At 45.5% G+C, this 72089-nt stretch overlaps 4 protein-coding genes and 2 pseudogenes across 5 annotated transcripts; all 6 read left to right on the top strand.

Annotated features, from left to right (window-relative positions):
- Positions 1-20685: 20685 nt before the first annotated feature.
- On the top strand, positions 20686-24573 carry LOC127299299 (probable polygalacturonase). 2 transcript variants are annotated; one of them, XM_051329245.2, is made up of 6 exons: positions 20686-20949; positions 21208-21507; positions 22418-22538; positions 22638-22812; positions 22921-22991; positions 23429-24573. In XM_051329245.2, the coding sequence occupies exons 2-6, from the start codon at positions 21226-21228 to the stop codon at positions 24097-24099; spliced, it is 1320 nt and encodes a 439-aa protein (XP_051185205.1). In that variant the 5' UTR covers positions 20686-20949; positions 21208-21225; the 3' UTR covers positions 24100-24573. The 2 variants fall into 2 exon arrangements, with proteins under 2 accessions (XP_051185205.1, XP_051185204.1); XM_051329244.2 differs by having other exon boundaries at positions 20687-20945.
- Positions 24574-27287: 2714 nt separating this feature from the next.
- On the top strand, positions 27288-28098 carry LOC127299298 (uncharacterized). Its single transcript, XM_051329243.2, has one exon. It carries the CDS (start codon positions 27352-27354, stop codon positions 27844-27846), a length of 495 nt encoding a protein of 164 aa, XP_051185203.1. The 5' UTR covers positions 27288-27351; the 3' UTR covers positions 27847-28098.
- A 7238-nt stretch (positions 28099-35336) lies between these two features.
- On the top strand, positions 35337-36097 carry LOC127299296 (major pollen allergen Aln g 1). Its single transcript, XM_051329241.2, has one exon. It carries the CDS (start codon positions 35435-35437, stop codon positions 35924-35926), a length of 492 nt encoding a protein of 163 aa, XP_051185201.1. The 5' UTR covers positions 35337-35434; the 3' UTR covers positions 35927-36097.
- A 1920-nt stretch (positions 36098-38017) lies between these two features.
- Positions 38018-38826, top strand: LOC127299295 (major pollen allergen Aln g 1-like; annotated as a pseudogene).
- A 1879-nt stretch (positions 38827-40705) lies between these two features.
- LOC127299297 (uncharacterized) lies at positions 40706-41427 on the top strand (annotated as a pseudogene).
- Positions 41428-42476: 1049 nt separating this feature from the next.
- On the top strand, positions 42477-43734 carry LOC127304663 (uncharacterized). Its single transcript, XM_051335280.2, has 2 exons — positions 42477-43007; positions 43104-43734. The coding sequence occupies exons 1-2, from the start codon at positions 42522-42524 to the stop codon at positions 43521-43523; spliced, it is 906 nt and encodes a 301-aa protein (XP_051191240.1). The 5' UTR covers positions 42477-42521; the 3' UTR covers positions 43524-43734.
- Positions 43735-72089: the final 28355 nt, after the last annotated feature.

Genomic DNA, 72089 nt, shown 5'->3' with positions numbered 1-72089 from the left:
AACGGGCTGCACAGCGGGAGAGGGAAAGTGGGCCGGCCCAGTAGCGCTTCCACGCAACGGGCCGCCTGACGGCGTGGGGGCCACGCGTCAGCGGGTTTAATACCGCGAACCGGTACGAGGGCGGTGGACCGTAGGATTAGACTTAGATCTAACGGACGAGGAGCATCGTCGTCGGCGACGAGAGGCGAGGCTACTGGCGGCGACGGCAGGGGGTGGGAGGCTCACCGGCGGTGCGGCGAGGGTCGGCGACGTGCTGCAGGGAGGTTGTCGATGACGAGGAAGCAGTTGGCACCGACGGCGTCTCCAGCGGTGGTCGGAATCGGCGGCGCGCTTCTCAGCACCTCCGCGGGCTCCGGTGGTCAAATTGGACGGCGGCGGTGGCTAATCGAGCATGGCGAGTGGACGAGGAGCTTGAGAAGGGGGAGGTGAGCAAGATTGGTGTGGAGAGTTGGGCACGGGAAGGTCTCCTTTTATAGCTGCGGGAGTGGCCGTGGCGCATGGATGATCTCACCATCGACGACGGTGCTACAGCGGCGGTGATGGACTGGCGATGACGCGGGCGTGCAGGCGATGTCCTGGCGGTGACGTAGCACGTGATTGCGGTGAAAACGAGGGCCGGGGGCGCTCGTCATCGTCCTCGCGCCCTGGCGTCCGTGGCGGATGGCGTCGATCATGGCGTCGTGCACAGGGTTCCCGCGGGCCAGTGGGGGTGTCCTGGTGATTGCTGGTGTCGTCATGGAGCCGTGGGCGCAGAGAGCAGGTGCTGGTGTCAACGGAGCAGGTGGGGCGACAACGTGGCCGGGCGCGTTCTGGAGCGTGCCAGTGCACGCTCTGTCGTGCGCGTGCACGTTCTGGGCGCGTCTGGGCGTCACGTTTTTGGTGCGTCCGGTGCACCATTTTGTCGAGGCTCGTGTCCAAGACGATCAGTGGAGTGTGGGGAAGCTAGTTGGCAAGGTGGTGCACGGTGGAGATGGCCAGAGAGCAAGTGGGCATGGTGAGCTCATGCCATGCCACGACATGGCATGGTTTTGGTCAAATGATGATGGTTGTGTGTACCACTTCTTGTCTGGTGTGTTTGGCAGGGTAGAGGGAGGTCAGGGGAGTACATTTGCTGAGCTAGGCTTGATGGTTTGGGCTAAAACCCACTGGTTTGTTTGATGTATGGAGTTGGCAGGGTGCTGCTCACCAAGTGTTCGACGAAATGCCCGCAAGAACTTTATTTTCAAAATTTGAATTGAATTTTGGTGGAGTGTAATCATATATTATTTGCAGTAGATTGGTGGTGGTGGTGGTCAAAAAGGAGTTGAAATGCAAAAATCCAAAATGCACATGATCTTCACTTTTGCTTCTGGTTCCAACTTTGCTTGATGAAAACTTTGAAACCAGCAAGAATTTGTATAGGGTTGCTTGAGCAAAGTTGTTCACTTTTATGTTGTCTTGGATGAGGTGCAAAGGTTGGGCAAAGTTTAGTTGAGAAAACTTGAAACAACAGGTCTCAAAGTAGGCATCAGGTTAAAATTGTCACATGTGACCATATTGCATGTAACTTAGAAATTGAATTTGATTTTGGTTTGATTTGAGTTTCTTCACTTCCAAAAGTGTTTAAAAGTGTTTAGTAACCATTTACAACCAATGGTGCAAGCCAAAGTGGTCTAGGTTAAGTATTTGCAAAAATGGCATAAGCCATGTGTGTGTGTGGAGATGGATTTTCTCTTTTCTTTTCTTATTTCTTTTCTCTTGTATTTGGGTGATCTAAAGATCAATGTTAGGGTTTAGGTATGAGTGTAAACACACAAGCACATAACATGGTCAAATGCACACTCAAGTAAACAATCAAGTGACCTATATGCATAGCACTATATGATGAGAAAAAGTTTTTGTTGGTTCTCAATTTTGGTATTTGGGAAATTTTCTTTTTGTCTCTTTATTGAAAAACTTGGGATGTTACAAACCCTTCCCCCTTACAAAAGATCTCGTCCCGAGATCTAAAGAAAAATTAGGTACTAAAGAGATCTGGGTATTCCTTCTTCATGTCCTCTTCGCGTTCCCAAGTGGCTTCATCTTCAGTGTGATTGCTCCACTGAATCTTCAGGAACTTGATACTCCTGGTGCGGGTGGTCCTGAAGGCTTCTTCGAGGATGCGAATAGGCACTTCATGGTATGTCAAGTCCGTGTTGATATCCACCGAGCGGTGATCAATATTCTTGAACACTTCAGTCTTCTCGGGGACTTCAAGGCACTTCCGGAGTAGCGAGATGTGAAACACATTGTGCACCGCCGACATTTCCTCCGGTAGTTCAAGTTGATATGAAACTTCTCCTCTGCGACTCAGGACTTTGAAAGGTCCGACATATCTGGGGGCGAGCTTTCCCTTCAGCTGGAATCTCTGCATTCCTTTGAGGGGTGACACTTTGAGATAGACAAAGTCTCCAATCTCGAAGGTCATCTCTCGACGTTGCTTGTCGGCGTAGCTCTTCTGTCTTGACTGAGCGGTCTTGAGATACTCGCGGATCTTGTGCACCTTCTCTTCGGCTTCTCGGAGGACATCTGGTCCAAATACTTGGCTCTCTCCGACTTCTGATCAGTTCAGGGGGGTACGGCACTTCCTTCCGTACAGGGCTTCAAAGGGGGCCATTTGCAAACTGGCTTGGTAGCTATTGTTGTACGAGAATTCTGCGCAAGGCAGGCAGTCTTCCCACTTGGATCCATATTCTAGGACGCAAGCTCTCAACATGTCTTCTAGTATCTGGTTGACTCTCTCGGTCTGTCCGTCAGTCTGAGGGTGATAGGCCGTGCTGAAATTTAGGCGAGTGCCTAGTCCTTCATGCACTTTCTGCCAGAACCTTGAGGTGAACTGTGATCCTCTATCTGACACTATCGATTTGGGGGTTCCGTGCAGAGCGACTATTCTGGAGATGTAAAGTTCAGCTAGCTTTGGGCCTTGATAGGTGGTTTTGACGGCGATGAAATGGGCGACTTTGGTCAATCTATCGACCACGACCCATATGGAATCATTGCCTTTGCTGGATTTGGGCAGTCCGGTGATGAAGTCCATTCCTACGGAGTCCCATTTCCATTCCGGAATCTGGAGGGGTTGTAACAGTCCGGCGGGTCGTTGATGTTCTGCCTTGACTCTCTGACAGATGTCACACTTAGCGATATAGCTACCGATCTCTCTCTTCATTCCGTGCCACCAAAATTGTTCTTTTAGGTCTTGGTACATCTTGGTACCTCCGGGGTGGATTGAATAAAGGGTGTCATGGGCTTCTTGCAGGATGACTTGTTTTAAGTCAGAGTCCGATGGTACGCAGAGACGTTCCTTGTACCACAGCACTCCGGCTTCGTCTACGGTGAATCCGGGGGCTTTTCCTGCAGCTATCTGTTTCTTTATTCCGTCAATGCTAGCGTTGTCCTTCTGGGCTTCCTTGATCTGACCAACCAAGGTGGGTTGCAGTTCTATGCTGGCTAGAAATCCCTCACTAACAAGTTCCAGTCTGAACTGTTCAAACTCTTGATGCAAGCTGGGCTGTTCGGTCGCGAGCATGGAGTTCAAGCACGGCGATCGACTCAAAGCATCCGCTACCACATTGGCCTTGCCGGGGTGGTAGTGAATCTCCATGTCGTAATCCTTGATCAATTCGATCCATCGGCGTTGTCTCATGTTTAGCTCTTTTTGGGTGAATATGTATTTGAGGCTTTTGTGGTCGGAGTAGATCTCGCATCGATTAACCATGAGGTAATGACGCCAAACTTTCAAGGCTAAGACCACGGCTGCAAGCTCGAGGTCATGGGTTGGGTAGTTCTGTTCATGTTGCTTGAGTTGTCTTGAAAGGTAGGATACAACCTTGCCTTCTTGCATAAGCACGCATCCAAGTCCAGTCTTGGAGGCGTCGCAATATACGTCAAAGGGTTTTGCGATATCTGGCATGATCAGTATTGGGGCTGTTGTCAGTCTACTCTTGAGTTGTTGAAAGCTCTCTTCGCATTTATCGGTCCACTCAAACTTTCTGTCCTTTTTCAGCAGTTGGGTCATTGGTCGAGCGATGCTCGAAAAGCCTTCTACAAATCTGCGGTAATATCCGGCTAATCCAAGAAAAGCGCGGACCTCGGTTTGAGTGGTTGGGGCTTGCCATTCCATAACGGTTTTAATCTTGGCGGGATCTAGGGCAATTCCTCCTGCGGACAAGATGTGTCCCAGGAATCCAACTTCCTTCAGCCAAAACTCACATTTGCTGAACTTGGCATATAGTTGGTGGTGTCTAAGGGTTTCTAGGACCATCTCCAAGTGTTGTTCATGTTCCTCTTCGGACTTGGAGTAGACAAGAATGTCGTCGATGAACACAACGACAAATTTGTCCAGAAATTCCATGAAGATCTTATTCATGAGGTTCATGAAGTAAGCGGGGGCATTGGTTAATCCAAACGACATGACGTTGTACTCGTACAACCCATATCTAGTGGTAAAGGCAGTCTTGGGAATATCGGTGGCTCGAATCTTGGTGATGATAACCAGTTCTAAGATCTATCTTGGAGAAAACTTTGGCTCCGGTCAACTGGTCAAACAGGTCTTCTATCTTTGGTAGAGGGTATTTGTTTTTGATGGTGACGTCGTTAAGCTTACGGTAGTCCGTACATAAACGATTGGCACCATCCTTCTTGTCCACAAATAAAACTGGTGATCTCCAGGGGGATGCACTCGGGTTAATCAAACCTTTGGCTAGCATATCGTCAATCTGCTTCTTCAACTCCACTAGCTCTGCTGGGTTCATGCTATAGGCTCTCTGGGCGATAGGTCCAGTTCCAGGAATTAGCTCGATGATGAACTCGATATCCCTATCCGGGGGCATACCGGGTAGATCATCCGGAAACACATCAGGGTAGCGACAAACGACCCTGATTTGATCCAGAGTTGGCTTTGCTACACTTGAGTTGCAGGTGAATTTTCTGGGTAGTTTTTCAGAGACATGCTCAACTACGATACCGGTGCTGCTAGTCATAGTTATGGCTTTCTTGGCACAGTCTATCAATCCGTTGTGTTTGGACATCCAGTCCATTCCTAGGACAACTTCCAACCCTTTAGTTCCCAGTATGATTAGATTTGCAAAGAAATCTACATCATGGATTTTGATTGGCACATTTTTGCAAAATTTTCTAGCTTTGGTGGTTGATCCGGGATTTGAACTATCATGACATGCTTCAAACCGAGGGGTTGAATTTCTTGGTTGATGCAAAGTCTTCAGTGACAAAGGAATGAGATGCTCCGGAATCAAACAACACTCTGGCAGGGATGTGGTTGACAGAAAACATACCCAGTACAACATCGGGTGCTTCCTGGGCTTCTTCGGCGCTCATGTGGTAGAGGCGGCCGTTGCGGTTGTTGGGGTTGTTGGGGGCGAACTTCTTGCCGGTGGAGACACGGCGTTGCTGCTGAGCAGGTGCAGCGGTGTTGCCGGCGAGCTTGGCCAGACGCTTGGGACACTCGTTGGAGTAGTGCCCCACTACACCACACTCATAACAAGTGATAGTGGCCTTGTCTGGCTTGTTCGCAACGGGAACGGCATTGCTTCCGATTACGGGGGCGGTGTTGGTGTTGTTGTTGTTAGGGGCTCGGGGTGGAGCGCGGTTGTAGTTGTGATTGTTGTTGTTGTTGTTGTAGTTGTTGTTGTAGCCTCCTGGCTTGGAGTTTCCTCCACTCCGGTTCTGATAACCGGGGCGAGAGTTCTGCATCGGTGGCTTGTTGTTTCTCGGAGTGAAACCTCCGCTTGAGCTAGGGCGAAACCTTTGGGGGTGGCTTGATCCACTCTGATTTGCCATGCGGCGCTTGCGGTTCTCATTGGCTTGGTGTAACTTGCCCTCCATCTAGATGGCGGAGTCAACAAGGGCTTCGAGGTCGGCGAAGGGGATGTTGACGAGGACAGTCTGCATCTCATCATGCAGTCCGTTCAGGAATCTCTCCTTCCTCTTTTCAACGGTGTCGGTTTCATCAGGGGCATACCTTGACAAGGTGAGAAACTTGTCGTGGTATTCAACCACCGTCATGCGACCCTGTTTTAGTTCGCGGAATTCATCCCTCATCTTCTTGATAAGACCCGGGGGTACATGGTACTTGCTGAACTTCAGTTTGAAATCCTCCCAAGTCATGAATTGACCTCCATTCATGGCACGGGTGCTTGTCCACCAAGCGCGGGCTGGTCCAGCGAGATAGTGAGTGGCGAACAAGACTTTCTCGTTGGCCTCCACTCCGGCTACCTCCAGATTGTTCTCCATAGTCTGGAGCCAATCGTCGGCGTCGAGGGGTTCCTCGGTCTTGCTAAACACCGGAGGGTTGGTGTTTTGGAAGTTCTTGAGCTTGGATCCGGGGTGGTCATGATTTCCATGGCCTTGGTTAGCGATGTTCTGCAAGGCGATGAGGTTGGCTTGACGTTCAGCTCTTTCGGTTTCCCGGTCGACAAAGCGGTGGTTTGCAGCAGTTGCAGCATCGCGTCGTTGGTGCGATTTGGAGGGGCCATCTGAATATATAGAAGATTATGAGATAAGGGGGAACATTCTATGGTTCATTTTGGTTAAGTTTGAAAACCATTTTGAAAACTTGTAAACTTTTCATGACAAACATAACATTCATTCATTCATGCAACACACAGTACAAACTACACACATACTCCAATGGTTTTAAGAACCATTCTCATGCTACGATACAAGGGACGGGATACAACTCACACCTACTATAAGTGAAACTAGTGCAACTACTCCTCATCATCATCCACATCGATAGGGATGATTCCATCCTCTCCGGCCTCCAGAAACTCGTAGTCCTCCTCCTCGGTGTTCTCATCCTCCTCAAAGTCGTCGTCGTCACTCAGGAAGGCGCCTCCTCCCTGAATGTCTTCACCTTCTTCCTCCATCTCATTCAGCTGAGCTTCCTGGGCCTGAACAGTGGCCTCAAGTGACGCGATCCGGGCGCGAAGGCGACGAATCGTAGCGTCCTTCTTGGCACGCTGCTGGCGAAGGCTCCTGCGATCGTTGTTGAGGAGCTTGATCGCCTCACCCTGCTCGGTGATGTGAGCATGGGTCTGGTTCGCGTAAGCGCGAGAGGCGTCGAGGTCCCTCTGAGTCTGGTAGAGCATGAAGTCCAAGTGATCCACATGGTGCCTAAACTGGGGGTGCAGGGGCACATCCATGGGTCTTCCATTAGAGTTACGCCTTGCGAGATGCGCAAAGCGTTCCTCCCGAAGTGCTTCCACATTCTGTCCGCACAGGTGAGCAAGTGCTTCCTGAAGAGCACGTGCAAGCCCGTCGAGCCAGTTGCTCTCCCTGAAAGAGAAAAGGATCCTCTCAGAGGTGGGAGGCTCCAGCTTGCCCCTCAAGTCAGCGGTGATAATCCACTGCAGTTCCCCTCCCGGCTGGTCGTCCACCTGAATCCCGTGAAACTCGGGGTGTGGGTGGCCAAGGTGATCCGACAGGGAGTCGAGGTCATGCTCGAAGATCAAGTGTCTACCATTTCCAAGCTGGTAGAACTTGGTGTTGATGGGTTCATTCGGCTCCATCTGAAAGCGAAAAAGATGAGTAAGTTAGAGAGTGAACAAGTGTGGCAAACTTTTAAGTAGATTTAAATAAGGAGGGACATGAGTCACCAAGTTTTGAAAAAGTCTCAAAGACAAGAGGGTAAGTAAATTTTCACAAATATTTTCTTCATTTTGATTTTAAAGTTAAGTTTTCTTTCGAACGTCCATTCTAACTAGGGTCTTCTAAGGTTAAACAATGGCTCTGATACCAACTTGTCAACACCCGGTTTTTTTAAGTCCGGATGCCTATTATGTCATTGATACGTCTCCGACGTATCGATAATTTCTTATGTTCCATGCCACATTATTGATGTTATCTACATGTTTTATGCACACTTTATGTCATATTCGTGCATTTTCTGGAACTAACCTATTAACAAGATGCCGAAGTGCCGATTCTTTGTTTCTGCTGTTTTTGGTTTCAGAAATCCTAGTAAGGAAATATTCTCGGAATTGGACGAAATCAAAGCCCAGGGGCCTATTTTTCCACGGAGCTTCCAGAAGACCGAAGAACACACGAAGTGGGGCCACGAGGTGGCGACACCACGTGGCGGCGCGGCCCAGGGGGGGCCCGCGCCGCCCTATGGTGTGGCCCCCTCGTCTGGCCCCTGACTCTGCCCTTCCGCCTACTTAAAGCCTCCGTGACGAAAACCCTGATCTGAGAACCACGATACGGAAAACCTTCCAGACGCCGCCGCCGCCGATCCCATCTCGGGGGATCCAGAGATCGCCTCCGGCACCTGCCGGAGAGGGGAATCATCTCCTGGAGGACTCTACGCCGCCATGGTCGCCTCCGGTGTGATGTGTGAGTAGTCTACCCCTGGACTATGGGTCCATAGCAGTAGCTAGATGGTTGTCTTCTCCCCATTGTGCTATCATTGTCGGATCTTGTGAGCTGCCTAACATGATCAAGATCATCTATCTGTAATTCTATATGTTGCGTTTGTTGGGATCCGATGAATAGAGAATACTTGTTATGTTGATTATCAAAGTTATGCTTATGTGTTGTTTATGATCTTGCATGCTTTCCGTTACTAGTAGATGCTCTGGCCAAGTAGATGCTTGTAACTCCAAGAGGGAGTACTTATGCTCGATAGTGGGTTCATGCCTCGCATTGACACAGGGACGATGTGAGAAAGTTCTAAGGTTGTGTTGTGCCGTTGCCACTAGGGATAAAACATTGATGCTATGTCTAAGGATGTAGTTGTTGATTACATTACGCACCATACTTAATGCAATTGTCTGTTGCTTTGCAACTTAATACCGGAGGGGTTCGGATGATAACCTGAAGGTGGACTTTTTAGGCATAGATGCAGTTGGATGGCGGTCTATGTACTTTGTCGTAATGCCCAATTAAATCTCACTATACTCATCATGATATGTATGTGCATGGTCATGCTCTCTTTATTTGTCAATTGCCCAACTGTAATTTGTTCACCCAACATGCTGTTCGTCTTATGGGAGAGACACCTCTAGTGAACTGTGGATCCCGGTCCAATTCTCTTTACTGAAATACAATCTACTGCAATACTTGTTCTACTGTTTTCTGCAAACAATCATCTTCCACACAATACGGTTAATCCTTTGTTACAGCAAGCCGGTGAGATTGACAACCTCACTGTTTCGTTGGGGCAAAGTATCTTGGTTGTGTTGTGCAGGTTCCACGTTGGCGCCGGAATCCCTGGTGTTGCGCCGCACTACATCCCGCCGCCATCAACCTTCAACGTGCTTCTTGGCTCCTCCTGGATCGATAAACCTTGGTTTCTTTACGAGGAAAACTTGCTGCTGTGCGCATCATACCTTCCTCTTGGGGTTGCCCAACGAACGTGTGAAATACACGCCATCAAGCATATTTTCTGGCGCCGTTGCCGGAGATCAAGACACGCTGCAAGGGGAGTCTCCACTTCTCAATCTCTTTACTTTGTTTTTGTCTTGCTTAGTTTTATTTACTACTTTGTTTGCTGCACTAAATCAAAATACAAAAAAAATTAGTTGCTAGTTTTACTTTATTTGCTATCTTGTTTGCTATATCGAAAACACAAAAAAATTAGTTTACTTGCATTTACTTTATCTAGTTTGTTTTATTTACTGTTGCTAAAATGGCCAACGCTGAAAACACTAAGTTGTGTGACTTCACAACCACAAATAATAATGATTTCTTATGCACACCTATTGCTCCACCTGCTACTACAGCAGAATTCTTTGAAATTAAACACTGCTTTCTTGAATCTTGTCATGAAAGATCAATTTTCTGGAATTAGTTACGATGATCTGCTGCCCATCTTAATAATTTTGTTGAACTATGTGAAATGCAAAAATATAAAGATGTAGATGGTGATATTATTAAACTAAAATTGTTTCCTTTCTCATTAAGAGGAAGAGCTAAAGATTGGTTGCTATCTCTGCCTAAGAATAGTATTGATTCATGGACTAAATGCAAGGATGCTTTTATTGGTAGATATTATCCCCTGCTAAAATTATATCTTTGAGGAGTAGCATAATGAATTTTAAACAATTAGATACTGAACATGTTGCTCAAGCTTGGGAAAGAATGAAATCTCTGGTTAAAAATTGCCCAACCCATGGACTGACTACTTGGATGATCATCCAAACCTTCTATGCAGGACTAAATTTTTCTTCACGGAATTTATTGGATTCAGCTGCTGGAGGTACCTTTATGTCCATCACTCTTGGTGAAGCAACAAAGCTTCTTGATAATATGATGATCAACTACTCTGAATGGCACACGGAAAGAGCTCCACAAGGTAAGAAGGTAAATTCGTCGAAGAAACCTCTTCCTTGAGTGATAAGATTGATGCTATTATGTCTATGCTTGTGAATGATAGGACTAATATTGATCCTAATAATGTTCCATTAGCTTCATTGGTTGCACAAGAAGAACATGTTGATGTAAACTTCATTAAAAATAATAATTTCAACAACAATGCTTAGGAACAATTCTAGTAACAACTATAGGCCATATCCTTATAATAATGGCAACGGCTATGGTAATTCTTATGGGAATTCTTACAACAATAATAGGAGTTCACCCCTGGACTTGAAGCCATGCTTAAAGAATTTATTAGTACACAAACTGCTTTTAACAAATCTGTTGAAGAAAAGCTTGGGAAAATTGATATACTTGCTTCTAAAGTTGATAGTCTTGCTGCTGATGTTGATCTTTTGAAATCAAAAGTTTTGCCTAATGAGAATCATCATAATAAAATTACTACTACAGCAAATGCCATTCAAGTTAGAATTAATGAGAATATAAGATTAATGGCTGAACTGCGTGCTAGGTGGGATAGAGAAGAAAATGAAAAACTAGCTAAAGAGAAGAATATAGCTAAAGTTTGGACTATTACCACCACTAGTAATGCTAATGCTACACATGTTGCTGCACCTCCTACTCATACTAATAAAAGAATTGGTGTTAGCAATGTTTCCACTTTGAATGCAAAGCGCGAAAAATTGCAAAACTGCTAAAGCTAAATCGCCTGTGATAAAGCTGCTGAAATTTTTTCCAACATTGGGGATGATGATCCCATTGCTTTAGATTATAATGGTTTGAATTTTGATGATTGCCACATCTCTGAAGTTATAAAGTTCTTGCAAAAACTTGCTAAAAGTCCTAATGCTAGTGCTATAAATTTGGCTTTCACGCATCATATTACAAATGCTCTCATAAAAGCTAGAGAAGAGAAACTAGAGCGTGAAGCCTCTATTCCTAAAAAGTTAGAGGATGGTTGGGAGCCCATCATTAAGATGAAGGTTAAAGATTTTGATTGTAATGCTTTATGTGATCTTGGTGCAAGTATTTCTGTTATGCCTAAGAAAATTTATAATATGCTTGACTTGCCACCGCTGAAAAATTGTTATTTGGATGTTAATCTTGCTGATCATTCTACAAAGAAACCTTTGGGTAAAGTTGATAATGTTCGCATTACCGTTAACAATAACCTGGTTCCCGTTGATTTTGTTGTCTTGGATATTGAATACAATGCATCTTGTCCCATTATATTGGGAAGACCTTTTCTTCGAACTGTTGGTGCTACCATTGATATGAAGGAAGGTAATATAAAATATCAATTTCCTCTCAAGAAAGGTATGGAACACTTCCCTAGAAAGAGAATGAAGGTACCTTTTGATTCTATTATGAGAACAAATTATGATGTTGACACTTCATCTCTTGATAATACTTGATACACACTTTCTGCGCCTAGCTGAAAGGCGTTAAAGAAAAGCGCTTATGGGAGACAACCCATGTTTTTACCTACAGTACTTTGTTTTTATTTTGTGTCTTGGAAGTTGTTTACTACTGTAGCAACCTCTCCTTATCTTAGTTTTGTGTTTTGTTGTGCCAAGTTAAGCCGTTGATAGAAAAGTAAGTACTAGATTTGGATTACTGCACAGTTCCAGATTTCTTTGCTGTCACGAATCTGGGTCCACCTCCCTGTAGGTAGCTCAGAAAATTAAGCCAATTTACGTGCATGATCCTCAGATATGTATGCAACTTTCATTCAATTTGAGCATTTTCATCTGAGCAAGTCTGGTGCCATTTTAAAATTCGTCAATACGAACTGTTCTGTTTTGACAGATTCTGCCTTTTATTTCGCATTGCCTCTTTCGCTATGTTGGATGAATTTCTTTGATCCACTAATGTCCAGTAGCATTATGCAATGTCCAGAAGTGTTAAGAATGATTGTGTCACCTCTGAATATGTCAATTTATAATGTGCACTAACCCTCTAATGAATTGTTTCGAGTTTGGTGTGGAGGAAGTTTTCAAGGGTCAAGAGAGGAGTATGATGCAACATGATCAAGGAGAGTGAAAGCTCTAAGCTTGGGGATGCACCCGGTGGTTCACCCCTGCATATATCAAGAAGACTCAAGCGTCTAAGCTTGGGGATGCCCAAGGCATCCCCTTCTTCATCGACAACATTATCAGGTTCCTCCCCTGAAACTATATTTTTATTCCATCACATCTTATGTGCTTTTTCTTGGAGCGTCGGTTTGTTTTTGTTTTTGTTTTGTTTGAATAAAATGGATCCTAGCATTCACTTTATGGGAGAGAGACACGCTCCGCTGTAGCATATGGACAAGTATGTCCTTGGTTTCTACTCATAGTATTCATGGCGAAGTTTCTCCTTCGTTAAATTGTTATATGGTTGGAATTGGAAAATGATACATGTAGTAATTGCTATAAATGTTTTGGGTAATGTGATACTTGGCAATTGTTGTGCTCATGATTAAGCTCTTGCATCATATGCTTTGCACCCATTAATGAAGAAATACATAGAGCATGCTAAAATTTGGTTTGCATATTTGGTTTCTCTAAGGTCTAGATAATTTCTAGTATTGAGTTTGAACAACAAGGAAGATGGTGTAGAGTCTTATAATGTTTTCAATATGTCTTTTATGTGAGTTTTGCTGCACCAGTTCATCCTTGTGTTTGTTTCAAATAAGCCTTGCTAGCCTAAACCTTGTATCGAGAGGGAATACTTCTCATGCATCCAAAATACTTGAGCCAACCACTATGCCATTTGTGTCCACCATACCTACCTATACTACATGGTATTTTCCGCCATTCCAAAGTAAATTGCTTGAGTGCTACCTTTAAAATTCCATCATTCACCTATGCAATATATAGCTCATGGGACAAATAGCTTAAAAACTATTGTGGAATTGAATATGTAATTATGCACTTTATCTCTTATTAAGTTGCTTGTTGTGCGATAACCATGTTCACTGGGGACGCCATCAACTATTCATTGTTGAATTTCATGTGAGTTGCTATGCATGTTCGTCTTGTCTGAAGTAAGGGCGATCTACACTAAGTTGAATGGTTTGAGCATGCATATTGTGAGAGAAGAACATTGGGCCGCTAACCGAAGCCATGTTCCATGGTGGAAGTTTCAGTTTTGGACAACAATCCTCAAATCTCTAATGAGAAAATTATTAATTGTTGTTATATGCTTATGCATAAAAGAGGAGTCCATTATCTGTTGTCTATGCTGTCCCGGTATGGATGTCTAAGTTGAAGAATAATCAATAGCGAGAAATCCAATGCGAGCTTTCTCCTTAGACCTTTGTACAGGCGGCATAGAGGTACCCCTTTGTGATACTTGGTTAAAGCATATGTATTGCGGTGATAATCCAGGTAGTCCAAGCTAATTAGGACAAGGTGCGGGCACTATTAGTACACTATGCATGAGGCTTGCAACTTATAAGATATAATTTACATGATGCATATGCTTTATTACTACCGTTGACAAAATTGTTTCATGTTTTCAAAATCAAAGCTCTAGCACAAATATAGCAATCGATGCTTTTCCTCTATGAGGACCATTCTTTTACTTTCAATGTTGAGTCAGTTCACCTATTTCTCTCCACCTCAAGAAGCAAACACTTGTGTGAACTGTGCATTGATTCTTACATACTTGCTTATTGCACTTATTATATTACTCTATGTTGACAATATCCATGAGATATACATGTTACAAGTTGAAAGCAACCGCTGAAACTTAATCTTCTTTTGTGTTGCTTCAATGCCTTTACTTTGAATTATTGCTTTATGAGTTAACTCTTATGCAAGACTTATTGATGCTTGTCTTGAAGTGCTATTCATGAAAAGTCTTTGCTATATGATTCACTTGTTTACTCATGTCATATATATATTGTTTTGATCGCTGCATTCACTACATATGCTTTACAAATAGTATGATCAAGATTATGATGGCATGTCACTCCAGAAATTATCTGTGTTATCGTTTTACCTGCTCGGGACGAGCAGAACTAAGCTTGGGGATGCTGATACGTCTCCGACGTATCGATAATTTCTTATGTTCCATGCCACATTATTGATGTTATCTACATGTTTTATGCACACTTTATGTCATATTCGTGCATTTTCTGGAACTAACCTATTAACAAGATGCCGAAGTGCCGATTCTTTGTCTGCTGTTTTGGTTTCAGAAATCCTAGTAAGGAAATATTCTCGGAATTGGACGAAATCAAAGCCCAGGGGCCTATTTTTCCACGGAGCTTCCAGAAGACCGAAGAACACACGAAGTGGGGCCACGAGGTGGCGACACCACGTGGCGGCGCGGCCCAGGGGGGGCCCGCGCCGCCCTATGGTGTGGCCCCCTCGTCTGGCCCCTGACTCTGCCCTTCCGCCTACTTAAAGCCTCCGTGACGAAAACCCCAGTACCGAGAACCACGATACGGAAAACCTTCCAGAGACGCCGCCGCCGCCGATCCCATCTCGGGGGATCCAGGAGATCGCCTCCGGCACCCTGCCGGAGAGGGGAATCATCTCCCGGAGGACTCTACGCCGCCATGGTCGCCTCCGGTGTGATGTGTGAGTAGTCTACCCCTGGACTATGGGTCCATAGCAGTAGCTAGATGGTTGTCTTCTCCCCATTGTGCTATCATTGTCGGATCTTGTGAGCTGCCTAACATGATCAAGATCATCTATCTGTAATTCTATATGTTGCGTTTGTTGGGATCCGATGAATAGAGAATACTTGTTATGTTGATTATCAAAGTTATGCTTATGTGTTGTTTATGATCTTGCATGCTTTCCGTTACTAGTAGATGCTCTGGCCAAGTAGATGCTTGTAACTCCAAGAGGGAGTACTTATGCTCGATAGTGGGTTCATGCTGCATTGACACAGGACGATGTGACAGAAAGTTCTAAGGTTGTGTTGTCTTGTTGCCACTAGGGATAAAACATTGATGCTATGTCTAAGGATGTAGTTGTTGATTACATTACGCACCATACTTAATGCAATTGTCTGTTGCTTTGCAACTTAATACCGAGGAGGGTTCGGATGATAACTTTGAAGGTGGACTTTTTAGGCATAGATGCAGTTGGATGGCGGTCTATGTACTTTGTCGTAATGCCCAATTAAATCTCACTATACTCATCATGATATGTATGTGCATGGTCATGCTCTCTTTATTTGTCAATTGCCCAACTGTAATTTGTTCACCCAACATGATGTTCGTCTTATGGGAGAGACACCTCTAGTGAACTGTGGATCCCGGTCCAATTCTCTTTCTTGAAATACAATCCCATCGCAATACTTGTTCTACTGTTTTCTGCAAACAATCATCTTCCACACAATACGGTTAATCCTTTGTTACAGCAAGCCGGTGAGATTGACAACCTCACTGTTTCGTTGGGGCAAAGTATCTTGGTTGTGTTGTGCAGGTTCCACGTTGGCGCCGGAATCCCTGGTGTTGCGCCGCACTACATCCCGCCGCCATCAACCTTCAACATGCTTCTTGGCTCCTCCTGGTTCGATAAACCTTGGTTTCTTTCTGAGGGAAAACTTGCTGCTGTGCGCATCATACCTTCCTCTTGGGGTTGCCCAACGAACGTGTGAAATACACGCCATCAGTCATACATCGCAATCCCAGGAATATTGTTGTTGCGAGGCATAATAGTTAAGTATCACAGTCATCATTCATTACAAACCATAAGGTCTTACATTTGGAATCACATCATCCATATTACACGAATAGTTGATCTATTGATCAACGAACAAACACCAGTTCATAGCGGAAGCGTAAGATACAAGGACTCTCTAGTCCACAGGCCAACGCTTGACGTCAGAAGACTCCTAGTTGTCGTAGGCGTCCTGCTGGTCTTCACCTTGATAGTTCTGCTCGTCTTCATACTCTGGCCATTTGAATAGCCAGGGACAAAGCCGTGAGTACGTTGAGTACTCGCAAACTAATACTATTGTAAGTGCTATTCAGTTCTAGTAGGGGTACTAAGCTCTAGTTTGATTTGCATAAAGCTAGTTTTATTTCATAAGCAGTTTAGTAAAAGACTCAACTTTGCTAACTAACTCAAGTGGGAACATTAGTGTCATTCCCACAACTCTGTTGTGATTCAAGTCAAGTCACCCTTCACCATTCAACCTTTTCAAGATATTTTGATACCGGAAACTGTATGGCCTTTCCAACCGTCCGTAACCGTGGACGTGGCTATTCGAATAGGTTTACACTCTGCAGAGGTTGCACACTTGTGCCACAACATTTGATTACATCCGTCGGGAATAATCCCGAATCATCGTAACTCAGTACGCGGATCATCAACCTTAACCTTTCACTTATATATCCTAGTATAGGCACCTCTCCCCATGAGCTTGGCCTCCCAGTGAAGACAAACCGTCGGCTGGGAGCGCACAGGCTTGGCCGTACAATTCACCTCAATTCACATCATTTCTCAACAACGGAGGCAGCCTCGGCGTAACCCCTATGATGCTTGTTCAGAGGGAACCCATACTAAGACACACAAACTTCCAGCTAAGCCCTACCCATAATCAGGTATTGTGGGGGTACTTGTAAATTGGAAAGGTATCGCATCCAAACCAATATCAGTTTTAATCAAAAATCACCATCTTCTCTTGGTCATATCACCTTTCAAAAAAAAATCATTCAAAAACAACTTCACTTCACCAAGTTCCCATCTAGAGTAGTCAAGTTTTATTTGTTAGCAATAGCACTAATCATGAGGGGTGCTAACTTAGCATTGCTTGTGCTAGCTCTAAGCTTGTGCTCATATGCTACTCTAGACCAAGTGGAGCATAAATCAAAAAGTACTTTGAAAATAAAGCATTAAAACTTGTATAATAAAAAAAATTGGGATAGGACCACTAAGCATAAGGTAAAAAGGGGTGATGCATTGCTCTTGAGAGCTTTGCACTTAGCAAGTATGTTAGCTTGCCTTGGTGGTGGTATTGATCAAATTGATCTTCTTCTCCTTGGGAGTAAGCCTCCTCCTCCTCTTGATACTCTTCCGTACTAGCGTCTAAAATACGAATACGAAGTACAATCACCACACAAGCTTAATTAACTAAGCTAATGCACCCTCATGGGTCACACAATCTAAGCTAACATCACAACATGCTTATTACATAAGTTGGCTTTGGTGTATTCTTAAAAAAAGATTTCCTCTTATTACCAACCTTACTTAGTGTGTCTATTCCATTCTTGAAAGAAATAAATTCCTCTCATTGAATCTGGTTAAGATTTAATTTCCTCAAATAATATTATATGACCTAGGTTGACCAAGGTCAACCTCTTCATAATTATTACTTGGGAAAATAACTTAAATGAGGTGGATCACCTCATACTATTTAGGTAACACTACATTTGATTTAAATCTCAAGTAATTCATATAAGAGAGTTTGAAACCAGGGGTCCAAGCATCCCATGAATTCATGTGAGACAAGTTTAAATGAAGTGTAAAACTCCACCATATTTACTCTAATAGTTTTGGACAATATCAACTAGTTAAACTAGTCAAATGATCCTTTAATTAAACTAGGGCATGATCATGCAAAGTGACCACACCATTTTATTTCATAAACAATTAGTGTAAGTCAAAAGTGAGCTATTGGAGTTGGAATTAACTTAATATCTAATTTGGTTGATTTTTAAGAATTATTTGAATAGGGAAAAGTCCCTGTTTTGTTCTTTTTATCACATTTATTCTATAATAGATCTAGAGTTGGGGCCAGTGTAGTTTTGTAGACAATTTGACAAGGTTTCCAAATATATAAAATTTGTCAAATTTGGTTTGGTAGATTTTCCCCTATTTAATTTTGAAAACAGCATCTGAAAATAATTAACTAAATTCAAAAATTAAGATTTGAATTGTGGGCTTAGGCGGGAAACTAAACGGGCTGCACAGCGGGAGAGGGAAAGTGGGCCGGCCCAGTAGCGCTTCCACGCAACGGGCCGCCTGACGGCGTGGGGGCCACGCGTCAGCGGGTTTAATACCGCGAACCGGTACGAGGGCGGTGGACCGTAGGATTAGACTTAGATCTAACGGACGAGGAGCATCGTCGTCGGCGACGAGAGGCGAGGCTACTGGCGGCGACGGCAGGGGGTGGGAGGCTCACCGGCGGCGCGGCGAGGGTCGGCGACGTGCTGCAGGGAGGTTGTCGATGACGAGGAAGCAGTTGGCACCGACGGCGTCTCCAGCGGTGGTCGGAATCGGCGGCACGCTTCTCAGCACCTCCGCAGGCTCCGGTGGTCAAATTGGACGGCGGCGGTGGCTAATCGAGCATGGCGAGTGGACGAGGAGCTTGAGAAGGGGGAGGTGAGCAAGATTGGTGTGGAGAGTTGGGCACGGGAAGGTCTCCTTTTATAGCTGCGGGAGTGGCCGTGGCGCATGGATGATCTCACCATCGACGACGGTGCTACGAGCGGTGATGGACTGGCGATGACGCGGGCGTGCAGGCGATGTCCTGGCGGTGACGTAGCACGTGATTGCGGTGAAAACGAGGGCCGGGGGCGCTCGTCATCGTCCTCGCGCCCTGGCGTCCGTGGCGGATGGCGTCGATCATGGCGTCATGCACAGGGTTCCCGCGGGCCAGTGGGGGTGTCCTGGTGATTGCTGGTGTCGTCATGGAGCCGTGGGCGCAGAGAGCAGGTGCTGGTGTCAACGGAGCAGGTGGGGCGACGACGTGGCCGGGCGCGTTCTGGAGCGTGCCAGTGCACGCTCTGTCGTGCGCGTGCACGTTCTGGGCGCGTCTGGGCGTCACGTTTTTGGTGCGTCCGGTGCACCATTTTGTCGAGGCTCGTGTCCAAGACGATCAGTGGAGTGTGGGGAAGCTAGTTGGCAAGGTGGTGCACGGTGGAGATGGCCAGAGAGCAAGTGGGCATGGTGAGCTCATGCCATGCCACGGCATGGCATGGTTTTGGTCAAATGATGATGGTTGTGTGTACCACTTCTTGTCTGGTGTGTTTGGCAGGGTAGAGGGAGGTCAGGGGAGTACATTTGCTGAGCTAGGCTTGATGGTTTGGGCTAAAACCCACTGGTTTGTTTGATGTATGGAGTTGGCAGGGTGCTGCTCACCAAGTGTTCGACGAAATGCCCGCAAGAACTTTATTTTCAAAATTTGAATTGAATTTTGGTGGAGTGTAATCATATATTATTTGCAGTAGATTGGTGGTGGTGGTGGTCAAAAAGGAGTTGAAATGCAAAAATCCAAAATGCACATGATCTTCACTTTTGCTTCTGGTTCCAACTTTGCTTGATGAAAACTTTGAAACCAGCAAGAATTTGTATAGGGTTGCTTGAGCAAAGTTGTTCACTTTTATGTTGTCTTGGATGAGGTGCAAAGGTTGGGCAAAGTTTAGTTGAGAAAACTTGAAACAACAGGTCTCAAAGTAGGCATCAGGTTAAAATTGTCACATGTGACCATATTGCATGTAACTTAGAAATTGAATTTGATTTTGGTTTGATTTGAGTTTCTTCACTTCCAAAAGTGTTTAAAAGTGTTTAGTAACCATTTACAACCAATGGTGCAAGCCAAAGTGGTCTAGGTTAAGTATTTGCAAAAATGGCATAAGCCATGTGTGTGTGTGGAGATGGATTTTCTCTTTTCTTTTCTTATTTCTTTTCTCTTGTATTTGGGTGATCTAAAGATCAATGTTAGGGTTTAGGTATGAGTGTAAACACACAAGCACATAACATGGTCAAATGCACACTCAAGTAAACAATCAAGTGACCTATATGCATAGCACTATATGATGAGAAAAAGTTTTTGTTGGTTCTCAATTTTGGTATTTGGGAAATTCTCTCTTTGTCTCTTTATTGAAAAACTTGGGATGTTACATATATTTATATTAGTATAAAGATATATCATCTGAAAAACTTTGTCAAGTTTATCTGCAAAGGAGCCCCAAATCAAGCATCCAAGTGTGGTAGTATTAAGGAGTACCACATGCAACAAATAGGTCCACCTGCAGAGACCACAACACCACCTGTCACTATAATTATTGCCCCAGCTGCTCAATGGGGCCCAAATTAAGTTTACTGTGAGACTTTCGTAGACTACCGATTATCAAAGGTCTGCAGTGTATCACATTATGTCTCGTACAATCATTGCCAGTATATCACTTTACACCAGAAATGTAGTCTGTGCACCCAATGTCGAAACCCATGCTACAAAAGTCTGAAAATAATTGAGTATAGCATGTCATAAAATTTCATTTAGAACATAAACTCACATCATGAGAAACAAAAGTCCGAAATTCAGATGTAGTCATATTAACGGGCTCAATTTATACCTAGAGGTCTATACTGGAGACTAAATCTAATAAACAAATACAAGCCAAGCTGTAACATACCAATCAAGTCTTCAGCTCTGCTGTTTCTTCTTCTTCTTCTTCTCTCTCCCCCGCCTCCTCTCTGTCTCTCGCTCTCTTCAGTCCATCCTAATTGCTCAGCTCAGCAGCACACCTCAGTCTCCCTGTCCTGCGTTTCCCGGAGCTCCGTCTTCCCGTGGCCCCCGTCTCTGGTTCGCCGCTCCGCTTTCCCCCCTTCCGCCGCAAAGGGGGGACACTCATGGCGAGGCTAGTAAGTATGTCTGATCACCGCTTGGATTAAGTAATTTCCTGTGGTCTTCGACCCGCGAAGTCGGTTTTCTCGCTCTCGCTGCGGTCTCCTTCTCCGATTGATGGATTTATTTGGTTGTTGCCCGGCGCCGCGTGGAGCTGGGTTCTTGATTTGCTCTGATTCGTTTCTTCTCCCCAAATTCAAGATCTTGTGATTCAGTGTGATGTTTCTTGTTTATCGCCTGTTTACTTCCCTGATTGACTGGCTGCTCTGGTTGTTGCAGGTGGTTCTGGCATCGCTGATGGCCGTTATGGGCCTCGTCCAGGGGGAGGCACAATGCAAGGGGTATGGCGGGCGGCCGCGGCCGCACAGCGTAACGATCACCGAGTTTGGGGCCATTGGTGACGGCGTGACCATCAACACGGTACCCTTCCAGAACGCCATCTTCTACCTGCGGTCTTTCGCCGACAAGGGTGGCGCGCAGCTCTATGTTCCCAAGGGGCGGTGGCTCACCGGCAGCTTCAGCCTCACCAGTCACCTCACACTATTCTTGGAGAAAGACGCTGTTATCGTCGGCACCAAGGTTGTTCATCACATCTGTGATCCTAAAATTTTCTCATTCTATACACATGAACATTTTGCAGAGTTCCAGTTGATTTCATAGATTCAGATGTTTTCCTATTCTGTGGGTTGATATGAGATGCCTACGGCTATCATATCGCATCGGCAGTAGGAGCTTAGGATGTTTTCTAGCCATCAATTTATTGTTGAGCATTGTTGCATTGCATTGCGTCGCACGGACAGTATGGGTTATCGTTGTATGAATGCGGATTTATCTATCACTTTCGGTTGAATTAACGTTCTGCTGTTCTTTATTTGTTGTTTATGTATGGTTGGTTGGTGGAAGATGCCTAGTTGGAATGATTTTGACATTTTCTAGGTAAAGGTCTTACACAATATTAAATTTTTACCTGGAAAAATGTCATCTTGTTTGTATAATCATTGTTTTGGTCTAGCAGAAATTTAAAAAAATACTATGAAAATTCTTATTCTTGGTGTTCTTGTGCGAGTAGGACTTCAGTAAACACTAGTGGTATTTTTGTTTGACTATCTACTTATGTGTTTTGTCATTCCTCATTAATACGGGTACCGGATGGTGACACACAGCTGTCCATGTGAGGGCTGTGCCCAAGGAAAGAAAATTCTTGTTTGCATTGTTTTGAAGTCAAGTCGTTTTCTCTAATCATGCCTGCTAGTAGGCCAATTTTGATTGCCTGCCAAACACATAATATTTTTTCTGCACAGTGAGAAATGGATGGTAGCTTTAAAACTACACTGTTTTGAAGTTTGAGATGATAAGAAATATGATAGCATAGTCGAGGAAACACAACTTTATTGCACTCCATTTGTTCTTTTATGTCTCCTGAGTTGAGTCCCTAAACCCTACTCATTGTACCCAAAATTAACTGTCTGTATTCGCACTTGCGCTGCAGGATGTTTCACAATGGCCAATTGTGGAACCTTTGCCATCATACGGGCAAGGAATTGATCTTCCAGGTCCAAGACATCGCAGCTTAATAAATGGGCACAATGTTACAGATGTTGTAATTACTGGTAAATAAAATCTTTTGTGGGGACATCAGAGTTTTATCTGGTACGTTATCTGTTTTAGTATCCGATCAATAATTACAACTGAAAATACATTTTCTACAGGGAACAACGGAATCATCGATGGCCAGGGTTTGACATGGTGGAACTGGTTTCGGTCAAATAAGTTGAACTATAGTCGCCCTCATCTCGTGGAGTTTGAGGATTCTAAAGAAATTGTGGTTTCAAATTTGACATTCTTGAATTCCCCAGCTTGGGCTATACATCCTGTGTATTGCAGGTCTGTTGACATATTCTTTCAGACAAGTACTCTAAATTTTATTATTATTAATCTTTGAGGCATGGATTGGCCAATTTCTTAAGGACATGTTATGTTGCCTTCTTCCAGTAATATAACGGTTCGTAATGTCACAATTCAGACATCATTGGATGCTCCACTCACTGATGGAATCGTTCCAGGTAACATTGCTTTTCGCGTGCTATGAACTTTAGTAAAATACATGCATCATATTGAACCTATATTATCTATTTGCTTTTGGTTGGATGTCTATATCCTAAATTTCACTTACACAAAGTTTTTTCACCATTATACAAGTTCTACTAACATGTCTATATTAGCTTAGGTTCCCCATTATACAAGTTCTACTAACATGTCCATATTAGCTTAGGTTCCCATTATATTAACATGTCTATATTAGCTTAGGTTCCCATTATGTGCATTTAGATGCATTTGAGAAGCTACTACATATAACTTACTCAGGAAATAGAAGAAAGAGGAAATGTATGTATTTAAAATGTTATTGTTTATTTAAAATTGCTTATGTCATTTTTTCTTACTAGTTGTCTATCCACATGCCTGAAAAGTTCTAATAATTTATTTGTCGTGTTTATTGCAGATTCATGCTCAAATGTGTGCATTGAGGACAGCATAATTAGCGTCGGTCATGACGCCATCTCATTGAAAAGTGGGTGGGACAACTACGGCATTACATTTGGAAAGCCAACCTCAGGCATTCACATTAGTAGAGTGGATCTGCAAGCCTCATTGGGTGCTGCTATTGCATTTGGGAGTGAGATGTCTGGTGGGATCTTGGATGTTCATGTTGATCAGCTTCATATCCATGGTTCATCCAGAGGCATCTCCTTCAAGACTGCACCAGGCCGTGGAGGTTATATAAGAGATGCGACAGTATCAGATGTCCAAATGGAGGATGTCCATGTTGCTATTGAGTTTACCGGTGATTGTTCAAGCCATCCAGACGACCATTTTGATCCTTCTGCACTCCCATTGATCAGTGGATTCACCTTACAAAACATGGTTGGAACAAACATCTCAGTTGCAGGAGTTTTGTCGGGAATTAGTGGTGACCCTTTCACCAATATTTGCCTCTCCAATATCAGTTTCGTCATGGCCGATGCAACACATTCCGCCTTTTGGTCTTGCTCCGACATTTCTGGATACTCTGAGTCGGTATTTCCCAAACCTTGCTCCGATCTCCACAGTCAATCATCAAATTCTTCCATGTGCTCCTCCGTCCTTAGCTACCATGCTCTTGCGGCAGCGTAAATGCATAGAGTACCTCCTTTTCATTGCATGTACAATTCGGAGACATCTAGGCTCTAGTTCCCATCACCATCTTTTTCCCCAACATTCTTTCCCAAGAGGTACATCAAAGATTCATCGCTCTCGTACAGTCAGCATTGAGGCTCATAATACAATTCTGTCTGCGTTCTTGAAGGACAACTCCGGTGGGGGTATGGACTGCAAGGCGCTTTTTCTTGTACAGTTACATTTCTTTATTCAATGTGTAAGAAATTTTGTTCGGTAGGCTGTTGAGTTGCTTCATACCATTGTCTGTTTCATTATATAAAATAAACACATCATATTTAGTGGCCCTGTACATCCAATCATCTTGTGAGCATCCAATAGAACATCATCACATGGTTAGCCTGGAATGCACAGGCTGGCCTCTGTAGCCCCGCATGCCCCTTGTCGTCCTTGGTGTCAAATGAATTGGTGTCAATGGGGTTGTTAGGCTGATGTGGATGTCTTTTCTTTGTCTTCTCCTTGGGGATTTATTACCTTTGCTTTGTCGTCATGCCAAAGGCCATTGAGCTAGCTCATCCTGGGGTTGCCATTTATGCAAGCTTGGCCAGCTCTCACTTTGACAATCACAAGATAAATGTTATCCAGGAAGAAGAGGCTGTCTGGCACTGATGATTAGCTGGTTTTCTGGTGAAGCTAATGTCTCATGTGACCTCATTTGGGGTGGCAGCATGTGCAACCAGCCTGCTGTCTTTGCCAAGATTGTACAATGTACACTGGGACTGGGAAGCAATCAATCTCCTGGCGCCAAGTTGCCTGCATCTACTGCTCATGAAATAGTTGGTGTACTGCTGCAGTAGTAGCCGTTTTCACTTAATGTGAGTAAGCTGCAGTACCTTCATCACAAAATTTGGAATCAAGGTAACAACGAGGCAGAAGATTCTGTGATAAAAACAACGGCATTGGATCCCGGTTGGGGTCAGAGAAAACTGGACTGGCCATGTGATGCATCATATCATTGTACAAGATACACCCAAAAGAAAGTTTCAGATGGTACGGCATTTTCAAGTTCGTTTGACGCCAGTCAAAGGAAGATGTGGATTTACATAACGCAGAATGCAGCCGCTGCAGCTTCAGTGGATTTACTGCCACCTGTGAAAATTCAGTGTATTTACTGCTAACTGCAAATTTCAGTGCTTTATTGCCGAGAGGAATTGAGGACAAAATACACCAGCTATTTTTTTTCGCTCTCTCCCATTCAAAAATTGATAAACAACCACTGGATTGGATCAAGACATTAATGGATTCTTTGAGCGACCTTATCATGATGTCTCCGACCAAGTTGATGACAAAATATGGGACCAACAGGACGCCCGGTAGGAACCCAAGTATGTTCCTACCGTTTGGTGACGCATTGAACCTCTCCTAAGATCATTCCATGTGTAGGCAAGCAGAAAAAAAAACTTGGGTATATTTGGTTTCAGGTTTTCTCTACTAAGTTTTATTTTCCAATGAGTCTTTTTGTTGATAAATGACGTTTTATTACTTAAAATATTTTACACCCAGCCTATATGTAACTAAGATGTACACAACCATTCATATCCGGTCGACATTGGCAAGAAAAAAAACTTGAGTTCGTAAAGGGGTAATGGAGCATGTAAGAAAACTAGCAACCGTCAGAGAAAAGACGAACTGTTCGTCATGACAATTATTTTTTTGTTTTGGCATTTTGGCCATCACCAGAATATATGTACATACGATCTAATTTTGAAGAATACAAGACCGACATGTTAGATAGACCGCAAATCGGGTGGGTATATGGTTTGAGAGCTAAGAATATTTGAAGCCTCCAAGTTTACAAATATTTTGGATGATTTTTTTTTATAGAAATACAGTACAAACGTAGACGCTCACATGCACGCGCATACACTCATCACGCACAAACGCACATCCTACCCCTATGAGCACCTTCGGAAGACTGCCTGCGGAATGGATCTTGAAATTGATGAAGTCACCAAAGACGCCTCGCGGTCAACGGGAACGTCGCCTCCCACTGATGAATATTCTGCCTTTATGAGACACACAGATGTCACCCTCCTAACCACCCAACCTCATGTTGGTTCTCATACTTCAACGTTTTTGTGCATGTACGCATACACCGTCGGCTACCAGCCCTCTGCAACACGATTTTGATTTCAGTTGTGGTTTCTACTCCACGTCTCCACCTGTAATTTCCAAACCAAACAAAAAAACGAACTATGGCTCGTTTGGGTTTCATTTGAAATCGAGTCGAACCCTACTTTCAAAACATAGAGACAACTCCAACATGAAGAAAAACCCTTAGGTTGGCCAGGGCTGGTGCTGCCGCTGGCTTCTGCATAGACGGAGGGCATGGGAGGGCTCTGCGGTGGCGCTTCTCGGGCAGAGGCGGGGTGGCGGTGGCGTGGACTTGCAGTCTAGGCCCCGGAGATGACCAGAGAGGTGAGGTGGAGGCTGGCGGTGCGCCACTCATTCCATGTTGAAGGCATTTTTTGAGAGGGGGACTTTCTTCATAATGAAAATGTAAGATCTATAATCGAGTGATAATGGTGTCGTGCACTGTTTTTTCTTCGAGGTGTCGCTTTTGAAGAACTTGAACTCTAGGTGTTGTCATGATGATGTTTGTGCTACTACGTAAGGACTAGAACACTATAGCAATACTTCTTTTTCTTTTTTAATTTTTTATTTAGTTGTGTGCATCCCTATAATAATTAGGGTATTGGGTTATTGCACAAACTAGATGTAATTGATATCTTCAGGATATTAATATATTCCTTTACTATAAAAAGGAAGACCTTCACGAGATCACTGATCGGCTGGCTCTCAAAGCTTTCCCCCATTCATCTCGTCTCCGCCTCCATGGATACATCGGGTCTCCTTCTCTGATCCTATCGATCTCATGAGTTTAGAACTTCAGATCGGCAAAAGCTTCTTCACCTAGCATCTGTTGCTTCCCTTTCCCATCCACGAAGGTGGCCCGCTAGTTCAGATTTTCCTGGCACGCCAACCTTGACGAGGCTAGCACAAGGGAAGTGGGAAGAAGATTCAACTCTGAACGTCTACATCAAATACTACTAGAACTCTGAATGTTCCAAGATTCCATACGTGTGATCCACCTCCTTAGTCCAATCTCACCAGTACCGCAGTACATCAAATATGTACGCAGTAGGCTTTTCCTTGAACCGCACACAGTCATCGTCTGCAAGAACTTGCCCGCACCGATCCACTGATAAGATGGCGGCCGGTTGTGTCATCACCGAGGAGTGCGGCCTGGCAGTGTCTGCCGACCGGATGTGGAAGGTGGCCTGCGCCGGAGACAACAAGGAGGCACTGCTCAAGGCCTGCGCGGGCTTCATCGAGGCCGTGGACGTGGAGGGCGACGGCGGGCCTGGAAGCGTCACCACCCTGACGCTCAGCCCGGCGGCAGCGGCGAAGGCGGGCGCCTGCGTGATGAGGACCCGCCTGGTGGCGCGCGACGGCGCCGCGCGAGTGCTCCGGACGGAGGTGCTGGAGGGCGGCAAGGTGAGCACCCAGCTCAAGTCGCAGGTGGTCGAGGCGAGGTTGGAGGCGGACGGGGAGGGTGCCTGCGTGGCCAAGCTCAGGGTGGAGTATGAGAGGCTCCGCGGCGGGACGCTGTCGCCGGTGGACCAGGCGGCGATCCTTACCACGGGGTACCTTGGCCTACTCAAGAAGGTCGAGGCATACCTCGTCGCGAATCCTGAAGAGTAGGTCTAAAATTCAGCCAAGAGAGATCACGGTGATTCCACGCAGTATTTGCTCGGTGAATATGGAGGCCTAATTAGACATGTTCGGATCTCCACCGACCATACATGCTTCCGTGACCTCTTGGTGTTTGTTTTAGCATGATTTGTACTCCAGCTAGGGTTCTCCTTTGCCTCGCACTCTCGCAGTTAACTGTGCGATCATGGATGAACTATATCGGAGGAATTAGTTAAACTAGAAATATATGATTGATCCCAATTTTTCCTCGTATAACAAGGTAAACAATCCTGGTGATCTTAAGAACACCCGAAGGTCATGGTCGAACTCCTGTTTTCTGGGGCTCGCATGTAACAAATCTATACCTAATAATAAAGAAAATAAGGTTTCTTGTTCGTCCGTCTTTTATTACCCATAATTTTTATCCAAATTACAAGACCTGCCACCGGCAAGTCAAAACCCGCTTTTTCTTTCCGATCAATCCTTGAGCGTAGGCCGGCCCAGTCAAGAGCCATAGTTGTTTCCGCGTGACCGTGTCCAGCTCGTGTTGGCAATCGCCCAAGCGCCTCACAGGCGACCATATATAATACCGGCGCCCAAAACAGATGAGCACCGGCTCTTCGACCTCAACGCGACGCCGATGGAGGCCGAGGTTCCCGACTTCCCGGTATAAGAAAAGATGGCCGCAGACCCGCAGTGGCCGGCACTGGGAGGGACGCGAGAGTGCTACAGCGGCCGGCCATGGCTTGCAGTCCGCTTTTAATTATCTTACAGCTTGCCGATTGGAAAGAGTGCTGTGGTGACCGGAGGGAAGAGAAGCGACGATTTTGCCTCTGATCAGATTTCGTCTTTGCTCCAGTTCCTTTACTCACAAAAAAAACATGGATCGTAGCTCCGTGTATTTGCAATACAGGTACGTTTATTGTTTTCCGACAAGATTCAAACATACACGGCGGCCTGGAGTGCTGATCGATTTTCTTGGCTTCAACCAACTATTTGGATTCTCAGCGATTTAAAGCGAGGTGTGTGCGAGCTAAAGCAAACATGGATCGGCACCAACAATATGCATTAGCTAACAACCACGGATGCTATGGGATCACCGACCTCTCCACTTATATGCATGCACCACGTCCTTCTTGAAGAAACAGAAGAAGATGACATGGGACCAGTCAATTGTGATTGGTTATGTATACCAACATATCACCGGAGTAGAAACATTTAAAGTAGGCAATCACTTCTTATGCCGTGCCGATGGCATGCGAAAAAGAGATATCAGGGTGTAATCAGGTTATGTTCTTCCATTGTTCTAAAAAAAAAGGTTATGTTCTTCCAACAAACAATGGAATATCAGCGGTGTAATCAGGTTATGTTCTTCCAACAAACAATGGATATGGATACATGAATTCGTCAGTTCGTTATCTCAAGGATTTAGTTGAAGCTGTCTCACGCGTGCAGTATGACCAGTCTGCACAGGCCATGGTCGGCGACCATTGGCTACACAGAGTACTCCGACGAGAAAGAAGTTGTTATCTCTGAACGTCTGTATACTTTGTTTTCCATGTGAATTGAAAGACTAAACAATATTTTCCGGCATGGCTCATATGAAAAGTCGGTAGAAACCTGCAACTTGCCACTACAGTCTTCAAACTTTGTGACCCTTCTTGATGCCAATTTTTATCTCCCGTCGCAACGCACGGGTATGTTTCCTAGTAAATGTAATTCGGCAATTTCTTATTACTAACTCATCTATTTATTCCTCTTCTTTTATAAACACCTCATATTCTTGTCCGTAAAAACACACACCTCTTATTCTTGTAGGCTACGAGCATGATGTGTGAAATATGATGTTGAACAAAATTTCTTAGTAGCCAACAACATGAGAGTACAACTCAATAAGCTCAGCAATGTCAACTCGTGCCGCTTTGGACTTGTTTACTGGTTTCAGTACTACCCATGTTCAGAAGACATAATTACAGAAAACCATCACATTTCAGGCATGTGTAACAAAAAACCACAACTTTATGTTAGGGTTTTAAAAAACCACCGCCCTACGGTTAACACGTAACATATACTAGTGATTCACGTCCGATCAAGTTTTAATCAGGAAACTGACATGTTGTTGTGCCCAATTGCAGGCTAACGTGGCGGTGGATAGACGGTTCGATGGCAGCGCCGTAGATGTCCGTTAGCGGCGCGGTCGGTGCCTAACATCCCCCGTTCCGACAGGGTTGGAGGCTGTAGACCTCACTTATTCCTCTCCCGCTCACGCGCAGAAGCCATGGCGGTGGCAAATTCGTCCGGCCCTACCTCGCCGGTCGGTGGCGCCGGAGCCGTAAGAGACGCTGGCGTTGAGGGAAAGGGTGGCAACAGAGACTCTGCTGATCTGGCGGGCCTACTCGTGGCAGAACTTGATTGATGTTGGAGCTCGAACCCGGCGGACCTTGATTGAGGTGGGAGCTCGAACCGGCGGCCCTCAAGTTTTCTTCACCCGAGAAGGCAGCTGCCGCCGCCGTGGCCAAGGTTTGGAAGGAGCGCCCTGCTGATAGCACCCGCTGGACATCTAGATTCCTCGGCGGCATCGAGTAAGAGATTTCTCTCACATCTTTTCCTCTATGTTACCGTTTTGGGCTACGGTTTGGAATGCAAAATCGAGAATTAAATGTTGTTCATCTCAATATCTGTAGACTGGATGATGAATGGGATGTAAGGTTCAATTTAGATGGCAAGACAATTTGGAGCGCTATTTATACCGATCGGACATCACATACATCAACTTGTTAGCTCTAATTGAGGAAGAGGGGTATGAAATGAATGACTGCATGTATTATGTGAAAGAAAAGGAAAGAGGGCCGGGGTAGCTGGGAGCCTGGGATGGAACTACTGGATGGAATGAGCTAGGTGATGGTTGAACTTTATGAGGAGAAGAAGTGCATAACTTTGACTGTAATTAAGGGAGGTAGCACACCGCCGGCTAACATCCACAGAGCAACAGTACAAGAGCAAATTCCGATATCAGAAATAGGTGACCCTATTGTTTACGCAGTGGATGATAATGGTGTGGTTTTACCAAGCTAGGAGTGTGTACAGTTAACTGAAGATTTAGCTATGCTTTACCTGTGCACCTAGCAGAGCAATACTATGAACAAGGACAAGCAGACTGCTGATGCTGAAGAACAAATGGCAAAAGACAAAGAACGCTGGTTAGATGATATGGAAGAAGAAGAAGATTACATGCAAGAACCTGAAGTTGGCGTTGAATCTGATGAAGAATGTGAGCTGAATGAGAGGAGAGACTGATTGCCTTAAAGAAGAGAAAGAGAGGTGCTTTGTGTGAACCAATTATGTAATGTGTGAAACACTTTGTGTAATGTGTGAACCAATTATGTAATGTGTGAACCAATTATGTAATGTATAATGGATAAGTGAATTCTACCCGTCTATTAGTGGTTGCTAATATAACTGATAAGTTATCAGTATTTGTGTCTGCAAAAGGATGGTGGTTCCCTGTCATTTACATCCACAAAAATGGTTGATTTCTGTCATAAAAAGGGGAAGATGACTTCCATGTCCAGTTAGCTAGCAAGTAGTCAGTACATCCGATATTCAGTAGGCATATAAGACACGATTTGAGGCATGTGTAACAAACATACAACCAGATATTTGATTGCACAGAGGTCTCACATGTTGACAAATAAGACAAGATTCACATACTAGTTCAAACATATTTGTACCCTAACAACAAATATGGGTACAGAACACATACAAAGCAACTTAAATTATTGACTTCACTGACTTCAATTGTACATTAAATCATTACAGATGAGATCACTCATCACAAACTTCCCTAATCCTCTTGAGCTTGTCTTTGTTTCCATTACTAACCTTCAGCGGGTCATAGAGCATATACTCCAACTTTCTCTTCTCTTCCTTCAATGCTTCTTTCTTTGTCTTATAGGCCTCTCTTTCTGCCTCATATTCCTCCTTCTTTCCTCATGACCTCAGCTTGCGTTATGTTCAACTGCTTCAGCTCACCAACTTCCTTGTTACTCGACGAGATCTCCCAAGCTTGCCGCGGATCCGACGTTGGTATGTGCCATCTTGGCCGAGTGTTTACCACCCGTGAATCCGATGGACGATGCCGATGAAGTTTTTGAAGCCGATGCTCCCGCCGTCGACTCTGAATGGATCGGTTCCGACCGGCGAAAAAATTCTTGCGTTCCGATGTAGTTTCCGATCGTCGAGTCCTTCCCTTGGCTAAAGTCGCCAGAAGGGTGGGTGGGTGCGGACGAAAAATTGTCGATTCGAAACGCACCTGATCCCCCGATCTAGTCGAGTTTTTTACTTGAAGAAGAGGCCGTCGACTTCGTGTTTCCAGCGTCCAAGCTTCCCACAGACGATGCTAATGACAAAGGGTTAACTTGGTCAATGCCCATTGTGATGAACTTGGGTTTCAGGAAGGAGGACACCGGCGAATCAAAAGACTAGTCAACCAAACTTAGGCAGCCGACGAATATTACTATCAAGGGCAAATCGCCAAGATTACAATATGTGGAATTAGGGTTACAAAGGTATTTTCTCTGATTCGATCTGCCCCCTCTCGGTGGCTCCTCCCAACCAATATATAGCGGGCTGGGTCTCAGAGTCCACCTCGAGGTCGAGTTACAGTTCATGTCGGTTCACCCGATATGGGCTTAGCTTTCCTAATAGGATTCCTTCGTATTCCTCCAGACTTCTTCGTGGGCTTTCCTCTATTCCCTCATGGGCTTTATACCAGTGATATCAATGCCTAAGACCCGATATGGCATACCCATGTCACCGGCGAACTTCCATTCTCGCGCCATGCGAGCAATTGCAGCTATAAGAATTTTCGCAGTAGTGGAAATCTCCGCCGCCACCCTTCCTCCCCATCCCATATCTCGTAGCCGCCCGTGGAGGCTATCGGGCGAAGCCCGTGAAACGACGGTGGTGGGGTTGTCTCCTCCCATGGCGCCGCGAGATGGCTTGGACCAAGGGTGGCAACCCTCCTAGTATGCTCCGGCCTTCGCGGCTATTGGAGTGGCGTGGGGTCACGCCTGGAGGCATTTCATCCATATGCTTGGTGGTGCTTGGCCATGGATCTCGACGAGATCTTGGCGGGGCAACGTATCCCAAGATCGTTCATGTCGGTGAGGGGCTGGTCGAACCTGCTCGGGAGGGGGTGGGCTTGGCCTCCTAGCATGGTTTGTGCCTGGACATGCTCGTGGTCTCCGCTCGGTGCGGTTCACACAGAGTGGCCTGCGGGTCTGGTTCGAATAATGGAGGTGGTCCTAGGGTTCCTCTCACCCGGGGTCCCCATTTAAAAAAAGGTTCCTCTCATGCCAAGACGAAGATCCTTGATCTGACCGAAGTTCGAGGTTTGGAAGGCTCCACTGGCGAACTCCCTTGGATGCCTCATGCCTGGAGATTGCTGGATATGATGGAATTCGGTCCTGCGCACCCATTGACGAGGGGGCTCCTCGGCAATGCCCACCATGAGGGGCTTAGAGTTGACGGGATCCTGCAGGTTAGCATGATACATCAGATACCAAACGAACAAAAGGCGTGATTTCCCCAGGTTCGGGGCCCTCGATGAGGTAAAGCCCTTACTCCTTCTTGTCTGATCTTGATTTATTGATGAAAAAGGTTACCATGGGGAAGCAGATAGACTGCGTTGTGGTGATCTCGCCGGTAGGTAAGGTTTCTAGGATTTGGTGTATGCGGGATTGTGTAGGTTGAATCGATGTCCTCCGGCAAGCCCTCTCCTGGCATTTATATAGGAGGCCAGGTCTCGAGAGTCCTACACGAATTCAACTATGTTACAGTAAGATCTAGTCTATCCTTTCCTTATTCGACGTTTCCTTTCCTTGTCCATCTAGAATCCGTCTCCTTCTAGGTTTCCTCCGTTGCAACCGACGTACTGGTCCATCTTGGGCTGCGGTGATTCTCATGGGCCCCTTGTTGGGCCAAAGGAGGTAGGACAATGTTGGGTACCTGAAGGGTAATGCCCGCATTTTTTGCCATCCGGGGACATGTTTTGGTCCATGTTGAAGTTAGATGCGGTGAATGTTATGAAAGCCCGTAATTGAAGACTAGTATTGGTGGTTTGAGTCTTTGTTGCGGTGAGGATTGGCTTGGTGTTTCAGTTTTCGTAGCAGCGGTATGCAAGTGGGGGCGACAACACATGTCAAGTTTAAAGTTTTATCTTTCATGTGAAAATTAAAGGTCTAGCCTTAATTTGTTTTGTCTAGCAACGGACTTGTTAAAGGCATTGTTTTAGGAGCGGAGACTGTCTTTAGGGTAAAAATCTAAAATTCTCGATCGACGACGATGGCGCTTGTGCACTTGGAGGCGTCGCTTTCGAGTCTTGGTGGTGTCTGTGCTGCTGCTCAGCTGCTGCAAAGACCGAAGCCGGGACTTTTCTATTTTTAGCCGTGTCCATCGGTGCTGCCATTAATGTATTGCATCATTATAGAGACTAGATGTAATTGGCATCTGCAATATTAATAAATTCCCTCTTTCGAAAAGTGTGACAAATCCTGCCACCTTTACCTCGTTGCCCAGACTTTCAAGCTCGTAACAGTATTATGACACATCACACTATACATTTTACAATTTTTTAGAGAAACTACAAAATCATTCCATTTCATTGGATCGATATATACAAGTGGTTTACAAGCCAAAGACTAGGCCGGCACCCTCCACTCAGGACAAAACCATAACTGAAGACCGCGAGACAAATATTGCAACTGATGCCACCACGCGAACCCTAGTCCACCACGCACACACGACACGACCACCACCAAAAGAGAGAATCCAAATACACAAAGGAGGGCAGAATTGGCATCTTCTGTTTCAGATGGTGTCGCGGACCGCCGGTCTCGCACTACCGCTAGTGCCAAGGGCCTGGAACTGCCTATCGCCGCTCACTTCTACACCGTCAGACATCTATGTCACCTTCGGGCTGATATTCAGATAACGGACAACGTGACCAGAATTTGAAATCAAAATTCAAACTGTTCTGAAAAGCTGCAAAAAAGTCCAATAAGTCATACAGGTTTCATTGTACATTCTCAGAAAGTTTTATTTCATTTAAAGAAGTGGTTTATGATTCAATGACTTTAAACACAAACCGAGTGATCTGAAGGAAATAAAACTTTCCGAGAACACGTATGATTTACTAGATTGTTAAATTTTTCTAGGCAGGTTTAATTTCGAATTTCAAATTTGGATAAACCATAACTGTTAGATTTTGATTGGATGGCAAAACACACAGGTAAGCATCACTAAATCTCCGTCCGTCGCTTTCACGTCAACCCATCTAGAATCTTGCCGCCCTAGAAAAAAAGTCACTAGTCAGCACACATGGGATAAGATTGAACAGCTTAGTACTCAATAGTCTAGAACTCGGAAAGCTCCTGACGAGCGCGTCGCATGAGGCTTGATCTGAACTCTCTTGCACCTATAAATAAAGGAACGCAGCTACTTCCTTGAATCACACACGCACACACACACGAGCATCAGCTACCACGAGTCTGAGAACTTGCCAGCATCCATCAGTGTACACTTACGGTCTGTCAAAATGGTGGCTGATTGTGTGATCACCAACGAATGCGCCCTGGCGGTGTCAGCCGAAAGGATGTGGAAGGTGAGCTGCTCCGGCGAGGCCTTGCTCAAGGCCTGCGCGGATTTCTTTGTCGCCGTGAATGTGGAGGGCGATGGTGGCCCTGGCAGCGTCATCACCTCGACGCTCAGCGCCGCGGCAGCCGCTGCCTCAGGCGGTAGCTTCGTAAGGGACCGCGTGGTGGCACGCGACGACGCGGCGCGGGTGCTAAGGACTGAGGTGCTGGAGGGCGGAAAGGTGAGGAACCAGCTCAAGTTTCTGGTGAACGAGGTGAAGTTCGAGGTGGCTGGGGACGACGCCTGTGTGGCCAAGTTTAGGGTGGAGTACGAGAGGATCGATGGCGACGGTGCGCTGGCACCGGAGGACCAATCGGTGATTGTTGAGGGTTACCTCGGCATTTTAAAGGCGATTGAGGCCTACCTTGTCGCCAACCCTTCCGAATACGCCTAATTCAATACAGAAGAGAAAGATGACAGTGATTATGGAGTCATGGCGAAGAATAAAGAAGTATAAGGGGTTTGATGTTTATTTCAGGGTGTGTTTCAGTATTTTGCTTCAACAAATAATATACATTGCTCGCAAATAAATTACATATATATGTTTGTGCCTGCATGGTTGGTTTATTGAAGATTTCGTATGTATGATACCCGTTGTCATCGATTTGAAATAATTAGCACAATTATCTCTTTGGAAGTCTAATCCATGAATATTTGAGTGTTTGCTGTTAAATCTTAAATCACAGATTTATCGATGTTAGAGGACTTTAGCCATTATACCGTTTTTGTATTAAAAAAAAGGAAATGAAGCCCCGGGTCGCACGGGCGTGTGGCTCCGGGGCGATCGGCTCTTTCACCTACAAACCAGATTAGGGGCCCTTCCTGGCCACCGCTGCTGGTTGTTATGGCCCCCTGGCCGGCAAAGACGGTGTGAGTGAGGATGGCGTTCTCCTAGTTCTCCTCTTCGCGCGGAGTGGAGGAGTAGATGGGACGCGCTGGACTTGGCGCGACATCCGGGGTATGGAGGGAGTGGCGCGAAGCTCTCCTATTTGTTGCCATTTGGGGATGTTTTGGTCCATGTTGAAGTTAGATGCGGTGAATATTATGAAAGCCCATAATTGATGACTATTATTGGTGGTTTGAGTCTTTGCTGCGGTGAGGATTGGCTTGGTGTTTCAGTTTTCGTAGCAGCGGTATGCAAGTGGGGGCGACAACACATGTCAAGTTTAAAATTTTATCTTTCATGTGAAAATTAAAGGTCTAGCCTTAATTTGTTTTGTCTAGCAACGGACTTGTTAAAGGCATTGTTTTAGGAGCGGAGACTGTCTTTAGGGTAAAAATCTAAAATTCTCGATCGACGACGATGGCGCTTGTGCACTTGGAGGCGTCGCTTTCGAGTCTTGGTGGTGTCTGTGCTGCTGCTCAGCTGCTGCAAAGACCGAAGCCGGGACTTCTCTATTTTTAGCTGTGTCCATCGGTGCTGCCATTAATGTATTGCATCATTATAGAGACTAGATGTAATTGGCATCTGCAATATTAATAAATTCCCTCTATCGAAAAATGTGACAAATCCTGCCACCTTTACCTCGTTGCCCGGACTTTCAAGCTCGTAACATTATTATGACACATCACACTATACATTTTACAATTTTTTAGAGAAACTACAAAATCATTCCATTTCATTGGATCGATATATACAAGTGGTTTACAATCCAAAGACTAGGCCGGCACCCTCCACTCAGGACAAAACCATAACTGAAGACCGCGAGACAAATATTGCAACTGATGCCACCACGCGAACCCTAGTCCACCACGCACACACGACACGACCACCACCAAAAGAGAGAATCCAAATACACAAAGGAGGGCAGAATTGGCATCTTCTGTTTCAGATGGTGTCGCGGACCGCCGGTCTCGCACTACCGCTAGTGCCAAGGGCCTGGAACTGCCTATCGCCGCTCACATCTACACCGTCAGACATCTATGTCACCTTCGGGCTGATATTCAGATAACGGACAACGTGACCAGAATTTGAAATCAAAATTCAAACTGTTCTGAAAAGCTGCAAAAAAGTCCAATAAGTCATACAGGTTTCATTGTACATTCTCAGAAATTTTTATTTCATTTAAAGAAGTGGTTTATGATTCAATGACTTTAAACACAAACTGAGTGATCTGAAGGAAATAAAACTTTCCGAGAACACGTATGATTTACTAGATTATTAAATTTTTCTAGGCAGGTTTAATTTCGAATTTCAAATTTGGATAAACCATAACTGTTAGATTTTGATTGGATGGCAAAACACACAGGTAAGCATCACTAAATCTCCGTCCGTCGCTTTCACGTCAACCCATCTAGAATCTTGCCGCCCTAGAAAAAAAGTCACTAGTCAGCACACATGGGATAAGATTGAACAGCTTAGTACTCAATAGTCCAGAACTCGGAAAGCTCCTGACGAGCGCGTCGCATGAGGCTTGATCTGAACTCTCTTGCACCTATAAATTAAGGAACGCAGCCACCTCCTTGAATCACACACGCACACACACACGAGCATCAGCTACCACGAGTCTGAGAACTTGCCAGCATCCATCAGTGTACACTTACGGTCTGTCAAAATGGTGGCTGATTGTGTGATCACCAACGAATGCGCCCTGGCGGTGTTAGCCGAAAGGATGTGGAAGGTGAGCTGCTCCGGCGAGGCCTTGCTCAAGGCCTGCGTGGATTTCTTTGTCGCCGTGAATGTGGAGGGCGATGGTGGCCCTGGCAGCGTCATCCATCACCTCGACGCTCAGCGCCGCGGCAGCCGCTGCCTCAGGCGGTAGCTTCGTAAGGGACCGCGTGGTGGCACGCGACGACGCGGCGCGGGTGCTAAGGACTGAGGTGCTGGAGGGCGGAAAGGTGAGGAACCAGCTCAAGTTTCTGGTGAACGAGGTGAAGTTCGAGGTGGCTGGGGACGACGCCTGTGTGGCCAAGTTTAGGGTGGAGTACGAGAGGATCAATGGCGACGGTGCGCTGGCACCGGAGGACCAATCGGTGATTGTTGAGGGTTACCTCGGCATCTTAAAGGCGATTGAGGCCTACCTTGTCGCCAACCCTTCCGAATACGCCTAATTCAATACAGAAGAGAAAGATGACAGTGATTATGGAGTCATGGCGAAGAATAAAGAAGTATAAGGGGTTTGATGTTTATTTCAGGGTGTATTTGAGTATTTTGCTTCAACAAATAATATACATTGCTCGCAAATAAATTACATATATATGTTTGTGCCTGCATGGTTGGTTTATTGAAGATTTCGTATGTATGATACCCGTTGTCATCGATTTGAAATAATTAACACAATTATCTCTTTGGAAGTCTAATCCATGAATATTTCAGTGTTTGCTGTTAAATCTTAAATCACAGATTTATCGATGTTAGAGGACTTTAGCCATTATACCGTTTTTGTATTTAAAAAAAGGAAATGAAGCCCCGGGTCAGCACGGGCGTGCGGCTCCGGGGCGATCGGCTCTTTCACCTACAAACCAGATTAGGGGCCCTTCCTGGCCACCGCTGCTGGTTGTTATGGCCCCCTGGCCGGCAAAGACGGTGTGAGTGAGGATGGCGTTCTCCTAGTTCTCCTCTTCGCGCGGAGTGGAGGAGTAGATGGGACGCGCTGGACTTGGCGCGGCATCCGGGGTATGGAGGGAGTGGCGCGAAGCTCTCCTATTTGTTGCCATTTGGGGATGTTTTGGTCCATGTTGAAGTTAGATGCGGTGAATATTATGAAAGCCCATAATTGAGGACTATTATTGGTGGTTTGAGTCTTTGCTGCGGTCAGGATTGGCTTGGTGTTTCAGTTTTCGTAGCAGCGCTATGCAAGTGGGGGCGACAACACATATCAAATTTAAAATTTTATCTTTCATGTGAAAATTAAAGGTCTAGCCTTAATTTGTTTTGTCTAGCAACGGACTTGTTAAAGGCATTGTTTTAGGAGCGAGACTGTCTTTAGGGTAAAAATCTAAAATTCTCGATCGACGACGATGACGCTTGTACACTGTTTCCTTCATGAAGACGTGGCTTTCGAAGAACATGGATTTCAGATGTTGTCTTGGTAGTGTCTATGCTTCTGCTCAGTTGCTGCAAAGACCGAAGCAGGGACTTTTCTATTTTTAGCTTCTTTTTTCCTCTTTTTAGCTGTGTCCATCGGTGCTACCATTAATGTATTGCATCATTGCAGAGACTAGATGTAATTGGCATCTGCAATATTAATAAATTCCCTCTATCGAAAAATGTGACAAATCCTTCCACCTTTACCTCGTTGCCCGGACTTTCAAGCTTGTAACAGTATTACGACACATCACACTATACATTTTACAATTTTTTCGAGAAAATACAAAATCTTTCCATTTCATTGGGTCGATATATACAAGTGGTTTACAAGCTAAAGACTAGGTCGGCACCCTCCACTCAGGACAAAACCATAACTGAAGACCGCGAGACAAATATTGCAACTGATGCCACCACGCGAACCCTAGTCCACCACGCACACACGACACGACCACCACCAAAAGAGAGAATCCAAATATACAAAGGAGGGCAGAATTAGCATATTCTGTTTTAGAGATGGTGTCGCGACCGCCGGCCTCGCACTACCGCTAGTGCCAAGGGCCCTAGAACTGTCTATTGCCGCTCACATCTACACCCTCAGACATCTATGTCACCTTTGGGCTGATATTCAGACCAAGATCTAACGGACAACGTGACCAGAATTTGAAATCAAAATTCAAACTGTTCTGAAAAGCTGCAAAAAAGTCCAATAAGTCATACAGGTTTCATTGTGTATTCTCAGAAAGTTTTATTTCATTTAAAGAAGTGGTTTATGATTAAATGACTTTAAACATAAACTGAGTGATCTGAAGGAAATAAAACTTTCCCAGAACATGTATGATTTACTAGATTTTTCAATTTTTCGAGACAGGTTTAATTTCGAGTTTCAAATTTGGATAAACCATATTTGTTGGATTTTGATTGGATGGCAAAACACATAGGTAAGCATCACTAAATCTCCGTCCGTCGCTTTCACGTCAACTCATCTAGAATCTAGGCGCCCTAGAAAAAAAGTCACTAGTCAGCACACTTAATAGTCTAGAACTCGGATAGCTCCTGACGAGCGCGTCACATGAGGCTTGATCTGAACTCTCTTGCACCTAGAAATAAATGAGCGCAGCCACTTCCTTGAATCACACACACACACACACGAGCATCAGCTACCACGAGTCTAAGAACTTGCCAGCATCCATCAGTGTACACTTACGGACTGTCAAAATGGTGGCTGATTGTGTGATCACCAACGAATGCGGCCTGGTGGTGTCAGCCGAACGGATGTGGAAGGTGAGCTGCTCCGGCGAGGCCTTGCTCAAGGCCTGCGCGGATTTCTTTGTCGCCGTGAATGTGGAGGGCGATGGTGGCCCCGACAGCGTCACCACCTCGACGCTCAGCGCTGCGGCAGCCGCTGCCTCAGGCGGTAGCTTCGTAAGGGGGCGCGGGTGCTAAGGACTGAGGTGCTCGAGAGTGGAAAAGTGAGGAACCAGCTCAAGTTTCTGGTGAATGAGGTGAAGTTCGAGGTGGCTGGGGACGACGCCTATGTGGCCAAGTTCAGGGTGGAGTACGAGAGGATTGACAGCGACAGCGCGCTGGCACCAGAGGACCAAGCGGTGATTGTTGAGGGTTACCTTGGCATCTTAAAGGCGATTGAGGCCTACCTTGTCGCCTACCCTTCCGAGTACGCCTAATTCAACACAGAAGAGAAAGATGACGGTGATTATGGAGTCATGGCGAAGAATAAAGAAGTATAAGGGGTTTGATGTTTATTTCAGGGTGTGTTAGAGTATTTTGCTTCAACAAATAATATACATTGCTAAAAAAAATTACATGTATATGTATGTGCATGTATGGTTGGTTTATTGAAGATTTCGTATGTATGATACACGTTGTCATCAATTTTAAATAATTAACACATTTATCTCTTTGGAAGTCTAATCCATGAATATTTCAGTGTTCACTGTCAAGTCTTAAGGCACATATTCGTTGATGTTAGAGGCATTTAGCCATTATACAGTTTTGGTCAACTTAATTTAATTCCACATGTACCTTTTGGGCCGATCCTGGCTTTATCTATTGTACAGTTTCCAGCCTAATTATAATGCAAAAGTAGAGCTCCTCCCGTTTCCCCTAAAAAATGTTAAGAGGGTAGGAAAAGTAAACAATTTGGGCAGGAATCCCTATAAACATTGCATCAGAGTTTCAAATCTGGTATAACACTGAAATCACAGTTGCTACACCCAGAGTTGAGAAGGTTCTTGTAGTCCAGTTGACATGACAGAACTAAACTGATCTCAGCCAGAAGATTCAGAATGTTCCTTCTGCTGTAATAGCTGAACACTGTTGTGCTAAAATTATGATGGCATTTTCTAATATACTACTAAAATATGTTTAACATCAACTCCAAATGAAAGTGTGCACTGCACAACAGTACCACCTGTTTTTTTTTTTCTTCACTTAGATTCTGAGCTTCTATTTTCCATTCACAAACAATTCTCGACAATTCGTACTACAAACATTGCAAGCTACACAGTAATAGAAGGGCCCGTGACTGCAAAATCAGAGTCAAGAGTGCTAGGCTGAACATCTCAGGGTGAAATTCCAAACTGGACTCAACAATTTTGGTTTTCTTGTTCTCTATCTAATGGTTTCCTTCCGGAATTCAAACTTGAACAGAAGTTGTTCACGCTGCAGCAGGCATCACAAGAGACTCCCAGAAAATTCCATAGGCTCTGAATAACTTCCAACATGACAATATCCAGGCTGGCATGTGGAGCGGTCATTCCAGCCTCTGGTCACCGCCGCCGCGACTACTCCCCTGAAGGCTGGCCGCGTCCTTCTCGTTCACGCTCTCTGCGCACGGCCTCGGGAGGCCGGCGAGGACGCTCACCGCCTGCATCTCCTCGTGCAGCCGCCCGTCTCTGCCTCGGAGGTTGTCTTCGAGGGTCGTGCCTCCTGGGTAAGGACGATGCTGCCTTGCCTCGGGGTGCCTGTGCGTCCTGCTTCTCTCGAGGCCTTCCCCTGGTCCAGGATGGTGGAGGCTCATACAGTGGCAGCTGGGGGCTCGCCGGCGCAGATGGTCGCAGCAGCGGCGTCGGGCTGTTCGGCGCCCATCGCTTCACAGCAGCATGGACGTTCTTTGGGGTGCATTGACCTGCCGCCACCACCACCGCTGCCGAGTGACGGACCGACACCGGTGCGCCTCTTCCTCCCTCCACAAGCAGCCACGCCACCAAGCCAAACGCCACCGGTGCGACAACTGCAGGACCTGATCGAGCCATGCCAGGAGCCACTGCCATTCACCTTCCTGGATATGCAGCACCAGAAGCAGGCCTCGCCCCAGCCGATGACGCCACCAAGCCAGGTCCCCTCACCATCTCTCAGCCTGGACGAGCAGCACCACGAGCTTAATGCCAGTGGACAGGAGCACAGGGACTCGCCTTCCAGTGAAGAGGTACAGGTTAAAACTCCAGTGCATGTCTCTGTTGCTGTCACTCCAATGTCTTCCCAGAGCCAAACCTCAGCGCAACAGACACCCTTGTTTGTGCAGATTCAGATGCCACTGCTGGCAGCTCCTGACCCGACGTCCACGCCACCACGACCTCCAACGACGCGAAGGAAGACGCTGGCTGGGATCACCGGTTTTGCTGGTTTCCCTGTACATCGGTCCAGCCCCAGACTCAAAGCAAAGAAGAGGGCGATGCCTATCGCGAAGCTAGCAGAGAAGATGCTCTGCCAGCGTCTGGGCATAGTCGCGGAGGGGCAAGCTGTAACTGAAGATGCCATCGCAAAGTTCGTTCAGATGTTCCAGGGGGATTTACCAGACATCGCCGTGGCCGCCCTGAGAGCCCTGTTCCGTCTGGACTGTGACTTCGCGACGGCGGTGGAGGATGCGCTGGTGGAGCATGGCGGAGCAGCGGCTGTTGATCATGCAGGCGACACCGCCACGGAGGCGGTTGGGCAAGCATGATTGCCACCATTATGTCATCTAGCAGTATCTAAGTGCACCATGTTACAACAAACTATTTCGCACCAGTTCTCCTTGTTGCTATCTTATATTTCCCTGCATGGTAGAGCAAGACCGTCCAAGAAAGACTACCATCGTCATTTGCTGCCTGTTTGTAACCTTGGCCGGTTGCCTCTGTTGACCCTGGCAAGGTCCTTTATTTGTAAAAGTATGACTTCGCTGAACTGCAAGTTGCCTGATGTTAGCAAAGTTTCCAAATGTTAGATTGCAATGTGAATTGTCTGAGCTGGAATCCAAGAGGGCTAAACTGCACAAGGCGTAGAGATGTTGTAAGTGATCTGGTTGCTTCCACTTCTTGTCAGATTGTGTGTCTTCAAGAGACAAAGATTTTTCGATAAAGGATGCTTTCATTACTTTTATAAGCAATTACATCCAGCCTCTGCATAACCAGGATGCACACAGCCGTTTATGTTGTCTCAGGTTCGAAAAAGATAAAAACAAAAACTAGGCGAGATACATATCAGGATGAAACATATAACGCCTAAGAAGTAGGTGGGGCATCTATCCGTAGACTATGCTGCCACCCATGTTGGGAAAAAGTATCCCTCGCCGTAGCCTCCAACCGTGTACAGACCTCCGTAAACAGGTCTCGGTTCTCCACTCGCTGAAGAGGTAACCACGAACGGAGAATACTTGTACATCTGTAGATGACCTGCAACAAAGAGCAATTTATATCATTAAAAATCTTGTCATTTCTACATAGCCAAAGCGCCCCCACCCTAAGAAGCAACTTAAACCTTGAATCGACACCATGAAGCCAATTACCAAAGACATTAGCAACACTAGTCGGAGGATACAGGGTAGACGCTACTTGGATGACTGGCCATATAGATCTCGCGAACTGGCACTGGAAGAATAAGTGCTTGATTGTTTCGTCCTGATGACAGAAAACACATCGAGTACTCCCATGCCAATTACGCTTAACAAGATTGTCTTTGGTGAGGATTACCCCTCGACGAAGATACCATCCAAAAAATTTAATTTTTAATGGTATCTTCATCTTCCAAATCTTTTTATTATTATCAACTGGTAAATCAGAAAGAAGGATCGCGTTGTAGAAAGATTTCACAGAGAAAGCACCATTGGCATGAAGGTTCCATCTAAATTCGTCCGGTTCGTCCGATAATTGAATATCCCCGAGCCGTTGAATTAAGGTATTCCATGCCGCAAGTCTTTGTCCAAGTAAAAACCCGTCTGAACGTCACATTCGGGGGTGAGGTAGCCATTACGGTAGCAATGGTATCACCTTGACGACGAGCAATCCTATAAAGAGCTGGATACTGTTCACTTAGGGGTGCATTGTCAAGCCAAGCATCTTCCCAGAAACGTATTTGTGCTCCATTTCTGATTGAGAAAGTGCCATGGCGAAAAAATTCATTTTTTGTCGCCATTAGCCCGGCCCAGAAGTGAGAATCCCCTGGTTTCCAAACCATTTGGGATAATGTCTTCGAACCGATATACTTTCGCCGAAGGATAGTCTGCCAAGTCTCATCTTCAGTGAGGAGCTTAAACAGCCATTTTCCCAATAGGGCCGAATTCTTGACTGCCAAATCATGAACTCCAAGCCCACCTTGGTCTTTGGGACTACAAACTATACTCCACTTAACCAGTCGATATTTCTTTTTCTCGCTGTCCCCTTGCCAAAAGAATCTGGATCGATAATAATCGAGTTTATGCAGAATTCCTTTTGGTAGGATGAAAAATGATAACATATACAGTACCATATTTGTGAGTACCGAATTAATGAGTACCAATCTTCCACCTAGGGACAGCAACTTGCCTTTCCAACTACTAAGGCGTTTTTGTAGTCTTTCTTCCACTAATTTCCATTCCGCGATTGTAAGTCTCCGATAATGAATCGGAATACCCAAATAACGAATCGGAAATTAGCCTTGCCCACAACCAAACAACTCTGTGTACAGAGTCATATCATTTTGGGCATCACCGAAACAGAACAATTCACTTTTATGGAAATTGATTTTCAATCCTGACAATTGCTCAAAAGCCGCCAAGATTAATTTCAAATTTTGAGCTTTTTCAAGATCATGATCCATAAATAGAATTGTATCATCGGCATATTGAAGTATAGATAAGCCACCATCAACTAGATGTGGAATCACTCCTTCAATCTGGCCATCAGCCTTAGCCCGCTCTATGAGTATAGCCAGAATATCCGCTACAATGTTAAACAACATCGGTGATAACGGATCCCCTTGGCGTAACCCTTTTCGTGTTTGGAAATAGTGACCGGTGTCATCATTAACCCGGATTGCGACACTACCTCCATACACAAAATCATTTATCAGAGCGCGCCACTCTGGAGAAAAACCTTTCATCCTGAGTGTTTGCTGTAGAAACGACCACTTAACTTTATCATACGCCTTTTCAAAATCTAGTTTTAAAATAACCCCATTTAATTTCTTAGAATGCATCTCATGTACCGTCTCATGCAAGACCGCCACTCCATCAAGGATGTTTCTTCCTTGCATAAAGGCCGTCTGTGATGGCTGGACAACATGATCCACAACCGTATTAAGTCTAATGGTGGCCACTTTCGTGAAAATCTTGAAACTTACATTTAATAGGCAGATAGGTCTATATTGTTGAATCCTTTCTGCCTCATTAACTTTCGGTAACAAGATTACTTCACCAAAATTTAGACGAAATAATTCTAGTTGTCCAGAGTGTAGGTCACTGAACAAATCTAGAAGGTCCGATTTAATCGTATCCCAGAAAGTTTGATAAAACTCAGCTGGGAAACCATCAGGACCCGGTGCTTTGTTGCATTCCATTTGGAAAACTGCCTTCTGAACCTCTTCCTCAGTATAAGGTGCGGTTAGTAGACCATTTTCCTCAACGGAAACTTGGGGTATATCGGCCGTTAAATCCTCATTAAGAGAGAAAGTACTTTCCTCCGGAGGACCAAACAAACCTTTATAATAATTAGTAATGTAAGATTTGAGCTGCTCGTGGCCTTCAATCACGCCTTCATCTTGAGTAAGAGAATGAATACGTTTTTTCCGATGTCTCCCATTGGCTAAAGCATGGAAATATCGCGTATTTGAATCTCCCTCTAAAATGAACTGGGCTTTGGATCGCTGGTACCATTTGAGTTCCTCCTCACGAAGAAGACTCGCCATCTGCGCATTTGATTGATTTTTGAGTTCAATCTCCTGCGTCGACAACGGTCTAACCTCCGCAAAAGCCTCAAGCTCATCAATAACATTTGATAAGCGAGCCTTCTCTTTTTTAAGGATACCAGCCGTGTGGGCAGCCCAACCACAGAGATGTTTGCGCATTGACCGCATCTTATTGTTCCATCACAGAATTGGAGAGCTGCCTCCGACCGGTCTCTCCCAAACCTTCTTAACCATATCATGAAAACCCTCTCGATGTAGCCAACCAAGTTCAAATTTGAACGGACGCTTACACACAGGACGGGGATTCCCAGTGGTTAGAAGGATGGGGGCATGGTCAGACAGATTTACAATACGTTCTAGTGCACGGACAGACACCATAGGATATTTATTTTCCCATTCGGTGTCCATCAACACGCGATCTAGTTTCTCGTAAGTGGGTTCAGGCAAGCTGTTGGCCCAAGTAAACTGTCGACCAGACATGAACACCTCCCTTAAATCAAGACTGTCAATGACAGCATTGAACAGAAAAGGCCAATGTCCATCAAAGTGGCCTTTACTTTTCTCGTGAGGAAATCTCAACAAATTAAAATCGCCTCCGATTAGAATCGGATAGGGATTATCTTTTGTAAGATTTACCAATTCACGTAAAAAGTCAGCCTTAAACGCATCCTGAGCGGCACCATACACAGCGACCAGACTCCACTTGAACCCGTCTGCTTTATTCTGAATGTCGAGCTTAATGTGATACTCTCCATCAGAACTAGCTAAGACAGTCATGGTATCAATACGGACGCCAAGTAAAATGCCACCGGATCTACCACGAGGTGGGCGAGAAAACCACTGAAAGTTAATTCCGCCTGACAATCGGTCGAGAAAACTTTGTGTGAAATTTCGCCTACCCGTCTCCGATATAGCAATGAAATCTAAATCATAATCTCTACAACCATCGGCAATGTGAGAATGCTTAGCCAAGTCACCAAGACCTCTGCTATTCCGAAACATGCCGTTCATCGAGAAACTATTTTGGATTTAGACTTTTTGCCATATCTACGAGATTTCTTTCCAGCCGATGATCTAGAACCACGTTCAGAGGCAGAGAGGTCATAAACTGAACTAAGCTCTGAGTGGTCTAAATCAACTTCTGTCACACTTCCAACTAAAGCCGAGAGAAGATGACCATCTAGGATGCCATCATCTTCGTCATCGTCAACAATGGAAGTAGCCAGCTCAGTGGATCCATTTGGAGCAACCGTTAAACGGTCAAGCTCCGCCTGTCTCAACACATGAGCTGAAGCTAAAATCTCATCCGAACCTCTACCCAAAGATATACCTACACTACTCAAATTCGAAGAAATTCTAGTATCAGAAAAAGAAGTGAAGGACTTGGATGAAATTCTAGTACCTGCCATGTCGAGGTTCTTTTCCGCCTTGCGCCGCATAGCCCTCTGCATCACGTCTTCATCCGTAGCCTCCACGCCATCCTCCGTCGTAGCAAACCTCCCACTCCTCCTCACCGGCGGCTGCGCAACTGGTGGAGGAATAGTGGGGGGAGGTTGCAAGACGGCTGCAGCTGGCGGAGGCAGAGACAAGCGCGGTGAAGATGACAGTCCAGACGCTGGTGAAGAAGATTTCGATGCAGGGGTAGATGGCGATGAAGCCCCCTGCACCGAACCCGACCGCGACGCCGAAGCCCCCCTAGGCAGAGAGGGCGCCGGGGACCGGCTGGGGCGCCTCACAGGGGACCGGCTGGGGCGCCTCCCCAACCTGTCTTGCTCCTCCACCTGAGGCGCACGGGGCGAAGACGGCACCACCCCAGGCCCTCCGCACGGCGACGAAGCACCCTGGCCAGAGGCCGACTGCTGCACAGGCGCGCAAGGGGCTGTGTGCTGACCCTCCTTGCATGTGGCCGGCTGCTGCAGCGCCATCGAGACCAAGGGCGGTGGCTGCTGCCCCTCCGTGCTGACGACCTGCTGCTGCGCCGCTAAGCCCCCGGCCAGCTGCTAAAGCCCCACCGGACCATGGGCCGGCTGCTGCGTCGCCGCATCAGCGGCAGGGAGCTGCGGCAGTGCCGAGCCCAAGGCCGGCTGCTGCTGCTCCACCACCACCACGGCGTGGCGCTGCATCCCCGAGTCCGACGAGCCAACCGTCGAAGAAGAAGCCCTCTGAAGCCCCCTCTCCGTCTGAGGCGTGGTAGAAGACGGAGTGGGAGCAACGAAAGGACCACCGAGAGGAGTAGAAGACGAAGACACCGGGCGAGTCCTTCCCTGCATAAAAGTCTGAACACGCGACGGAGGCGGAGTTGCCACCAAGTGTGGCGACACCGTCAAAGCTCTAGCCACAATCGCCTTGCCCCTGTCTGTCGTCGGCGAGTGGTTAAACGGGGTCATGGCGACCTGAGTAACCGGTACCGAAGCTGTGCCAGAAGGAGGCAAAGATGCATGGCCATCAACGTCCATATGTGAGGCCCCTGGTGCCCCCTCTGCCGCGGCATCATCAAAACCATCATCGTCACCATGAGCCGCATCGTCCTCATATTCACCCTTCCAAAAGAAAGGACGAAACCTAGGGTCTAGCTTGTACTCAGAAGACTCACGACGAAATCTGAATCTGTATCCATTAAGCTGTAATCGAGCCAGCACCTCTAAGCATGGTGGTCCGTGTTTAGCCTTATCTTTCTCCAGAACAGAAGTATCTCTCATGGCCACCTGAATACGAACTAACCCTTGACTCCTCAAGGTGTACAAATCCACATCAATAGTAGTACCAATAAAAGTACCAACAGCCCATAGACCGAGGAAGTGACGTAGAGCATTCGGAACACCCTCAACATGCACCCAAACAGGCTCCATCACAAACTCTGGCATAACATCCTGCTGAGTCCAAGAAGAAACCATGGCCTGTGCATTAATCTTCGGCACACTCATCTGCATACCGTCAATCCTCAACAAGTCCTCAGCGGTAGGGATCCCAATCAGGAAAGCGTTATTACCATGAGGCTGCGCCTCCCACTTCCAAGTGGGGTTCCCCGGACACATGCGAGCCATGAGATTCTGAATATCTGCCGCTGCAACAGTCCCCTCCCCTGACACCTGTACCAAAGCTGTAGGTGCTCCGCTGGATAACATCTGTGGCTTATAAACTGAGTCAGGAACCTGGAGATCTAGCGTGGCGTCATTACCGCAACCCACAAAAAAACTCATAGGTCTCGGGGTCTTCAGCACAGGGCAACGAATAGTCGGGTGTGCCCCAGAGTCACAAACTAAGCAGTAATGAGGAACCTTACAATCCTTAGAAGCATGCGTGTTGACCGCGCACTTCCAACAGCGACCCTCCTTCTTCGGCTTCACCACAGGTGCAGTCGCCGCAGGTGCAGTAACCACTGGTGGAGCAATCGGCATCGGCAGAGGTGCAGGAACCGCCTCCAACACGGGCGTAGGAATACCCGCCGGTTGCGGGTCCTGCATGGGACCCTGCAGCATAGCCGGTGGCACAACATTGCCACCTCCCGCTGTCCCCACCGCTGCGACAGGTTTCTTCTTCCTCCTGTTCTTCTGCTGTCCAGGCTGCGCCGGCGGGTTAACCTGCTGTGGTAAAAGTGACACCACCGGCTGCTGTGTTGGATTAGAAGCGGGGAAAAATTGACCTTGAAACTAAGCATACTGCTGCTGCGGCGGGTACTGAGGGTAATGCTGTTGCGGAGGATACGGCGGCTGTTGATGAGGCATGAAAGGAGCGGTCGGCATGCGCGGCTGCGGCGGGCGATACCCCACCTGGGGCCGGGGCGGCGCAGCAGGGGCCGGTGGCATGAGGGCCCCCTGCGGCCATCCTTGGAACCCCGGAGGGCCTTGGTACCCTCCGGTGACCGACGCAGCAGCCGCCGCCTGCGGGCGAGCCGGCGCCGGAGGAGCAGGCGCCGTCCCCGGAGGAACGGAGCGGGTGGCCCGGCCATGGGACCTGAGGCGCCCGACGCCACCACGTCGACGAAGGAGCGACGAAGCAGAGCGCGCACAAGGGGAGCAGACGACGGCGAAAGGCTCGGGCGTGGGTCAGGAGGAAGGGGCGGCGGCGAAGATGGACGCGAGGCGGCGGCGACGTGACTTCGTCGCGAGCACGGTCGTGTGATCGTATGATCGCACGCCGTCACGCCCCCCCGTCTAACCCCTCGCTGCAGGCCCACCAGCGCGCGGCCCAGTCTGGCCCAACACACCCGCGGCCCAAGGTGCGAAGATCCCGCCGCGTCCGTTTCAAACGGAGGCGGAGAACTCGCCTCGCTTGCCGGCCGGGGCGCGTCGCCGAGCGTCCGCCTCGCTCCCTTGGCGGCTGCGTCGAGGAAGTCGTCGAAGACAGCCGGCGGCGTGAACCTCTTGGGGGGAAGCGGGCCTTTCCAGCTTTTGAGGCGCACCGGCTGCCGCGGAAGCCGCCTCCCCGGCGGCGAGCTAGAGAGAGCTCGCGAAGCTTCACAGAAACGCGCAGAGGAGACGACGAGCGTGCCCGCGGCACAGCCTCCGCCACCGTCGATGCATTCCTCCCCCAAGACCTGGTCGCTGCCGCAGGGAAGCCGATCTTCACCCAAAAGTCCTCCAGGAGCGCCGCGCGATCCAGATCCTTGTCGATCAGCAACACCTCCGGATCATCTTCAAGGCCAGCCCACGCCACCTCCTCCGCCACCGAACACTCATCCTCCACGACCAGATCATCGAGCGGATCGAAACGGCCGCTTGACGGAGAAGAGAACACCGCCGGAGGGAGAGAATGGCCTGGCCGCCGGCGAGCCAGACGGGCCGGAGTGAGCCAGGGTTCCACCGCCTCGGACGACGCCTTGGGAGACATCACCGCCTCATAAAAAGAGTAGCACCGATCTCGTGTAGTATTAGTATAAAGATAGTTGGAATAAGATATGGTTTTGCTTCATGGAGTTCTTCGCCTGTCCACCCCTGGTGTGTGACTCGATGTCGTTGTTGTCAATCATAGAACTAATCACCATCAAAGAGCCGCAATCAAAGAGTCGACATTCTGTAGCTTTGCCTATATCCACCGAGAAGAGCCGCAATAAAAGCGGATGTGATGGCGGTTGTCAACCAATTCTCAAGTTTGCGTACCAATAACCTCCATTGGCTAAATTCCGCAAACATTGCCCTCATCCCCAAGAAAGATGGCGCCAAAGAGATCACTGATTTCCGCCCCATAAGTCTCATACATGCCATTGCAAAGCTAATCTCCAAGATGATGGCTAATAGGCTTGCACCGTTCATGAATAGGCTTATCTCCAACGCTCAAAGCGCATTCATAAAAACTAGGAGCATCCATGACAACTTCCTCTATGTTAGAAACTTGGCGAGAAAGCTTCACAAGTCAAAAATGCTATCACTCCTTTTCAAGCTTGACATCAAAAAAGCGTTTGACTTAGTGAGGTGGGATTATTTGATGGACTTGCTTCAACACTTGGGCCTCCCAAGTAAATTTCGGGATTGGATTTCAGCTATCCTTGCCTCTTCTTCCTCAAGAGTGCTCCTAAATGGCATTGCGGGAGAGCCTATAAAGCACGGAAGAGGGCTTAGGCAAGGGGACCCTCTATCCCCGCTAATCTTCGTCCTAGCCATTGACCCAGTTCATCACCTTATTTGCAAGGCCACCGACCAAGGTCACCTCCATAGATTGAGAGGTAGAGCTCCCATGATTCGAACCTCCCTATATGCCGATGATGCCGCCATTTTCATGGTGCCCAACAAGGATGACATCAACTATCTATCCTCCATTTTGCAACAATTTGGAGATGTCACCGGTCTTGTCACTAATTGCATAAAAAGTCATGTGGCCGCCATTAGGTGTGAAAATATTGATCTTGACCATGTTCTTCAAGCTTTCCCGGCTACCCGTTCAAACTTCCCAATGAAGTACCTTGGCCTTCCGCTCTCGGTGAAAAGGTTAAAGAGAATTCACTTTCAACCTCTTGAGGATATGGTGGCCAACAAGCTTATGCCATGGATTGGGAAGCATGTCACCATGGCCGGCAGGGGCACTCTTGTGAAATCCGTCCTCACTAGCATTGCTATTTATTTCATCACCGTGCTCAACATTCCGATGGAGGTCCTCATGAAGATTGATAGCATTAGGATATCCTTCCTTTGGGCGGGTTGTGAGAAAGTAACCGGGGTAAATGCAAAGTAAATTGGGAAACGGTTTGCAAACCAAAAGAGTTCGGTGGCCTTGGGATCCTCAATCTCACTAAGTTTGCGTCCGCGCTTCGAATGAGGTGGCTATGGCACGAGTGGAATGACGAGACCAAACCGTGGGCGGGTCTTGGAACCCCTTGCACACCACAAAATAAGGAACTCTTCGCCGCGGCTACAAGGGTGACCATTGGGAATGGAAAGAAAGCGCAATTTTGGGAGGCCCCATGGCTAGATGGAAGACGGCCTAAAGATATTGCCCCCCTCATTTTAAAGACTCAAAAAGGAGGAAGTGCACCGTTAGCAAGGCTATGGAAAACAACTCTTGGGTCTCGCAAATCAATATGCAAGATGGCCTCTCCGTTGAACACATTGTGCAATTCGCAAACCTTTGGGAGCTAGTGAGCAACTTGCAAATGGATCCTACCACTCCGGATACTATCTCATGGAAGTTAACTACTAGTGGATGCTATTCTTCCAAGTCGGCTTACACCATGCAATTCTTGGGTCATCCTAATTATTCCATGCCATCCTTAGTGTGGAGGCCTTGGGCCCCCCAAAATGCAAATTATTTGCTTGGTTGACCATACAAAATAGAGTTTGGACGGCGGATAGGCTTGAGAAAAGAGGGTGGCAAAATTGTGGGAGATGCAAGCTTTGCAATCAAGTTCAAGAATCGGCGTCTCATATGCATGTGCCGCTTCACCATCCGTGTGTGGACTATTGTGAAGAACTGGCTTGGGCTGCATGATGTTGATCCGAGTAGGTGGCATGGTCGGTGCTCCGTCAAGGAGTGGTGGAGTGAAGAGATCCATAAACATGCTCATGGAAGGAAAGCTATGGCCTCCCTTGCGATGTTGATGTCTTGGGAAATTTGGAAGGAGCGGAATACTCGCGTGTTTCGGAATACCGCATCTACCATTGCCATGATGGTTGCAAGAGTTAAAGAAGAGGTGACAATGTGGAGCTTCGCGGGGGCAAAAGCGTTAAGTAGTGTAATTCCGTGAGAGTAGGCTTTCTTTTGGCTTGACCATTGGGTCAAGTTTTGGGTTTGTAACACTTCTATAAATCTTCCTCTCACTTAATGAAAATGGCAAATCTTTTGCCTTGTTTCAAAAAAAAATCCAGCCTGCTGCGCCAGTCTGAAGTTTCTACCCCTTTTCTTTGGATGAATTGCAATATGATGATTTACTTGAGAGTAGTGTAGGGATTCGTAGCATAGAAAACAAAAAATTCCTACCGCGAGAATGCAATCCAAGCCAAGATGCAATCTAGAAGACGGTAGCAACGAGGGGATGAACGAGACTAACCCTTGAAGATTTCCAAAGCCTACGAGATTAGATCTCGTTGTTGCAGAAGATGATCACTTGCCGCTTTCAAAAGTGCGTAGAAGATCTTGACGGTGCCACAATCGGGCAGCACCTCCGTACTCGGTCACACGTTCGGTGTTGATGAAGACGACGTCCTTCTCCCCGTTCCAGCGGGCAGCGGAAGTAGTAGATCCTCCTTGGAATCCCGGCAGCACGACGGTGTGGTGGCGGTGTCGATGGAGATCTCCGGCGGAGCTTCGCTAAGCGTATGTGGGAGAGGTGGTGGAGGAGGGGCGGCTAGGGTTTGGGAGAGGGGGGCGCCGGCCACTTGAGGGGTGCGGCCAACTAGGGCTTTGGTGTGGCCGGCCCCCTCCCCTTGCTCCTCATTATATAGGTGGAACCCCCAAGTGTTGGACTACAAGTCTTCGAATAAGACCCGAACCTAAAACCTTCCATGTGTAGGGAAACCTACCCAAGGTGGGATTCCCACTTGAGGTGGGATTCCCACCTTTCCATGAGGGGGGGGGGGGGGGTGGCCGGCCACCTTTGGTGGAGTCCACCTGGGACTCCACCCCCTAGGGTTGGCCGGCCATGCTAGGTGGAGTCCCTCCGGGACTCCGCCTTCCATAGTGATTTCTTCCGGACTTTTCTAGAACCTTCTAGAACCTCCCATAAATGCACCGGATCATTTTCAAACTTATAAAATGACTTCCTATATATGAATCTTATTCTCCGGACCATTCCGGAACTCCTCGTGATGTCCTGGATCCCATCCGATACTCCGAACAAAACTTCGAACTCCATTCAATATTCAATATCTACTAATACGACATCAAACCTTAAGTGTGTCACCCTACGGTTCGCGAACTATGTAGACATGGTTGAGACCTCTCTCCGACCAATAAACAATAGCGGGATCTGGAGATCCATAATGGCTCCCACATATTCAACGATGACTTAGTGATCGAATGAACCATTCACATACGATACCGATTCCCTTTGTCACGCGATATTTTACTTATCCGAGGTTTGATCATCGGTATCTCTATACCTTGTTCAACCTCGTCTCCTGACAAGTACTCTTTACTCGTACTGTGGTATGTGGTCTCTTATGAACCATTCATATGCTTGCAAGCTATTTAGACGACATTCCACCGAGAGGGCCCAGAGTATATCTATCCGTCATCAGGATGGACAAATCCCACTGTTGATCCATATGCCTCAACTCATACTTTCCGGATACTTAATCCCACCTTTATAACCACCCATTTATGCAGTGGTGTTTGATGTAATCAAAGTACCTTTCCAGTATAAGTGATTTATATGATCTCATGGTCGAAAGGACTAGGTAACTATGTATCGAAAGCTTATAGCAAATAACTTAATGACGTGATCTTATGCTACGCTTAATTGGGTGTGTCCATTACATCATTCACATAATGACATAACCTTGTTATTAATAACATCCAATGTTCATGATCATGAAACTATGATAATCTATTAATCAACAAGCTAGTTATACAAGAGGCTTACTAGGGACTCATTGTTGTTTACATAACACACATGTATCAATGTTTCGGTTAATACAATTATAGCATGGTATATAAACATTTATCATAAACACAAAGATATATAATAACCACTTTTATTATTGCCTCTTGGGCATATCTCCAACAGTCTCCCACTTGCACTAGAGTCAATAATCTAGATTACATTGTAAGGTACCTAACACCCATGGCATTCTGGTGTTGGTCATGCTTTGCCCTAGGGAGATCTTTAGTCAACGGATCTGCTACATTCAGATCAGTGTGTACTTTGCAAATCTTTACTTCTCCATCTTCGATGTACTCGCGAATCGAATGATAACGCAGCTTGATATGCTTCAGCCTCTTGTGTGACCTTGGTTCTTGTGCATTGGCGATGGCACCCATGTTGTCACAATAGATGAATAGTGGGTCCAATGCACTAGGAACCACACCAAGCTCAACTATGAAGCTCTTCATCCATACCGCTTCTGATGAAGCCTCTGAAGCCGCTATGTATTCCGATTCTGTTGAAGACTTCGCCACTGTGCACTGCTTCGAGCTTGACCAGCTTACTGCAGCACCATTCAATATAAACACGTACCCATACTGAGACTTAGAGTCATCGGGATCAGTGTTCCAACTTGCATCGGTGTAACTGGTTACAACGAACTCTTGGTCACCTCCATAACAAAGAAACATATCTTACTTCAGGATATTCTTGACCGCTGTCCAGTGTTCCATTCCTGGATCACTTTGATATCTGCTAGTCAAACTAACAGCATGTGCTATATCCGGTCTAGTACATAGCATGGCATGCATGATAGAGCCTACTGCTGAGGCATAGGGGATCTGATTCATCCTTTCTCTTTCTTCTGCCGTAGCCGGACCTTGATTTTTACTCAAGACCTTACCAGGTAACATAGGTAAGAACCCTTTCTTACTTTCGTCCATTCTAAACTTCTTTAAAATCTTGTCTAGGTATGTACTCTGTGAAAGCCCTATTAGGCGTCTTGATCTATCTCTATAAATCTTGATGCCTAAAATGTACGATGCTTCACCAAGGTCTTTCATTGAAAAACTATTATTCAAAAAACCTTTTACACCGCTTAATAGTTCTATATCATTCCCAATCAATAATATGTCATTGATGCGCGTGGTTGACGTATTGTCTTTTCGTTCGACACGCGTCCGTTGGGAACCCCAAAAGGAAGGTGTGATGCGCACAGCGGCAAGTTTCCCTCAGTAGAAACCAAGGTTTATCGAACCAGTAGGAGTCAAGAAGCACGTTGAAGGTTGATGGCGGCGAGATGTAGTGCGGCGCAACACCAGGGATTCCGGCGCCAACGTGGAACCTGCACAACACAAACCAAGTACTTTGCCCCAACGAAATAGCGAGGTTGTCAATCTCACCGGCTTGCTGTAACAAAGGATTAGATGTATAGTGTGGATGATGATTGTTTGCGAAAACAGTAGAACGAGTATTGCAGTAGATTGTATTTTAGTATAGAGAATTGGACCGGGGTCCACAGATCACTAGAGGTGTCTCTCCCATAAGATAAACAGCATGTTGGGTGAACAAATTACAGTTGGGCAATTGACAAATAGAGAGGGCATGACCATGCACATACATATTATGATGAGTATAGTGAGATTTAATTGGGCATTACGACAAAGTACATAGACCGCTATCCAGCATGCATCTATGCCTAAAAAGTCCACCTTCAGGTTATCATCCGAACCCCTTCCAGTATTAAGTTGCTAACAACAGACAATTGCATTAAGTATTGCGCGTAATGTAATCAATAACTACATCCTCGGACATAGCATCAATGTTTTATCCCTAGTGGCAACAACACATCCATAATCTTAGAGGTTTCTCTCACTCCCCCAGATTCACGGAGACATGAACCCACTAACGAGCATAAATACTCCCTCTTGGAGTTACTAGCATCAACTTGGCCAGAGCATCTACTAATAACGGAGAGAATGCAAGATCATAAACAACACATAGATATAAATTGATAATCAACATAACATGGTATTCTCTATTCATCGGATCCCAACAAACACAACATATAGAATTACAGATAGATGATCTTGATCATGTTCGGCAGCTCACAAGACCCGACAATGAAGCATAATGGGGAGAATACAACCATCTAGCTACTGCTATGGACCCATAGTCCAGGGGTAGACTACTCACACATCACTCCGGAGGCGACCATGGCGGTGTAGAGTCCTCCGGGAGATGATTCCCCTCTCCGGCAGGGTGCCGGAGGCGATCTCCTGAATCCCCCGAGATGGGATTGGCGGCGGCGGCGTCTCTGGAAGGTTTTCCGTATCGTGGCTCTCGGTACTGGGGGTTTCGCGACGAAGGCTATTTGTAGGCGGAAGGGTAGGTCAGGGGGCGTCGCGAGGGGCCCAGGAGACAGGTCGGCGCGGCCAGGGCTTGGGCCGCGCCGGCCACCCTCCTGGCCACCTCGTGGCCCCACTTCGTTGACTCTTCGGTCTTCTGGAAGCTTCGTGGCAAAATAGGACCCTGGGCGTTGATTTCGTCCAATTCCGAGAATATTTCCTTACTAGGATTTCTGAAACCAAAAACAGCAGAAAACAGCAACTGGCACTTCGGCATCTTGTTAATAGGTTAGTTCCAGAAAATGCACAAATATGACATAAAGTGTGCATAAAACATGTAGATATCATCAATAATGTGGCATGAAACATAAGAAATTATCGATACGTCGGAGACGTATCAGCATCCCCAAGCTTAGTTTCTGCTCGTCCCGAGCAGGTAAACGATAAACAAAGATAATTTCTGGAGTGACATGCCATCATAACCTTGATCATACTATTGTAAGCATATGTAATGAATGCAGCGATCAAAACAATGTAAATGACTTGAGTAAACAACTGAATCATATAGCAAAGACTTTTCATGAATAGTACTTCAAGACAAGCATCAATAAGTCTTGCATAAGAGTTAACTCATAAAGCAATAATTCAAAGTAAAGGTATTGAAGCAACATAAAGGAAGATTAAGTTTCAGCGGTTGCTTTCAACTTGTAACATGTATATCTCATGGATAGTTGTCAACATAGAGTAATACAATATGCAAATATGTAGGAATCAATGCACAGTTCACACAAGTGTTTGCTTCTTGAGGTGGAGAGAGATAGGTGAACTGACTCAACAATAAAAGTAAAAGAATGGTCCTTCAAAGAGAAAAGCATCGATTGCTATATTTGTGCTAGAGCTTTGGTTTTGAAAACAAGAAACAATTTTGTCAACGGTAGTAATAAAGCATATGTATTATGTAAATTATATCTTACAAGTTGCAAGCCTCATGCATAGTATACTAATAGTGCCCGCACGTTGTCCTAATTAGCTTGGATTACCGGGATTATCGCAATGCACATGTTTTAACCAAGTGTCACAAAGGGATACCTCTATGCCGCCTGTACAAAGGTCTAAGGAGAAAGCTCGCATTGGATTTCTCGCTATTGATTATTATCAACTTAGACATCCATACCGGGACAACATAGACAACAGATAATGGACTCCTCTTTTATGCATAAGCATGTAGCAACAATTATTAATTTTCTCATATGAGACTGAGGATATATGTCCAAAACTGAAACTTCCACCATGGATCATGGCTTTAGTTAGCGGCCCAATGTTCTTCTCTAACAACATGCATGCTCTAACCATTAGGTGGTAAATCGCCCTTACTTCAGACAAGACGAACATGCATAGCAACTCACATGATATTCAACAAAGAGTAGTTGATGGCGTCCCCAAGAACATGGTTATCGCACAACAAGCAACTTAATAAGAGATAAAGTGCATAAGTACATATTCAATACCACAATAGTTTTTAGGCTATTTGTCCCATGAGCTATATATTGCAAAGGTAGAGGAATAGAAATTTTAAAGGTAGCACTCAAGCAATTTACTTTGGAATGGCGGAGAAATACCATGTAGTAGGTAGGTATGGTGGACACAAATGGCATAGTGGTTGGCTCAAGTATTTTGGATGCATGAGAAGTATTCCCTCTCGATACAAGGTTTAGGCTAGCAAGGCTATTTGAAACAAACACAAGGATGAAGCGGTGCAGCAAAACTCACATAAAAGACATATTGAAAACATTATATGACTCTACACCGTCTTCCGTGTTGTTCAAACTCAATACTAGAAATTATCTAGACTTTAGAGAGACCAAATATGCAAACCAAATTTTAGCATGCTCTATGTATTTCTTCATTAATAGGTGCAAAGTATATGATGCAAGAGCTTAAACATGAGCTCAACAATTTCCAAGTATCACATTATCCAAGACATTATAGCAATTACTACATGTATCATTTTCCAATTCCAACCATATAACAATTTAACGAAGAAGAAACTTCGCCATGAATATTATGAGTAAAGCCTAAGGACATACTTGTCCATATGCTACAGCGGAGCGTGTCTCTCTCCCACACAATGAATGCTAGGATCCATTTTATTCAAACAAAACAAAAAACAAAAACAAACCGACGCTCCAAGCAAAGCACATAAGATGTGACGGAATAAAAATATAGTTTCAGGGGAGGAACCTGATAATGTTGTCGATGAAGAAGGGGATGCCTTGGGCATCCCCAAGCTTAGACGCTTGAGTCTTCTTGATATATGCAGGGGTGAACCACCGGGGCATCCCCAAGCTTAGAGCTTTCACTCTCCTTGATCATGTCGTATCATCTCCCTCTCTTGATCCTTGAAAACTTCCTCCACACCAAACTCAAAACAACTCATTAGAGGGTTAGTGCACAATCAAAATATACATGTTCAGAGGTGACATAATCATTCTTAACACTTCTGGACATTGCACAAAGCTACTGAAAGTCAATGGAATCGAAATATCCATCGAACATAACAAAACAGGCAATGCGAAATAAAAGGCAGAATCTGTCAAAACAGAACAGTTCGTAATGACGAATTTTATTGAGGCACCAGACTTGCTCAAATGAAAATACTCAAATTGAATGAAAGTTGCGTACATATCTGAGGATCACTCACGTAAATTGGCATAATTTTCTGAGTTACCTACAGAGAATTTTGCCCAGATTCGTGACAGCAAAGAAATCTGTTTCTGCGCAGTAATCCAAATCTAGTATGAACCTTACTATCAACGACTTTACTTGGCACAACAAAACACTAAACTAAGATAAGGAGAGGTTGCTACAGTAGTAAACAACTTCCAAGACACAAAATAAAAACAAAGTACTGTAGTAAAAACATGGGTTGTCTCCCATAAGCGCTTTTCTTTAACGCCTTTCAGCTAGGCGCAGAAAGTGTGTATCAAGTATTATCAAAAGACGGAGCATCGTTATCATAAGCTCCCCCATCTGTGGTGGTACTAAGAGCTTTGTCAATTTTAGGCCTATAATAATATTTTTTTTTGGTTTAGGCACTTTAGAGACATACATAAACTTTTGCTCCTTACCCACATAAGCTTTCTCCTTATATTTAAGAAAAGAAAAGGTTGATCCCAAGGCTCCCATAGCTTTTTCAAGTTCGCTAATCCTATCGGTTTGATTATCATGGACAACACAAGTTCCTAGGACACTAATTCTTTCATCAATTCCTCCTAAGGATTTATCAAGTTCATCAGTTTTATCAAGTAGCATTTCCAATTTAGTTTCAACACTTGGAAAATTTTTCTCTATGGTTTCCAATTTTTTCATAACATCTTCAAGAGAGATTTCAATTTTAACTTCATCAACAGGGGGTATTCCAAATAGACTCTCAATAATGCAGCTAGCTTCTAATGCAGGAGTACTTAGGAAGTTACCTTTTGTGAGACAATCAAGAACATACCTATTCCAGCTAGAGACACCAACATAAAAATTCCTAAGTAGGATAGTGGTGGAGTGTTTCTTAGTGCACCTATTATGGGCATCACTAATTCTATACCAAGCATCTCTTAAACATTCTCCCCCTCGTTGCTTAAACGTACGAACTTCAACTTCAGGATTACTCATTTTAACAGTAGTAAATAAAGCAAACTAGATAAAGTAAATGCAAGTAACTAATTTTTTTGTGTTTTCGATATAGCAAACAAGATAGTAAATAAAGTAAAACTAGCAACTAATTTTTTTGTATTTTGTTTTAGTGCAGCAAACAAAGTAGTAAATAAAACTAAGCAAGACAAAAACAAAGTAAAGAGATTGGGATGTGGAGACTCCCCTTGCAGCGTGTCTTGATCTCCCCGGCAACGGCGCCAGAAATTTTGCTTGATGCGCGTGGTTGACGTATTGTATTTTCGTTCGACACGCGTCCGTTGGGAACCCCAAGAGGAAGGTGTGATGCGCACAGCGGCAAGTTTCCCTCAGTAGAAACCAAGGTTTATCGAACCAGTAGGAGTCAAGAAGCAAGTTGAAGGTTGATGGCGGCGAGATGTAGTGCGGCGCAACACCAGGGATTCCGGCGCCAACGTGGAACCTGCACAACACAAACCAAGTATTTTGCCCCAACGAAACAGCGAGGTTGTCAATCTCACTGGCTTGCTGTAACAAAGGATTAGATGTATAGTGTGGATGATGATTGTTTGCAGAAAACAGTAGAACGAGTATTGCAGTAGATTGTATTTCAGTATAGAGAATTGGACCGGGGTCCACAGTTCACTAGAGGTGTCTCTCCCATAAGATAAACAGCATGTTGGGTGAACAAATTACAGTTGGGCAATTGACAAATAGAGAGGGCATGACCATGCACATACATATTATGATGAGTATAGTGAGATTTAATTGGGCATTACGACAAAGTACATAGACCGCTATCCAGCATGCATCTATGCCTAAAAAGTCCACCTTTAGGTTATCATCCGAACCCCTTCCAGTATTAAGTTGCTAACAACAGACAATTGCATTAAGTATTGCGCGTAATGTAATCAATAACTACATCCTCGGGCATAGCATCAATGTTTTATCCCTAGTGGCAACAGCACATCCATAATCTTAGAGGTTTCTCTCACTCCCCCAGATTCACGGAGACATGAACCCACTATCGAGCATAAATACTCCCTCTTGGAGTTACTAGCATCAACTTGGCCAGAGCATCTACTAATAACGGAGAGCATGCAAGATCATAAACAACACATAGATATAAATTGATAATCAACATAACATGGTATTCTCTATTCATCGGATCCCAACAAACACAACATATAGAATTACAGATAGATGATCTTGATCATGTTCGGCAGCTCACAAGACCCGACAATGAAGCATAATGGGGAGAAGACAACCATCTAGCTACTGCTATGGACCCATAGTCCAGGGGTAGACTACTCACACATCACTCCGGAGGCGACCATGGCGGTGTAGAGTCCTCCGGGAGATGATTCCCCTCTCCGGCAGGGTGCCGGAGGCGATCTCCTGAATCCCCCGAGATGGGATTGGCGGCAGCGGCGTCTCTGGAAGGTTTTCCGTATCGTGGCTCTCGGTACTGGGGGTTTCGCGACGAAGGCTATTTGTAGGCGGAAGGGTAGGTCAGGGGGCGTCGCGAGGGGCCCAGGAGACAGGTAGGCGCGGCCAGGGCTTGGGCCGCGCCGGCCACCCTCCTGGCCACCTCGTGGCCCCACTTCGTTGACTCTTCGGTCTTCTGAAAGCTTCGTGGCAAAATAGGACCCTGGGCGTTGATTTCATCCAATTCCGAGAATATTTCCTTACTAGGATTTCTGAAACCAAAAACAGCAGAAAACAGCAACTGGCACTTCGGCATCTTGTTAATAGGTTAGTTCCAGAAAATGCACAAATATGACATAAAGTGTGCATAAAACATGTAGATATCATCAATAATGTGGCATGGAACATAAGAAATTATCGATACGTCGGAGACGTATCAGTCATCTACATATAATATCAGGAATACTACAGAGCTCCCACTCACTTTCTTGTAAATACAGGCCTCTCCATGACACTGTATAAACCCGAAGTCTTTGATCACCTTATCAAAGCGTCGGTTCCAACTTCTGGATGCTTGCTTCAGTCCATAAATTGAACGCTGAAGTTTGCATACCTTGTCAGCATTTTTAGGATCGACAAAACCTTTGGGTTGTACCATATACAACTCTTCCTCAATGTCTCCATTAAGGAACGCCGTTTTGACATCCATCTACCAAATCTCATAATCGAAAAATGCAGCTATTGTTAACAAAATCCTCACAGACTTTAGCTTCGCTACAGGTGAGAAAGTCTCATCGTAGTCAACACCTTGAATTTGTCGGAAACCCTTTGCGACAAGTCGAGCTTTATAGACAGTAATATTACCATCATCATCTGTTTTTCTCACCAGAAGTTGTCACAATAGATGAATAGTGGGTCCAATGCACTAGGAACCACACCAAGCTCAACTATGAAGCTCTTCATCCATACCGCTTCTGATGAAGCCTCTGAAGCCGCTATGTATTCCGATTCTGTTGAAGACTTCGCCACTGTGCACTGCTTCGAGCTTGACCAGCTTACTGCAGCACCATTCAATATAAACACGTACCCATACTGAGACTTAGAGTCATCGGGATCAGTGTTCCAACTTGCATCGGTGTAACTGGTTACAACGAACTCTTGGTCACCTCCATAACAAAGAAACATATCTTACTTCAGGATATTCTTGACCGCTGTCCAGTGTTCCATTCCTGGATCACTTTGATATCTGCTAGATAAAGTAAATGCAAGTAACTAATTTTTTTGTGTTTTCGATATAGCAAACAAGATAGTAAATAAAGTAAAACTAGCAACTAATTTTTTTGTATTTTGTTTTAGTGCAGCAAACAAAGTAGTAAATAAAACTAAGCAAGACAAAAACAAAGTAAAGAGATTGGGATGTGGAGACTCCCCTTGCAGCGTGTCTTGATCTCCCCGGCAACGGCGCCAGAAATTTTGCTTGATGCGCGTGGTTGACGTATTGTATTTTCGTTCGACACGCGTCCGTTGGGAACCCCAAGAGGAAGGTGTGATGCGCACAGCGGCAAGTTTCCCTCAGTAGAAACCAAGGTTTATCGAACCAGTAGGAGTCAAGAAGCAAGTTGAAGGTTGATGGCGGCGAGATGTAGTGCGGCGCAACACCAGGGATTCCGGCGCCAACGTGGAACCTGCACAACACAAACCAAGTATTTTGCCCCAACGAAACAGCGAGGTTGTCAATCTCACTGGCTTGCTGTAACAAAGGATTAGATGTATAGTGTGGATGATGATTGTTTGCAGAAAACAGTAGAACGAGTATTGCAGTAGATTGTATTTCAGTATAGAGAATTGGACCGGGGTCCACAGTTCACTAGAGGTGTCTCTCCCATAAGATAAACAGCATGTTGGGTGAACAAATTACAGTTGGGCAATTGACAAATAGAGAGGGCATGACCATGCACATACATATTATGATGAGTATAGTGAGATTTAATTGGGCATTACGACAAAGTACATAGACCGCTATCCAGCATGCATCTATGCCTAAAAAGTCCACCTTTAGGTTATCATCCGAACCCCTTCCAGTATTAAGTTGCTAACAACAGACAATTGCATTAAGTATTGCGCGTAATGTAATCAATAACTACATCCTCGGGCATAGCATCAATGTTTTATCCCTAGTGGCAACAGCACATCCATAATCTTAGAGGTTTCTCTCACTCCCTGCATTCACGGAGACATGAACCCACTATCGAGCATAAATACTCCCTCTTGGAGTTACTAGCATCAACTTGGCCAGAGCATCTACTAATAACGGAGAGCATGCAAGATCATAAACAACACATAGATATAAATTGATAATCAACATAACATGGTATTCTCTATTCATCGGATCCCAACAAACACAACATATAGAATTACAGATAGATGATCTTGATCATGTTCGGCAGCTCACAAGACCCGACAATGAAGCATAATGGGGAGAAGACAACCATCTAGCTACTGCTATGGACCCATAGTCCAGGGGTAGACTACTCACACATCACTCCGGAGGCGACCATGGCGGTGTAGAGTCCTCCGGGAGATGATTCCCCTCTCCGGCAGGGTGCCGGAGGCGATCTCCTGAATCCCCCGAGATGGGATTGGCGGCAGCGGCGTCTCTGGAAGGTTTTCCGTATCGTGGCTCTCGGTACTGGGGGTTTCGCGACGAAGGCTATTTGTAGGCGGAAGGGTAGGTCAGGGGGCGTCGCGAGGGGCCCAGGAGACAGGTAGGCGCGGCCAGGGCTTGGGCCGCGCCGGCCACCCTCCTGGCCACCTCGTGGCCCCACTTCGTTGACTCTTCGGTCTTCTGAAAGCTTCGTGGCAAAATAGGACCCTGGGCGTTGATTTCATCCAATTCCGAGAATATTTCCTTACTAGGATTTCTGAAACCAAAAACAGCAGAAACAAAGAATCGGCACTTCGGCATCTTGTTAATAGGTTAGTTCCAGAAAATGCACAAATATGACATAAAGTGTGCATAAAACATGTAGATATCATCAATAATGTGGCATGGAACATAAGAAATTATCGATACGTCGGAGACGTATCAGTCATCTACATATAATATCAGGAATACTACAGAGCTCCCACTCACTTTCTTGTAAATACAGGCCTCTCCATGACACTGTATAAACCCGAAGTCTTTGATCACCTTATCAAAGCGTCGGTTCCAACTTCTGGATGCTTGCTTCAGTCCATAAATTGAACGCTGAAGTTTGCATACCTTGTCAGCATTTTTAGGATCGACAAAACCTTTGGGTTGTACCATATACAACTCTTCCTCAATGTCTCCATTAAGGAACGCCGTTTTGACATCCATCTACCAAATCTCATAATCGAAAAATGCAGCTATTGTTAACAAAATCCTCACAGACTTTAGCTTCGCTACAGGTGAGAAAGTCTCATCGTAGTCAACACCTTGAATTTGTCGGAAACCCTTTGCGACAAGTCGAGCTTTATAGACAGTAATATTACCATCATCATCTGTTTTTCTCTTGAAGATCCATTTATTCTCGACAGCCTTGCGGCTATCAGGTAAGTCTACCAAAGTCCACACTTTGTTATCATACATGGATCCCATTTCGGATTTCATGGCTTCTTGCCATTTGTTGGAATCTGGGCTCATCATCGCTTCTTCATACGTTGCAGGGTCTTCATCATTTTTGTCCACAATCATGACATTTAGACAAGGATCATACCAATCAGGAGTGGCACGTTCCCTTGTCGATCTGCGAGGTTCAGTAGCTATCTCGTTCGAAGTTTCATGATCATTATCATTAGCTTCCTCTGTTACCGGTGCAGGCGGCACATGAACAACTTCCGGTACTGCACTACTCTGATCAACGAGAGAAGATTCAGTAATCTCGTCGAGTTCTACTTTTCTTCCAGTCACTTCTTTAGTGAGAAATTCTTTCTCAAGAAAGGTTCCGTTCTTAGCAACAAAGATTTTGCCTTCGGATCTGTGATAGAAAGCGTACCCTATAGTTTCCTTAGGGTATCCTATGAAGACGCATTTCTCCGCTTTGGGTTCTAGCTTGTCCGGTTGTAACTTTTTTACATAGGCTTCGCAACCCCAAACTTTAAGGAACGACAGCTTAGGTTTCTTATTAAACCATAATTCATACGGTGTCGTTTCAACGGATTTAGATGGTGCCCTATTTAAAGTGAATGCAGCTGTCTCTAATGCATAACTCCAAAATGATAACGGCAAATCAGTAAGAGACATCATAGAACGAACCTTATCTAAGAGAGTTTGATTACGATGTTCGGACACACCGTTTCGTTGTGGTGTTCCCGGCGGTGTCAATTGTGAAAGTATTCCGCATTTCTTTAAATGCATGCTAAACTCATAACTCAGATATTCGCCTCCGCGATCAGATGGTAGAAATTTAATCTTCTTATTACGTTGATTTTCTACTTCACTTTGGAATTCCTTAAACTTCTCGAAAGTTTCGGATTTATGTTTCATGAAATAGATGTACCCATATCTACTCAGATCATCTGTGAAGGTTAGAACATAACGATAACCACCGCGCGAAGCTACACTCATTGGTCCGCACACATCGGTATGTATGATTTCCAATAAGTCTGTAGCTCGCTCCATAATACCAGAGAATGGAGTCTTAGTCATTTTTCCCATTAGACATGCTTCGCATCTATCAAGTGACTCAAAGTCAAGTGATTCAAGTAATCCATCGGTATGGAGTTTCTTCATGCGTTTCACTCCAATATGACCAAGACGATAGTGCCACATATAAGTAGAATTATCATTCAATTTAATTTGCTTAGCATCAATGTTATGAACATGTGTATCACTACTATCGAGATCTAATAGAAATAAACCATTCTTCTCAGGTGCTTGACCATAAAAGATATTATTCATAAAAATAGAACAACCATTATTCTCAGACTTGAATGAATAACCGTCTTGCATTAAACAAGATCCAGATATAATGTTCATGCTCAACGCGGGTACAAAATAACAATTATTGAGGTTTAAAACTAATCCAGAAGGTAGATGTAGAGGGAGTGTGCTGACAGCGATCACATCGACCTTGGATCCATTTCCAACGCGCATCGTCACTTCATCCTTCAATAGTCTTCGTTTATTCTGTAGTTCCTGTTTCAAGTTACAAATATGAGCAACCAAACCAGTATCAAATACCCAGGTACTAGTACGAGAACCAGTAAGATAAACATCTATAACATGTATATCAGATATACCTTTCTTCTTCTTGACAAGGCCGCTCTTCAGATCAGCCAAATACTTGGAGCAATTACGCTTCCAGTGTCCCTTCTCCTTGCAGTAATAGCACTCAGCATCAAGCTTAGGGCCAGTCTTAGGTTTCACAGGAGGCGTGGCAGCTTTCTTGCCACCCTTCTTGAATTTTCCTTTAGACTTGCCCTGTTTCTTGAAACTGGTGGTCTTGTTGACCATCAACACTTGGTGCTCTTTCTTTATCTCAATCTCCGCAGATTTCAGCATGGCGAAGAGTTCAGGTAACTCTTTGTTCATGTTCTGCATATTGTAGTTCATCACAAAGTTCTTGTAACTAGGTGGCAGTGATTGAAGGACACGATTAATCCCCAGTCTGTTAGGAATCACTATTCCCAAGTCACTGGGTTTCTTCGCATGCCCAGTCATGATGAGCATGTGCTCACTAACAGAGCTGCCCTCTTCCATCATGCAACTGAAGAAGTGTTTCGATGCTTCATAGCATTCCACGGCCGCATGAGTTTCAAAGATAGCTTTCAGCTCATTGACCAACTCATGAGGATCGTGGTGCTCAAAACGTTTTTGAAGATCGGTTTCCAGACTGCATAGGATGGCACACTGAACTTGAGAGTACCGAGTTTTCCGAGTCTCGTAAACATTCTTTACTTCATCGGTTTCAGTTTCTGCAGGAGGGTCACCTAGCGGTGCTTCGAGCACATATTGCAGGTTTCCACCAGCGAGGAAAATCCTCACATGACAGAACCAGTCGGTGAAGTTGCTACCATTGCTCTTAAGCTTTTCTTTCTCTAGGAACTGGTTAAAATTGATTGATGGGGACGCCATAGTCTACAACATATATTTGCAATAGTTTAGACTAAGTTTATGACGAATTGAGTTCAAATTTTAATTCAACAAAATTAAAAATCTAGGTGAACTCCCACTCAAAACAATATCCCTGGAATTGTCTTAGTGATCACACGAACCAAATCCACCACACCAAGTCCGATCATCACGAGACAAGATGTAACTTCAATGGCGAACACTCAAAGTGTTCATCATATCAATCATATGATTCATGCTCTACCTTTCGGTATCACGTGTTCCGAGACCATGTCTGTACATGCTAGGCTCGTCAAGGCAACCTTAGTATCCGCATGTGCAAAACTGGCTTGCACCCGTTGTATGCACTTGTTGAATCTATCACACCCGATCATCACGAGATGCTTCGAAATGACAAGTCTTGGCAACGGTGCTACTAAGGATGAACACTTTATTATCTTGATATTTTAGTGAGAGGGATCATCTTATAATGCTATCGTCGCAATCTAAGCAAAATAAGATGCATAAAAAGGATTAACATCACATGAAATTCATATGTGATATGATATGGCCCCTTTGTCTTTAGGCCTTTGATCTTCATCTCCAAAGCACGGACATGATCTCCAACATCAACGGGCATGATCTCCATCATCGTCGGCGCAGCGTCAAGGTCAATGGCGCCATCTTCATGATTGTTCTCCCATGTAGCAACTATTACAACTTCTTTGAAATACTACTCAACATGAAATTTAAAGACAACCATAAGGCTCCTGCCGGTTGCCACAATACAATAATGATCATCTCATACATGTTCATCATCACATTATGGCCATATCACATCACTAAACCCTGCAAAAACAAGTTAGACGTCTCTAATTTGGTTTGCATATTTTACGTGGTTTAGGGTTTTCGAGTGAGATCTAATCTACCTACGAACATGAACCACAACAATGATACTAGTGTTGTCAATAGAAGAGTAAATTGAATCTTCACTATAGTAGGAGACACAGACACCCGCAAAGCCACATATGCAATACAAGTTGCATGTTGAGCGTGGAGCAAATCTCATGAACGCGGTCATGTAAAGTTAGCCCGAGCCGCTTCATCCCACTATGCCACAAAGATGCAAAGTATTCAAACTAAAGACAACAAAGCATCAACGCCCACAAACAATTGTGTTCTACCCGTGCAACCAATCTATGCATAGACACGGCTCTGATACCACTGTAGGGATTCGTAGCATAGAAAACAAAAAATTTCATACCGCGAGAACGCAATCCAAGCCAAGATGCAATCTAGAAGACGGTAGCAATGAGGGGATGAACGAGACTAACCCTTGAAGATTTCCAAAGCCTACGAGATTAGATCTCGTTGTTGCAGAAGATGATCACTTGCCGCTTTCAAAAGCGCGTAGAAGATCTTGACGGTGCAACAATCGGGCAGCACCTCCGTACTCGGTCACACGTTCGGTGTTGATGAAGACGACGTCGTTCTCCCTGTTCCAGTAGGCAGCGGAAGTAGTAGATCCTCCTTGGAATCTCGGCAGCATGACGGCGTGGTGGCAGTGTCGATGGAGATCTCCGATGGAGCTTCGCTAAGCGTATGCGGGAGAGGTGGTGGAGGAGGGGCGGCTAGGGTTTGGGAGAGGGGGGGCGCCGGCCACTTGAGGGGTGCGGCCAACTAGGGCTTTGGTGTGGCCGGCCCCCTCCCCTTGCTCCTCATTATATAGGTGGAACCCCCAAGTGTTGGACTACAAGTCTTCGAATAAGACCCAAACCCAAAACTTTCCATGTGTAGGGAAACCTTCCCAAGGTGGGATTCCCACTTGAGGTGGGATTCCCACCTTTCCATGAGGGGGGTGGCCGGCCACCTTTGGTGGAGTCCACCTGGGACTCCACCCCCTAGGGTTGGCCGGCCATGCTAGGTGGAGTCCCTCCGGGACTCCGCCTTCCATAGTGATTTCTTCCGGACTTTTCTAGAACCTTCTAGAACCTTCCATAAATGCACCGGATCATTTTCAAACTTATAAAATGACTTCCTATATATGAATCTTATTCTCCGGACCATTCCGGAACTCCTCTTGATGTCCTAGATCCCATCCGAGACTCCGAACAAAACTTAGAACTCCATTCCATATTCAATATCTACTAATACGACATCAAACCTTAAGTGTGTCACCCTACGGTTCGCGAACTATGTAGACATGGTTGAGACCTCTCTCCGACCAATAACCAATAGCGGGATCTGGAGATCCATAATGGCTCCCACATATTCAACGGTGACTTACTAATCGAATGAACCATTCACATACGATACCGATTCCCTTTGTCACGCGATATTTTACTTGTCCGAGGTTTGATCATCGGTATCTCTATACCTTGTTCAACCTCGTCTCCTGACAAGTACTCTTTACTCGTACTGTGGTATGTGGTCTCTTATGAACCATTCATATGCTTGCAAGCTATTTAGACGACATTCCACCGAGAGGGCCCAAAGTATATCTATCCGTCATCGGGATGGACAAATCCCGCTGTTGATCCATATGCCTCAACTCATACTTTCCGGATACTTAATCCCACCTTTATAACCACCCATTTACGCAGTGGCGTTTAATGTAATCAAAGTACCTTTCCAGTATAAGTGATTTATATGATCTCATGGTCGAAAGGACTAGGTAACTATGTATCGAAAGCTTATAGCAAATAACTTAATGACGTGATCTTATGCTACGCTTAATTGGGTGTGTCCATTACATCATTCACATAATGACATAACCTTGTTATTAATAACATCCAATGTTCATGATCATGAAACTATGATCATCTATTGATCAACAAGCTAGTT

This window comes from Lolium perenne, chromosome 5 (assembly GCF_019359855.2).
Source record: "Lolium perenne isolate Kyuss_39 chromosome 5, Kyuss_2.0, whole genome shotgun sequence".
In the NCBI taxonomy this organism is placed as follows: Eukaryota; Viridiplantae; Streptophyta; class Magnoliopsida; order Poales; family Poaceae; genus Lolium; species Lolium perenne.
The sequence above is the reverse complement of the archived record's forward strand: the minus strand, read 5'-3'. Positions and strand labels throughout refer to the sequence as shown.

Bases quoted from the DNA above. Each gene is read 5' to 3' on its own strand.
- LOC127299296 (XM_051329241.2), top strand. From the start codon at position 35,435: ATGGTGGCTGATTGTGTGATCACCAACGAATGCGCCCTGGCGGTGTCA.
- LOC127299299 (XM_051329244.2), top strand. The intron at 22,813-22,920 runs GTCTGTTGACAT...GCCTTCTTCCAG, and splicing joins ATACATCCTGTGTATTGCAG to TAATATAACGGTTCGTAATG. The intron at 22,992-23,428 runs GTAACATTGCTT...TGTTTATTGCAG, and splicing joins CACTGATGGAATCGTTCCAG to ATTCATGCTCAAATGTGTGC.
- LOC127299298 (XM_051329243.2), top strand. From the start codon at position 27,352: ATGGCGGCCGGTTGTGTCATCACCGAGGAGTGCGGCCTGGCAGTGTCT.
- LOC127304663 (XM_051335280.2), top strand. From the start codon at position 42,522: ATGCTGCCTTGCCTCGGGGTGCCTGTGCGTCCTGCTTCTCTCGAGGCC. The intron at 43,008-43,103 runs GTACAGGTTAAA...TTGTTTGTGCAG, and splicing joins ACTCGCCTTCCAGTGAAGAG to ATTCAGATGCCACTGCTGGC.